The sequence below is a fragment of the Setaria viridis genome, chromosome 3 (assembly GCF_005286985.2).
Source record: "Setaria viridis chromosome 3, Setaria_viridis_v4.0, whole genome shotgun sequence".
NCBI lineage: Eukaryota > Viridiplantae > Streptophyta > Magnoliopsida > Poales > Poaceae > Setaria > Setaria viridis.
The window spans coordinates 14,493,074-14,560,351 of NC_048265.2; the positions used below are offsets into that span (position 1 = coordinate 14,493,074).

The 67,278-nt window shown below is 47.5% G+C and overlaps 10 protein-coding genes, 1 non-coding gene and 1 pseudogene across 17 annotated transcripts in view; 11 read left to right on the top strand and 1 right to left on the bottom strand.

Moving 5' to 3' along the window:
* Positions 1-5,969: 5,969 nt before the first annotated feature.
* On the top strand, positions 5,970-10,148 carry LOC140222161 (serine/threonine-protein phosphatase 7 long form homolog). The gene is made up of 8 exons (XM_072292364.1): positions 5,970-6,083; positions 7,116-7,216; positions 7,795-8,022; positions 8,546-8,597; positions 8,723-8,860; positions 8,946-8,964; positions 9,009-9,421; positions 9,535-10,148. Exons 1-8 carry the CDS (start codon positions 5,970-5,972, stop codon positions 9,763-9,765), a joined length of 1,296 nt encoding a protein of 431 aa, XP_072148465.1. The 3' UTR covers positions 9,766-10,148.
* Positions 10,149-16,947: 6,799 nt separating this feature from the next.
* LOC117848694 (SNF1-related protein kinase regulatory subunit beta-1) lies at positions 16,948-20,156 on the top strand. Of its 2 annotated transcripts, none has more exons than XM_034730206.2 (4): positions 16,948-17,392; positions 19,014-19,198; positions 19,299-19,461; positions 19,616-20,156. In XM_034730206.2, the coding sequence occupies exons 1-4, from the start codon at positions 17,225-17,227 to the stop codon at positions 19,937-19,939; spliced, it is 840 nt and encodes a 279-aa protein (XP_034586097.1). In that variant the 5' UTR covers positions 16,948-17,224; the 3' UTR covers positions 19,940-20,156. The 2 variants fall into 2 exon arrangements, with proteins under 2 accessions (XP_034586097.1, XP_034586098.1); XM_034730207.2 differs by lacking the exon at positions 16,948-17,392 and adding an exon at positions 17,426-17,669.
* A 3,809-nt stretch (positions 20,157-23,965) lies between these two features.
* Positions 23,966-26,925, top strand: LOC117847560 (cysteine-rich receptor-like protein kinase 15; annotated as a pseudogene).
* A 307-nt stretch (positions 26,926-27,232) lies between these two features.
* On the top strand, positions 27,233-28,387 carry LOC117847561 (uncharacterized). The gene is made up of 2 exons (XM_034728783.2): positions 27,233-27,962; positions 28,054-28,387. Exons 1-2 carry the CDS (start codon positions 27,341-27,343, stop codon positions 28,119-28,121), a joined length of 690 nt encoding a protein of 229 aa, XP_034584674.1. The 5' UTR covers positions 27,233-27,340; the 3' UTR covers positions 28,122-28,387.
* Positions 28,388-29,785: 1,398 nt separating this feature from the next.
* On the top strand, positions 29,786-32,143 carry LOC117848529 (calmodulin-2). The gene is made up of 2 exons (XM_034729966.2): positions 29,786-29,975; positions 31,520-32,143. The coding sequence occupies exons 1-2, from the start codon at positions 29,900-29,902 to the stop codon at positions 31,891-31,893; spliced, it is 450 nt and encodes a 149-aa protein (XP_034585857.1). The 5' UTR covers positions 29,786-29,899; the 3' UTR covers positions 31,894-32,143.
* Positions 32,144-32,886: 743 nt separating this feature from the next.
* LOC117848528 (probable calcium-binding protein CML9) lies at positions 32,887-33,799 on the top strand. The gene is made up of 2 exons (XM_034729965.2): positions 32,887-33,201; positions 33,281-33,799. Exons 1-2 carry the CDS (start codon positions 33,126-33,128, stop codon positions 33,658-33,660), a joined length of 456 nt encoding a protein of 151 aa, XP_034585856.1. The 5' UTR covers positions 32,887-33,125; the 3' UTR covers positions 33,661-33,799.
* Positions 33,800-34,311: 512 nt separating this feature from the next.
* On the top strand, positions 34,312-35,786 carry LOC117848527 (uncharacterized). Its single transcript, XM_034729964.2, has 3 exons — positions 34,312-35,144; positions 35,250-35,366; positions 35,451-35,786. Exons 1-3 carry the CDS (start codon positions 34,815-34,817, stop codon positions 35,526-35,528), a joined length of 525 nt encoding a protein of 174 aa, XP_034585855.1. The 5' UTR covers positions 34,312-34,814; the 3' UTR covers positions 35,529-35,786.
* On the top strand, positions 34,327-34,523 carry LOC117851125 (U2 spliceosomal RNA). The gene has a single exon (XR_004639485.1). It is a non-coding gene; the product is annotated as a U2 spliceosomal RNA (small nuclear RNA).
* A 7,102-nt stretch (positions 35,787-42,888) lies between the features above and the next one.
* LOC117851027 (histone-lysine N-methyltransferase, H3 lysine-9 specific SUVH1) lies at positions 42,889-48,141 on the top strand. The gene is made up of 3 exons (XM_034732925.1): positions 42,889-43,046; positions 44,881-46,993; positions 47,767-48,141. The coding sequence occupies exon 2, from the start codon at positions 44,900-44,902 to the stop codon at positions 46,940-46,942; it is 2,043 nt and encodes a 680-aa protein (XP_034588816.1). The 5' UTR covers positions 42,889-43,046; positions 44,881-44,899; the 3' UTR covers positions 46,943-46,993; positions 47,767-48,141.
* Positions 48,142-48,803: 662 nt separating this feature from the next.
* LOC117851029 (vacuolar protein sorting 38) lies at positions 48,804-55,493 on the top strand. Of its 6 annotated transcripts, none has more exons than XR_011897761.1 (7): positions 48,804-49,359; positions 49,454-49,660; positions 49,775-49,940; positions 50,588-50,787; positions 51,105-51,338; positions 51,458-51,634; positions 53,269-53,410. XR_011897761.1 is itself a non-coding variant. In XM_034732929.2 (6 exons), exons 1-6 carry the CDS (start codon positions 49,177-49,179, stop codon positions 51,569-51,571), a joined length of 1,104 nt encoding a protein of 367 aa, XP_034588820.1. In that variant the 5' UTR covers positions 48,806-49,176; the 3' UTR covers positions 51,572-51,791. The 6 variants fall into 6 exon arrangements, 4 of the variants coding, with proteins under 4 accessions (XP_034588820.1, XP_072148828.1, XP_072148827.1 ...); XR_004639424.2 differs by lacking the exon at positions 53,269-53,410 and adding an exon at positions 51,826-51,977; XM_034732929.2 differs by lacking the exon at positions 53,269-53,410 and having other exon boundaries at positions 48,806-49,359; positions 51,458-51,791.
* Positions 55,494-59,393: 3,900 nt separating this feature from the next.
* On the top strand, positions 59,394-61,362 carry LOC117848595 (F-box protein At4g18380). Its single transcript, XM_034730058.2, has 2 exons — positions 59,394-59,833; positions 59,959-61,362. The coding sequence occupies exon 2, from the start codon at positions 60,111-60,113 to the stop codon at positions 61,173-61,175; it is 1,065 nt and encodes a 354-aa protein (XP_034585949.1). The 5' UTR covers positions 59,394-59,833; positions 59,959-60,110; the 3' UTR covers positions 61,176-61,362.
* A 2,235-nt stretch (positions 61,363-63,597) lies between these two features.
* Positions 63,598-67,278, bottom strand: part of LOC117848594 (uncharacterized) — a 6,122-nt gene continuing 2,441 nt past the window's right edge. The window contains exons 5-13 of the mRNA XM_034730057.2: positions 66,520-66,600; positions 66,308-66,400; positions 65,785-65,961; positions 65,632-65,699; positions 65,455-65,506; positions 65,305-65,358; positions 65,124-65,213; positions 64,499-64,565; positions 63,598-64,099 (exon numbers count right to left, since the gene is read on the bottom strand). Coding sequence (XP_034585948.1) covers positions 64,008-64,099; positions 64,499-64,565; positions 65,124-65,213; positions 65,305-65,358; positions 65,455-65,506; positions 65,632-65,699; positions 65,785-65,961; positions 66,308-66,400; positions 66,520-66,600 — 774 coding nt within the window. The 3' untranslated portion in view covers positions 63,598-64,007. The remainder of the gene's footprint in view (positions 64,100-64,498; positions 64,566-65,123; positions 65,214-65,304; positions 65,359-65,454; positions 65,507-65,631; positions 65,700-65,784; positions 65,962-66,307; positions 66,401-66,519; positions 66,601-67,278) is intronic.

The window sequence follows — 67,278 nt, forward strand, 5'->3', positions numbered from 1 at the left end:
CCTGATCGGGGCAAATAAAATCCCTCTTGGATCCAGAGCTCATGCTTCCAGTAATAATCGAATCTTCTCTGCTTTTCACCCTCAGCAGAATCAATTTGGTAATCACAAAGCTTTGGTTTTTTAAAGATTGGTTTTTCCCTCACCAATCGGTGTTTGAAAGATTGAATTTTCAAACACAAAAATCAGATTGGAATTCTCAGTTTAAAGGTGGTCAGAGGGCCACTTCAGCTATTGGGTCTAGCGGCCCAGCTTTCTCTCGGCCCGATATTATTGCTGTAAGTCAACTATTTTGGGTCATGTTTAGTTACCTCAAAACTTCCAACTTTGACACTATGGCCCTGTTTGGGAGGAAGGGGCTAAAGTTTAGCCCTGGGCTAAAATTTAGCCCTCTCAAATAGAGTGCTAAATTTTAGCACTGTGGGGTGTTTGAATAGGAGGCTAAACTTTAGCACTTTGATTGCCAAAAGACTTTTTTACCCTCATTCATCTCCTCTCCTCTACCCCTCCACAACTCCTTCCTTGTTAGCTCCAATCGAGCAAGCACGGCAGCCACCGCTTCCTCGGCGTGGCCGTTCCGGATCCGGCCGGAGGAGGCGGCGGCCGGCGCGGAGGCCGCGGGGGCGGGGTCGCGGAGGCGACGGGGGCGGGCGCGGAGGCGGCGGGGCCGGGCGGGGCCGGGCGCGGAGGCGGCGGGCGAGCGGAGGTCGCGGGGGCGGGCGGGGCCGGGCGGGGTCGGGCGCGGAGGCGGCGGGGGCGGGCGGGGCTGGCGGCGGCGGCGGCGTTCGGGCGGAGGCGGCGGGGGCGGGCGCGGAGGCGGCGGGGCCGGGCGGGGGCGGGCGCGGCCGGCGGCGGCGGCGGCGTTCGGGCGAAGGAGTGGGGAGAGAGAGAGGGAGTGAGGGGAGGAGAGAGAGGGGAGGGGGGCAGGGGGAAAGTGGTAGAGGGGGACCACTTTTTAGTCCATTTAGTCCATTTTAGCTACCCCCAAGTGACTAAATGATTAGTGGGGGGCTAAAGTTTAGCCCACCAAATTTAGCCCACCTGTTTGGGAAGCTTGGGGGTTAAAATGAGCTAAAGTGGGGGTGCTAAACTTTAGCCCCCCTCTTCCAAACAGGGCCTATGTAAAAAGAAGATTCCCCATCACATCAAACTTGCAGTACATGCATGAAGTACTAAATGTAGACGAAATCAAAAACTAATTGCACAGTTTTGTTGTACTTTGCGAGACGAATCTTTTGAGCCTAATTAGTCAATATTTGGACAATAATTCACAAATACAAACGAAACACTACAGTGTGCTACAGTACTATAATAGTAATTTTGCACCTCCAAACTTTGGGCAACTAAACAAGGCCTTGCTTCAGGTGCTTATATCCCAACCACTCAAGGAATTCATGTCAAAATCAAATCAAATGTTAGCATTGCAAGGAATGGGGACATGTTTTGAATTCATGCTCACTTTATCGGTCTCCAACGTTTTATTGAGTTAAGCAACTCTGCTATGATGAGTAATTTTTCCTCCATCCCAACTACCGGCTGGAAAGATAACTCTTGGCTCACATGGTTCAAAAATAATGTGCCACTAACGGATGGGGCCAGCTCTAGTAGTCCTCCTTTATTTCCCACACTAAGTGACTTTGGCCACAGTGTTCTAGGGATACGAACAGACCCTGCCCTTTCAGCTTCTTCGCCACCTCCCTTAGTTCGACATTTTCCACCCAAAAATCCCACCGTACTGAATATCTCTTCACATAATGATGCACTTCTACTTAAATACCTTCACAAATTCTTCTCTAAGGCAAACATCCCATAGGTTCATTTACTTTATGATAACTATTACTCCAATGGACATCTACCTGGGCAACAGAAAAAAGGCTCTTTTTGTGGAGAGATATTGACATCTACAAGGGAATTGCTTCTGTCTCTGTCTCTGATGGTTCAACGGTCCTATTCTGGAGTGATCTATGGAATGGACGAGTACCCTCACAATCCTTCCTAGAATTGTTCTCCTTTGCAAAGAACAGGATCATAACTTTCCAATCGGTTGTGATCTCAACAAACTTTTCCCAAAATTTTCATTTGCCTCTTTCCATCCAAGCATATGAGCAGCTTCAAGAGCTACAAGGAATTATTCAGCAAATACCAGCTTCATCAGACAAAGACCAGTGGTCCTATGTCTGAGGAAACAACTCTTTCTCTACAGCTAAAACCTACAAGACAATAATTGGTTAGAGAAGTGTCCATCCAGCCTTTAGGTGGATTTGGAAATGCAAATGCCAAATGAAACATAAAGTGTTCTTCTGGCTGCTAACCAAAGATAGAATAAGCACTAGAGATCTCCTCGGAAGAAGAAACATGCAGCTAGAATCCTACACTTGTGACCTCTGCATCCTCCAAAAGTGAGAGATGGTGCCACATTTGTTCCTCAGATGCAACTTTGCCAAGGCATGTTGGGACTCAACTGGAGTTTCTGTTGTGACTACAAGACTAGTTTTGCATATTTTTAGGCTTATTAAGGATAAGCTTCAAGTACCTTTCTACATGGAAATCATAAGCTTCAAGTACCTTTCTACATGGAAATCATCATCCTGATGTCTTGGAGTATTTGGTGCACCGAAAATGATTGGGTATTCAACAACATAGATCCTATAGTTGAAGATTGTAGGCAAAAATTCATGAAAGAATTTTCTCTACTTCTCTTTAGATCCAAACCTTGTATGGCTCCCCAAATGCATGCCTAGCTGCAAGCCTTGTAATTTTCTTATTTTTTCTCTAATTTTGTTTCTGTTTTGCTTTTGCTTTGTATGGACCCTTTTTATTTGCTTTTTTATATAATCAACAGGGGCTTGCCCGTCCTGTTTCATAAAAAAAGAAGCATCTTGATGAAAACCGAACCCATCGACAATTGGAACACGGCGGCGGTGGAGTAGACAGTCATCCTTGCCGGACATGGTGTGCCGTGCAACCTAGGAGTGGCAAGCCGTTTTCTACCGAGCAGAAGGATAGCTATCTATGTCGAGCTTGCCTGCTCCCGCAAGAGGACCACGGAAGGATAGGCTCCACCTTGATTGAGAGGCCGAGGTCACTGGATGTTGCACAGACCAAATAAACGAGGAATAGCACCAATGATCGCAGCCCGGCCTCTCACCATCCAGCTTGCTCAGAATTCATGCTGCCCCCCTAGATAGCAGCATCATGCATGAGTGGCAGTGTCCATGCCGGCGCATGTGCTACGGTGGTGTCCGGCAATGTCATCAAGCCATGCATACGTGTTTATTATTTTGCGCCTTGGCATCGATGCAGCATGCGATGACCGCATACAACAACGATTGTGATGGTAATGGGTTGGGTCTAGCCTAAACACTGATTAGGTATCTCTATGGTCGAAACTCGAAAGTGAAAAATTGTTGTGTTGGAACCATGGGTCAAAGCTATGGTTAATTAGATGAGAGATTGGGTGATCCTGTTGATGGTCAATTTTAATCCATCCAACGTCTGATGCAATGCTTAGCCTATGTCTAGCCTAGGTGTACAAAGTCAACAACTGAAAATTCTTCAGTAAATATAACATCCCAAGTAACATCGGTGAACACAAAGAAAAGAATTACACAAGGCATCCATGTATCAACAAGGTACTACATTGAAGCCTTGCAAAGTTCATGATAGATGGTTGCAGCTGCTGGGTGAGGTCATGGTTTGAGTATATATTTGTTGGCACGAAAATGCGTCATGCCAAATACTTGAGCACTGAACATGCAGCCCGCAAATATGCTCATTGTTGCATCGATGCAGAGGCCGATCAGACCTCTATGGCAAGCCGGTCAGACCGGTCTCGCTGGAGAGCTCAGCGAAGATCCGACAAAATACAACTCCTAACTCAGTTTACACAGACCAAACCGAACTGGCAAACCGGTCTGACCGGTTTTCCTTGGTGCATATCTTCCCGAAGTCATAACTTCCTCATCCGAACTCCAAATCAGATCTTCCACAAATGAATTTTGATCGTCTCAATGGGTGTTACGCAATGGTGAAGTCTGACCGGTTTAGAGACCGGTTCGCCATATCTGCCAATTTTAACCGTAAAGAATGTTAAATTGAATTTGATTACAACACTATATATCAGCATGTAGGTATGATTGATTATGATGAAGGGATTACGATGTTAAAAAAGTACGGGACTAGCCGTGCTATTTGTGCGGGCATCTAGCTAGTTTAAATGAACAAGATGTATTGACCACATTGTTGTATAATTTATTATCAGGGGCGGATTTGGGCCCCAGGCTGCCCGGGCTGCAGCCCGGGGCGAGGCCCATGAGCAGTGGGGAATTGCTTCATAAAAATGGCATAAAACGACCTATCAGCCCATTAACCCACCCCGAGGAGGAGAAAGCCCAGCAGGCCGTTGCCCTAGCGGCTCCCGTCCGGGATGATTTTTTATTTTTATATTTTTTTTCGATTTTGCAGATTTGGGCTATCGCCGCCGGCCCAGACGGCGGAAGGACGTTACCGCCACCTCAGCCGGCGGTAAAGGCCCCCGCCAACGTTCAGCAGCCGACGTAACTGCGGGCATGCGAGTCGAGGCGTTACCGCCACCTGGGGTGGCGGTAACACCCTTACCGCCGCCTCAGCCGGCAGTAACGCGCTTCCGCCGCCTGGGCCGGCGACAGTCAGCCCTTTATAACCCGCCCACGCCCCTCCCCTTCCCCCGCACCAGGGCGCGCCCGCAGAAGCCAGAGAAGGGAGAGGGAAGAGACAGAGGAAAGGAGGGAAGGAAAAGAGAGAGAGAGAAGAGGAGGAGAAGGGAAGAAAAGAAAGAAAGAAAGGAGGAGAAGGTGGAAGAGGAAAGAAATTTCTTCCGTCTGTCGCAGGTAAAAAATTTTTAATCTCGTAGTTTTGTTTAGTTTAGATCTAGTTTTAGAAATATTAGTGGATCTGAGATTTAGAAATATTAGTACATCTAGACTTAGAAGTAATAGTGGACGTATATTTAGACTTGGAAACTTTTAGCTATTTTTAGATAGGAAAAAGTAGATTAGTTAGTATATCTGATTTAGCATATACAATAAAGTAGAGTCAGTATTATTAGATTTAGTTGTTATGGTAAATGGCTAGAATAAATGAGTTATTAAATTATGTTTTTTTGGTAGGTATTCGAATAGAGTTTTTCGACAACAATATTAAATTTATTTGTTCTGGTAAATCACTACGCTAAATGTAGTGAGTAAATTATAACTTTTTAGTTATGTATTACAATATAGTTTTTCGGTAACATTATTAGATTAATTTGTTATGGTGCATGTCTATGATAAAGTTAGTTAGTAAGCTCGGTTTAGTGTTACATAGTTGTTTGTTTATTCAATTGAGGTCGTTATTGTAGTTAATTTATGTATAGTGCTCAGAATAATTTGGACTGCCCGTTTCATGTATGTTGCCAGGCATGTCAGATAGTGTCAATATTCAAGTGTACTATGGGCCGGGGGAGATTAGATATGGTCCAGAAGGGGTAGATTTGAGTGGATTCTCCTGTTTTACCAAGTGTGTTCCAAGAGCAAGAGAGAGAACTTGGGGGGCATATGCAAGTGGCTCTGTAGGGACTTAGGTGTTGACAGAGATCAAGCGGATGTGTCAGTGAGGTTTGTAGTGCAAAGACGGCCGGACATAAACTTTTGGGAGTTGGTTCCACTTGAAGGAACTCCAAGGTATCGAGCTTACATAGATGGTTTCACGAGAAGAGGTTTACCAATCATATGGTATGTCTAATTTTCATGAAGGATGGACCTAACACTCTTATTGAAGATCAAGTTGGAGGAGATGAAGTTGAAGCGGAAGAAGATGTGTAGAGTACTGCGGGTGGAAACAAAGAAATTGATGATGAAAAACAAGAAGGTGGAGATGCAGAACATGATGTAGCACCTTGGGAACCAAATGCAGAGGCTGATGAGGGGGAAGAATTTCCTAAGTTAGTAGAGCAGATGGAGATGGAAGGAGGTAAGGCCAATGGTGCCATGGAGGAGGACTCGTCGGATGAGGAAAATGATTATCCTGTACTACGAAATTGGTCAAATTACAACCATTCCGCCCTACAGGTAAATGTGGGGGAAAATATTGCTTGGGAGTACAGAGAGAATGAGGTATGCGTGGGGGCTGTGTATCAAAGTGGGGATGAAGTGAAGGTGGCTATTAAGAGGTGTTCCACTTTGTATTTGCAGCGTTAGTTCAAGGTGGAAAAGAGTAGCCCAAAGGTGTATGATGTCCGTTGTGTGCGAAATGATTGCCCATTCAGGGTGCATGCATACAAGGGCAAATGGAAGGATTACTGGGAGGTGACTGAAGTGGTTGAGCACCAATGCTTGCTGGATAAATTGGAAGGGACACACCGCAACCTCACTGCTGAATTTGTTGCTCAATACATGTACCCTCAGATAGTGGAGAATCCAAGCTTCGAGCCCAAGTCCATTATATGTGCCATAGAGGAGAAGTTCAAGTACAAGATTAGATACAACAAAGCTTATCGTGCTAAGCAGAAGGCGCTTGAGATGAAGTGGGGTACGTTCGAAGCATCCTACGACAACCTCACTGCCTTGTTGCACACCATTTGCCAGAGAAATCTTGGAAGTTTCTACGACTTGAAATCATATCCAGTTTTTCACTTTACAGGCAAACAGGTCCTTCAGCGGTCATTCCTTGCGTTGGGTCCTTGCATTTAGGCTTTCCGGGATTGTCGACCAGTCATTTGCATTGATGGCACATTTCTGGCTGGAAGGTACAAAGGCACAATATTAACAGCTATCGGAACGGATGGCAACAATCAGGTGTTGCCTCTTGCGATCGCTTTTGTGGAGAAGGAGTCTGGAGATAGCTGGTACTAGTTTCTCGAGAGGGTGAAGAACATGATTGTGTTGGACGTCGAGGGGGTATGTCTCATTCATGATTGGCACAAAGCCATTATACAAGCAATCGAGGACCTACAGAAGGGAATTCAAGAGCGTTTTAGGACGCCGATATGGCCGGACTTGAAGAGTCGGTGGTGCATGAGGCATATGGGTGCGAACTTTCACAGCGAATTCAAGAACAAGACCCTTAAGAAATTATTCAAGCGCTTGTGCAACCAAAATCAGGAGAGGAAGTTCAACCTGCTGTGGAAGAAACTTGAGGTCAATAGTGAGGCCGACCAACCTATGTCTGTGGAGGACGTCGGGCTCGACAGTCCAAACGTCAGGCAAAGACGGGGAAGATCCATCACGACCTTCTCACAGTGGATTGAGAATGAACCGAAGGAAAAGTGGGCATTACTCTTTAATGAAGGAGGTGCACGGTGGGGTATAATGACGACAAACCTAGCTGAGGTTTACAACTGGGTCCTGCACGGTGTTCGGGGCTTGCCCCTTGTTGGTATTGTCGAATTTTACCTTTACCGCACCATGAAGTATTTCAGGGAAAGGTACTAATTGGCTGATAACTCCATGCGCGACAACCACGTAATATTTGGGTACAAGATGATAGATTGCATGGAGGAAGCAATTAGGAAAGCTCATTTGCATCGTGTGAAAGAAGTGGGAGCCGTGGAACGCCGATTCGAAGTTGTTTGCAGGGACAAAGTTCGAATGGGCGGGAGGCGTGAGAGACACACACATGAGTGCATCATCAGGAATGAAGGTTGTGTTTGCTCTTGCCACAAGCCAAGGTTGCTGCATAGGCCTTGCACCCATATCATTGTTGCATGCTTCGAGGCGGGGGCCTCCAACCCCGTCGTTTCGTGCCGCACTATTTCCTCAAAGAAACTATATGGCAAACTAGGAGGAACGAGGTTTATGGATATCGTTTGCTAGGAGACTTTGTCAATGATCCAGATAATGCGGCCCGCTACATTCCTAATTCTGATCCAGAAATGTTCCAAGGAGTGGGGCGACATGGGAACAGGCGTATCCGTAATGACATAGATGAATCTGAAGCTGGTCCTGATGTCCATCTATGCTCCAAGTGCCACGAAGCCGGTCACACCTACAAGAACTGCCCAGCAACGACGTATGCAAGTGCTAGCACCCAATCTGTATCTAATAACTAGTAATGTAATGTACTATCTACCTTCAGTTATCGTCCTTAGGTAGTGTAATATAATGTTTATTTGATGCTGTGGACAAGGACATCAAGTATTGTAATATTTATCGTGGACCCTTCTATTTGTATTGACTCATATGTGCCGTAGAGTTATGATGTTTATTTGCAATGTAACGTAATGCAATACTATATATTCTTTAGATGTCCAGTGCTTATTTCTTTCCATACTTGTGTTGCAGGTATGGTGTCGCACCCAGGTCCATAGGGGGTCGAGACCCCTGAGTTGCTCGACCCTACTGTGGACGGCCAGCACAGGTCATTCCACTCGGCCGTACTTGGTACCAACCTAGGCACATTTCGGGCTCGTATTCTGTTGGCGACCATGCCGATCGACTGACATTGCATCCCAAGGTACAAATAATTAGTAATACTTCTATGTTAAGTTGAACGAATAATTTGTGTAAACTAATTCATTTGTTCCGTGGTACAGGTTGCGTGCGGCGGGCCTTCTTCTTGCGGCTAGGCTTGTGGAGGGCGACATGGTCAACCGTTCAGCGCAACGTGGCCGCGAGAGACCCACGTGGTTGCAGCTCGACATGTCATTGCTAGCAGCTTTGCTGGACCGGTGGCGGCCGGAGACGCACACCTTCCACCTCCCAGTCGGTGAGTTGACCCCCCACTAGAGGACGTCTCGATGCTACTGGGCCTTCCTTGTGCAGGGGCCGCTGTAGCCGCGATGGACGTCCCCCCCTCCTGGCGTGAGGAGCAGCTGGGTCGCTTCGCGGACGTTGCCCGCGTAGATGATGCCCCCTAGTACACCACTTTTAGCAGCTCCAATAGCCCGATGAAGGCTTGGCTCCAGCAGTTCAGTGTGAGTTTCTAATTACCAGCAACTACAAATATTTCTTGGCAATTTTTTTAATTGTTGACACAAGTACAAAATTGTTTTGCAGGCCGAGTACATGAGAGAGGACGCAGACGTTTCACCACAGTAGCGCATCACTTGGAGGCGTACCTGCTATGGCTCTTCAGCTGCACCCTCTTCTGCACGTCGCAGGGGAACTCGGTGCCAAAGCACCTTCTTCCTTACGCGAGGGCCATTGCAGAGGCCCCGCTCGATGAGGTTCCACAATACAGCTGGGGTTCAGCTGTGCTGGCGGCCACATACAGGGGTCTTTGCATGGGCTGCGTGAAGGTAACTTCGACGGAGCCTATCTTCCTTGGCTGCCCGCTGCTGCTTCAGCTTTGGGCCTATGAGCGGTTCCCGATAGGGCAACCTCGTGTGGACATGTCCCCCTACCCTGGGGGTTTTGACGAGGCCGATGTCGACAGACCCACGATGGGGTCGTTGTGGTGCCTGAGGAGGGTACGGTTCTTCCACTACTATTTTTTGATTCTTATCACAATTTGGAATTTTTCGAGGTACTAACTGAGAAATTGTGATTACATTTCTTGCAGGCGGTTTGGACGGGGCTTTAGACAAAAAAGTCCTACCCGGACTTCGTCGGTATGTTCGACGCTCTGGTCGACACTGACGTGAGGTGGAGACCGTACAGCTTCGAGGAGGTGGAGGCTCGTGCCCCGCATGGCCTGTCTTCACTATGCCATCGAGACATGGCGTACTGGATGACGAAGAGGCCACTAGTCTTCGACATCCATGTCGAGGACTACGCGGTTCACCATGTCATGAGGCAGTTCGGCCTGTACTAGGACTTCCCGCTTCCGGCAACGTCAGCGGTTCCGGCTTCCGTTCACAAGTACAGTTCAGCATTTTCATTCTCCTTGCATTAACAATATTTCATTTATGTAACTCGTGTAACGATGGTTCCATTAGGGCTACCCGTCAGCGTGGTGGTAGTGGGCCTGGAGTCCTATGGGCTCCGAGGATGGTTCACTGGGTCGCCCTGTGGGCGACCGCACTAGACGAGGTGGTCCAGGAGGCCCGGCCACACGACACGGACGCTTTCGCAGTGTACCTTAGCTAGTTCTTACCGAGGACCAGGATGAGGGTCCAGCACGTTCCGGCGGAGCCACCGACGGAGACCGCTCCAGTCACCCAGACGTACCGTCGCGCGAGAGACGTCAACTATGAACGCGCGGTAGGCTTCTTGAATTTTTTTACTTAACTTGCATAATTTGGTGTGACTAACTTGAAATTTTTTCGCTCCCCAACAGATCGATCTTATAGCGGATTTGGACAGGCAGCTGACGTACGGCATCGATAACTTCCCCGTGATGAATTTGGTTCAGCAACGATCGCTGCTTACGAGGGTCAGAGACGGCTGCAGGAGGTTCCTCAGTGGCGTTACCTGTCGTGGTAGGCACGGGGACGTCGTCCGTCCACCATGACCTTCGTACCCCCGTGCGTCCACTCCAGCTCCTACTCAGCAGGCTGGTACGTCCTCTCAGCAGCCCATTTGTCTGGCAGCAGCCGGCACCTCCTATGTCGTACCACCACCACCGCCGCCACCGTCTTGGCATGCCACAGCAGGTACATCCACCGTTCCTCAAATGCAATACACATGGTCGTCTTATCCTTCTTCAGCTGCACCGGAGCTACGACCAACAGGTACGTGATGTGTACTTATTGTAACTCCATTTTAAGAACGCAACGAAACTAACAAAACCGTTTCCTTTGTGATTGTAACAGGCTACGTAGACCAGGGATGGCATTCGGAGGACTCGCACGACGAGGCAGCGAGGGCCAGCAACAGTGCTTGGATCGATGACCTTTTCAGAGTGGACACCGACCTGCTTGGTCCCTCCCAGCTGCCAGACGCCCCGGGTCCTACAAAGGGTGCGACCCAGTTCCTCGAGACACCACAGGGTCCCACATAGAGCGCGTCGTCGCAATACCTTACGACACCTCCTGTGGAGGCAGTGGGAGGACGTCCGACTTGCAACATTCACCCGCCGGAGCCCTGGACGTACGACCGGCAGTAGACCAGAGCAGCGCAGCGGGCAGCAGGGCATGGTCGTGGTGCCGGCGAGCCTCGTTTCAAGCGAGGACGCATTTAGTGCGTAGGGCGACTTCATTGTACGATTACGATGTGTACGATTATCTTTATGTGCGATGGCTGCTCTATCAACATAATAAGCTAAATGCCTTTCATTGTTCGCATGCGTTTACTATACAAGTCTAAACATTTCCCAATTAAGAATTAAAAGCACACAATTAAAATAATTGATAACTACGAATGAAAATCGTGCGGCAAATAACAGACTACATTACCTAAGCACAACACAATCAAAGGTCCAACAGTACACAACATTATTCATGAATAAAACATGGACACAACTGCACACAACGGAGTAGTAGCAAATAACAAAGCCTACTGAGTACAACGAGGCCACTTTCCCTTCCTCAGGGCATTGGGGTTCTCCTCCAATGTTGCTTTGGCTCGGCGTGCACGCTCAAGCTTCCTCTCCCTCTCCGCAGCAAGCCGCCTCCTTTCCTCCTCTTCTTTGTGCTCTTTCTCTGCAGCCTCCTCTTTGAGCCTCTTCTCCATCCTCTCCTTGCTCTCTGCCACCCACTGCAACATGTACTGCATGTGCTCCTTGTCCTCAGGCTTGATCTCAGTGTCAATCCACTGCTCAAAATCATAGAGCAGTGGAGGGGTCTGCACAAAAAACATATTTATTACATAACAAAAAAAGCATGCAAGATGTCATATGGCACAAAATAGTTATTACACAACATCAATTCCTCACCATCTTGTTAATGCGGCGCTAACGAAGTGTAGGCTCAAATGCAAAGTTGGAACACATCCAATACCTCTGCCTATACGTGTCCTCTTCATCGGACTTGGCTACCTTGCAAGGATCGCCGCAAAAGCACATGGGCACTGGAACACCACTAGGCAGAGGCAAACGGTCGAAGGCATTTCCGGTCAACGGAACACCACTCCACCTTTACCATTTCCGTTGTAAGAACCAGAAGCAACTAAGATTAAATCATACGACTACCGGTTAACGTACGGTTGAATAACGTGCACTGAGATTACCTTGCTTTACCAGCTTTTCCACGCCTTGATATCCTACGGTTGTATAATAAAAATATTAAAAATTCATGAAACTATACTAGTAAATACTTCTAGATCTAAAAACTAAACTATGAACTAAAAACCAAATGTAATACTATACTAACGAAGCTACATTTTTAACATCTAACAGCACACAACATATCTGTAGATCTAAATACTAAACTACAAAATAAATACCGAATCTACTATACATACTAAGCTAGATTTTTAGCATCTAAAAGCACAATGTATTTTTATATTTACTATACTACGACATTGAAAAACTTACCTGAATCCTAGGAGATTTCTTCCCCTTCTTTCCTCCTTCCCTTCTTCCTCTCCCTCTCTGTTTCTCCCCTCAAAAACGTCTGAACGAGGAGAGGTGGGTGGCCTGGAGGCCTGGCTGCAGGGGGTTAAATAGGGGGAAGCCTCGCTGGCCTAGGCGGCGGTAACGACCCTGACCGCGCCATACCGTGGCGGAGCAGGGAGCCGGGTCCTTACCGCCAGCCCAGGCGGTGGAAGAGCGTTAGCCGGCGGTAATGTCCTGGGCTGGTGGGGTTGGGTCTTTACCGTCGGCTGAGGCGGTGGTAACACCCTTCCGCCGCCTGGGCCGGCGGCGATAGCCCAAATCTGCAATTTTTCCATCCGACTATATATTTCTGCAAAATTGAAAAAAAATATAAAATAAAAAAATTCCTCGTCCGGCTGTGAGCCTTCCGCATTCACTCTCGCGGGCTCGCGGCCTCGCCTGGCAGCCTCAGAGCCTCCCGTTTCCACCTCCCCACGATGGCCGACGGCGCTAGCGCGACCTCCGTCCCAGCTCCCGGCTGCGCCTCCACCGGCCGTGCGCCGCGCCCCCACCGGCCGCCTGGCAGCCTCCCCCTCCCGTGTCCGCCTCCCTGCGCCGCGGCACCGCCGGCCGCGTGCCGTGCCCCAACCAGCCGCGCGCCGCCACCCGCGGCTGGCGGCCACACCGGCCTCACGTGCCAAGGCGACCAGTGGCCCGTCGCCCCTCACCTCCCGCCAGTCCTGCCCCTCGCCGCGGCGCCGCCCCCGCCGGCCAGCCGGCCCCCTGGCCCCTGCTGAGCCTAAGCGCCTAGATCCATGAAATAGGTTGATTTCTACTTTCTAGTTTCATTTCTTTTTGAAAATTGCTCCATGATTGCTACATTTTACATTGCAAATTCATGAATATTTCATTTCATTGAGCAGGACTGTCATTGAATATTTGAGTCTTACTTTGCAATTGTAACATTTCATTCCTTAGAATGGAGAAATACTATGCCAAAAAAGATGCGTCAAAGAGTAGTGCCGAAACCATAGAGAGTCGGGTTGAGCAAAAAAGACCACGGATTGAACTTGATATGAGAGATATAGTTGCTGATCCAGGAGAAAGGAAGCCAATTAATGATTTTCATCATGATATTAGGGATGAGGCAAGGAGAGCATATCATCAAGACTGAGCAAAGGAATAAAATGAATGATGATTGGCTGAATAGTAGGATGATGTGCTATATTGAGCGGGATTTGTTTGCATCGATTGAAGATGAAAAAATTTTAAAGCGCTTTCAAGGCTTAAGAAACCGTAAGATGAATTTGCCAAACGAGGGCTCAAGATGCGTGTTGTTTACTTGTATTAGTCTATTTCAATACATAATGTTATCTTGCTTTTATAAAGCGCTGAGATGTTGAAATTTTTTATGTAGAATTGAGAATGTCGGTACAAGTGGAAGTGGTGTTAATTCATGAAGACACGTATGGTTCTTTTTTTTTGTCATGGAAGATTCTTAATTTGGTACTTTTCTACCTTCAATGTTTTACGTATTATTTGAGTATATGGTTGAACACTTGGAATCTAGGGAATTATATAATTATTTGTATTCTTTGAAAAATACGTTATACCTAATAGTGTCGTTGTCAAGATCAGCGGATCAAGACTTAGACTAGTAAATTTCTTTTATGCGCGTAAGCCTCAGATGGTTGCGCGGGAGACACGGGTTTAGACTGGTTCGGGCAAAGGAGGCCCTACGTCCAGTATCGGGGATGCTCGTGTTGCCCATGCGGGGGTTCTGTAGTAGGGGGTTACAGATTGACGAGAGAGGGACTGGTCCCAAGTCTCTTTTTGCTTGCCCTCTCAGGGAGAGTTGTTGTGTGCTATTGCTTGTGGGAGGAGAAGCCGATCCATCGATCGATCCCTCCCCTCCGGCCCCGGGTTCCTCCTTTTATATCGCAAGGGGATGGCCGGAGTTACATTTGGGATCGGGTAAAAAGAACTGTAAAGAGCAAAGCGTAGAATGGTAAAGGGCACGGCAGGAAGAAGGGGCAAGATCCTAGGCGTCCGATGCCTCTGCCGGCCCTTGTCGAGTGCCGGCGCGCATGCCGGAGGAGGAGGTCGCGGTGTGCCAAGTGTTGTTGCCCCCTGCAGATAGCTACTTCGATGCTTCGTAGGTGTCAGATCATGATGAGGGCGTTCCGTCGTTTCCCCGGCGTCCGTTAGGGAGGATGGTGGATGCCGCTGCTCAGGCGATGGCTGCTGAGAGGGAGAGCGTCACATCCGTGCTGCCGGGTGCGCGGGACCCGAGGGTGTGTGGGGCCCGAGGTCAGACCGCTCTCTCCTTTGCTCCGGTCGGCGCAGGCCATGAGTACCCTGCGGCGAATGGGAACCGGCCGCCGGCACTGTAGCCTGCACAGGGCAGTCGTGCACGGGTACTTGCGCCGGGTTGCGTGAGGGGCGCGGTCGCCCTGCCCTCTGTCAAATCTGCGGCGCATTTATGGCGAGGCCGACGGGGGGACCCACAGGATTTTGTCTGTCTTGCCCATGTGGATCGCATCCGAGGGGGATCCCGCCCCCAGAGGCCCCAGCGCGCCCGATCCCTTCGCTTGGGGTCGGTCGAGGCGGAACTCCGTGGCGAGGGGTCGGACGTCCCCGACCCTGGGGTCGTGGTCGGGCGAGGCGGAGAACCTTGCGGAGGGGGGTCGGGCGTTCCCGACCCTGGTGTCTTGATCGGGCAAGGCGGAGCTTTGATCACGTCTTGGTGGGCCTGGGCCTTCGTGCTTGTTTCTTTAAGTGGTGTCTTAGGGGATCGTTAATATTTCCCCCCAACAAATAGTGTATGGCTAGTAAGATTTTAAACCTTATATTAGTTAGCTCGGGGCGGAACCCGTTTCTAGATCCGCCACTGTTTATTATTATATATATTTATGGCTACTTAGTGTATGCTTGTGTGCACAATGAAAAATTAGGGTAATTCGTCAAATTCTTGAATCGGCAAATGTTTATTAGCCCTCATTAATTTTTTCTCTCCAGTTCCACACATACAGAAGCACGTACGCTGCAGCTAATGGAACGTTTCTTGCATCGCAAGTGAAACAACGACTAGCTAGTTGCCCGGCCGGCCCCCACACAGTCCACCCATCCCCGCGCACGTTGCAAGCATCGATCTCCGGCACGTTGCGGCGCTCGCGAGAGCATCTTTCTTGTTTCCTCTTCAAACAACAAGGCCTCGTCTCGCTACGCTTGCTCCCTGGTCCCTGCACGCAGCACACTTCAGCAAGATGAGGCTGGCGTTGGTAGTTATTCCACCAGAATCCTACGTACGAGATCGAATTCCGAAACGTTGTAAACTCGCCGCAGCGGCGAACAATCTCGCGCGGTTTCGGTGCAAAAGCTGCAGTCCCCCTCCCAGACCCAGAGCGAGCATGGCCTGCCAGCAAATGCAAAGAGGGACAGGTGGTACCACACGGCCACGCCTCGCAGAGGATCGCGTCGCAGCGCCGGGGGTCACCAGCGGAACAGCAGCCGCAGAGGATAGTTGTAGTGGATAAGCACGGGCCTACCAGCCTATCCATCCCCTCGTCATCATGGTCCGTCCGTCCTTCCTTAATTTATCGTCACCGCAGTACGCAGCTCGATCTGGGGGGGGCTCAAAGGCACGAAGGGGGCTCCATCCCCCCCCCCCCCCCCCCCCCCCCCCCCCCCCCCCGTAAATCTGATTTCGGTTGGATTGGGCCCTCTTTTATAGGTGTGTGGTTACCATTTTACCCTTGCTTTCTTCGTGGCCCCAATGTCCCGTGCTCTTGAAGTTACCATCTAGCCTTCTTCTGATCTTCTCTCCTCCTCAAATAATCGCTTTAATTAGCTTGTGCTCCCAAATGTACTCTATAATCATCTCCGAGTAGAGTTGATTTAATATTGGTTCAGATTAGGCTTGCAAAATATACCTGATTCTTTTTGGCAAAAACCTAAGCCCGACTTGCTCGATGCTCGCACCGGTGTTGTGAGCTGTCTGGAGCATAATCGGGCTTTGTTGCGGTTTTGAGTGCTGAGTAAAAATAATGAACCTGTGTAATGAGTTGGTCGAGTCGAGTTAGCTAAGTCAAACTGGTAAAACATTAAGAAATTCGAAATTCATAGTATCCCATATATGCAATGAACGTAGCTTCCATAAACATGCTTCCTTTTAGGTGTCGTGCGAGCCCATGACACCTCTGCATCACCCACGATATACTCCTACGAAGCATTCCGATCCGGATCAAACAGTTTTTCTCGGTCCCTATCCAAGAACATATCCTTCTAGAAAAACCCGTCCAAATTGTTGACTTCTCAGGCCTCTGCTTGAAAACCCACCCAGCGACGACAGACCAGAATAATAAATCATCCGGCCTAATCCAACAAGATCAGACCACCAGGGGCACCGCGGTAACTTCGCCCCCCGCGACGCATGCATGCACGGACGCATCTCAACGGCCGAGACGGCCCGACCCCTCCGATCCGACGGCGGAGGAAACTCGCCGGGGGATAGGTCCCGAAAAACACGCGTGAGGCGGCGTGCCGGTCACGTGACCCGCCACGTTATATCCCGGCCCCAACTCCGCCTCCGGCGAGCCGGCCCGCCATCTCTGCCAGCACCGGGGGCCGGGTGGCTCGCCGGCGTAAATCAACCAAAACCCCGTGGCATTCTCGAGCGGTGCCGTAGTCCCGCGCTCCTCCTCCTAGTTTCTTTGCTTCGCCATAACACTGGCTTAATTAGAGCGGCGGTTTTCGAGAGGTGGGTGTAGTGCTCTGCTACTTCGCCTCGAGGGTTTGGTTGGTGGAGGTGGGGAGTGGGAGAGTTGGAGTACCTGCGGCAGCGAAGATTCGGGCGGGCATGGGGAACGCGGCCGCCAAGGATGGGGAGAACGGCCTCATGGCGGCTCGCAACGGCGGCGGGAGCAGCTCGGCGGGGGGCGCCGCCGCGAGGCCGCCGCCGTTGTCGCCGCCGGACGCGGTGATGCTGGAGCAGCCACCGCCCGTGCCCTACCTCTTCGCGCCGCAGGTGATGATGATTTATTGTTACCCGAAAAAAAAAGAGGAAACGATGATTTGAGAGGAAGAAAGAATCCCCCCTCTTGTGATGTTCTTGATATTTTCGCGTGATAGAATTGCTCGGCTGCCTCATTCTTCCGGTGCTTCGTGCAAATTGTGGTGGTCCTAGGGTCCGCAGGCAGAAATTTCGAAGAGAAATTGGTGCTCGGTTGTTTCTTGCTCCTGCTTGGCCAACAAATTCAGTTTTGCTCGCTGCGTGCTTTCTCTTCTTGTATAATCCAACAATGGTAATTAAATTTGTTTCAGCTGTAGAAGTGGTGCGTATCACTGGATGTAACTTTCAGATCTGTCGCTAAACTGCAACTTGTAGATGTTTGTGTTTTTCTCAAAGAGTAGATTCTCTCGTTGGGATAACAGTGCACCATGCAAAAACAAAAAAGCATCGAAGAAAAGAAAGATAAAGAACTAGGCAGTGCAACAAAAAGATTATAAGGGATTTGGCTGTGCCTGGATTCTACAAAGGGTTTTGGTAGTCCTGAATCTTGGACTGGGTTGGGTGGACAAGTTGGCCCTCCTTTCTCCAATCGCACGCGCATACTTTTTTAACCCTTCTATTAGATATTTAGCTGTGGGGGCACAAATGACTAGATGATGCAAGTGTTATTGATTGTTTCATTTTTCTTCCTCGGTGACTGCACGCCACATTGTGACAAAATTGTTACAGCCTGGTCTTGGTTTGAGGACATGTGGTCTCTTTAAATGCATACTTTGTGCTTAGAGTTCGCCAGTGTTCGATGTACACCGCAGACCAGATTGCTTGCTCTTGGTTCTTGGATGGTCCCCATGATGGAAAAAAATGTTAGGCGCCATGCTCTAGAAATGTGATTCACAATCGGATTTATTGGAAAGAATCATGTGATTGAACACAAGTACAGTACTTTATTCAAGGCTGCTTAAATGTAACCACTAGTTAGACCTGCAAGGGCACATTTTGTATTTGACTGCATCATTTGATTATCCCTTCACCTACAATTTACATGAGAGACAAATGGCTGCCTCTTGGAGCATTAGGCTGGTACATCTAGTTGGATAAAGTTTTCGATCAGGTATTTGCTTATATGGATGTTGTAGATGGGTCATAAAGCAGGTGCTCGGGCAATGTGATCCAAAAAAAAAATTTGATCTGGTAACAGTTCATAGTCCTAACTCCTAACAACTGCCCCTTGTGTTTATAGTAACTTTGAAGCCATCTTATTATTAGTGTATATAAGCCTCCCATTGAGCTACGGATTCTTCACCAGAGTCATCTTGTTATGATGCTTAGTTTTCCCTTACCACTTGACTTCTTGTGGACTCCATTTAAACTTATGAAAATGTATAAAAAGTGACGTACGTCGTTAACCCTTTCCTTTTCTAAAGGGAATTACTGATCCTTTCAGACCCTTTAATACTTTAATACTGGGAGATATATAAATGGGCTCGTGCTTCGGATTGCTCTAAAGTTTTTGTAGGAGTATTGCCTTAACTAAGCATATGTCAATATTGCTCAACGCATTTTTAGTTGGGACAAATCACATTTATTGGCATTGCTGCTGGTCCTACTTCAACTTACAGGTAACTGCACCTTGCAGGTTCCAGTTGCTCCACTGCAGAGACCTACTGAATTTTCTCCTGTTTTCAACCATTCACCGATAAATGGAACAGATGAATCCACCACCAACCACGCCCTGGAGAAGGGGATTCCAACTCTGATTACATGGAGTCAAGGAGGAAATGAGGTGTTTCTGGAAGGATCTTGGGATAACTGGACATCGAGGTATATGCTAAAATCAGAATTTGTGTCTTCAGAAACCTTATTTACATCCCAGATTCTTAGGGTAAATTACTAAATCATAAACTCGGTATGTTAATCTCAGGAGAGCATTAGAGAGGTCTGGCAAAGATCATGCCATCTTATTGGTTCTTCCATCCGGAGTATATCATTACAGGATCATTGTGGATGGGGATTTGAGATACATCCCTGAGCAACCTTATGTAACTGATGAGTTAGGACAAGTGGCCAACCTCCTCGATGTCCATGTCAGTAAGGATATTATATTTCTGTTTCATCATTCAAACTTGTGAGAACCTAAACAGCAGATTGAGAAAATTACTGGGGGTATTTGCTCTAAGCCATCTAAAGGTGTTAATGTCAGTTCCCGTTACATCTGAAAAACATATTTGTGTTGAACAGGATTATGTTCCTGAAAGTCTTGACAGCGTAGCTGAATTTGAGGCTCCTCCATCACCCGAGCACAGCTACGACCTGCAATACCCAGGAGATGAGGAATTCGCCAAGGAGCCGCCCACCCTGCCACCCCAGCTTCTCATGTCTGTCCTCGGCGATGGTGATCCTGATAACGCTGATGATCAACCTCCAAAGCCACAGCACGTCGTCCTCAACCATCTGTTCATCGAGAAAGGGTGGGGATCTCAGTCGCTGCTTGCCCTCGGAGTCACTCATCGGTTCGAATCCAAGTGTGTGAGCTTTGTGCTCTACAAACCGCTAAGGAGGTGACAGTGTGACACTGCTGAAGAAGAAAGGAGTGTTGGCTAGGGACTGATGGAAGTGAATAATGGGAGAGTAGCTGACTTGGTAGTGTTGTACAGAAGGGAAACGCAGGAACCCTGGCTGATCTTTTTTTCACTTTTTTTGAAAGTAATAAACCGGTTTCCGTCGCCTGAGCTGATCGAGAAAATGAAAAATATTTGAGCTTGAAAAGGACTTTCCTCAATGCTCTTCTTGCAATTGTGAAAATTTATGTGGCCTGAAAATTGTAGGGGTCATGCATTGAATTGTGCAGATATCTGGTCTTTGTTATGTGCTGTAGAGATAACGAAAGAATGGTGAGACCAGCAAATCAGTTAGCAACTCGGCTGTATCGCCTGGATAAAGTTGATGTGTCGATTTGCTGGAGACGTAGATAACAAGGACAGGGAAAGGAAATGATAGATAACGTTGTGCGATCACAAGCTGCCTGGATTCGTCAGAAAGACTCGATAGCGACAGTGGCGATAAGAGCCGCTCCTTGTCAGTAGCTGGATAGCAATTATTCAGAAAAAAAGATCCCTTTTTTTTTGCAAAAGTATCAGTATTTTCCGTTTAACGTTGTCGTGCTGGGCTCGTAACTTTTGCAATACAAAATTTCCAAGCCCGTGCCTTCCCGGCCCAACCCACGAGAACATCAACTGAGAGACCGTGTCACTGAATAAAATCCGGGCGTTCGTTTCCTTGGCAATCCTTTTAAGCCGTAGAGAGACCATGTCTGATACACACAACATGATAGTACGTAGGTACATGTTCTTTTACTGGACAAGAGTAGTGTTAAACCCAATCTTTGTACAAGGCAGAACAAAGTGTCCAGGACGATTCCAATACAAAGAGCCCTATCTCGTTACATCAAGCTTCAGATTTTGATATATCGACGTCGACGCCAACAGCGTATCAGATTGAGCACTGGGCTCTGAATTCGAGAAACACCGGGCTCCTGCAAACTGCAGTGTCTGAACTTGAAGTGGCTAGCACCTAGTACTTGCGCAGAAGTTTATTTGCGACCCAGGGCTCTACGGTCCGGCATTTTCAGCAGGCGGATCCACAACGAGGCTACCGAAGCTGTGCTTACGATTCACACCTCCTGAGCCTTCTTTTCTCTAATTAAAATCATAATTTTTTAGCTAAACACCACATATATTAAAGGGGCTACATAGGCTCGCCTCGGGCTGCAGGTCCTAGATCCGCCCCTAATTTTCACCCTAGTTGCGAACTTGCGATTAACACAAAGTACTTATTTGGATTATTCATAGGGCATGTTTGTTTCCTTCTAGATTATATAAATTGGATTATAGGCGAAGGGTAGGAGGGTAAAAGATCATCCTGGACCACTAGGGGACCACAAATAATCTGAAATAAGTAGTATTAGGTAGCTTATTTCAGATTATATGTGGTCCTAAAGTTATATTTTACCATAGTAGCCATGACCCATAATCCAACTTATATAATCTAGGTGGATTATATAATCCCAAACAATCCGGCTCTATGGTTATATCACCTCCGGCTATCTGGAACAAAAAAAAGTTTACATATTTTATGCGCTTCGGATGAACAGCACTGACAACTGCAAGCAGGCTTCACCGTCGTACGGACAAAAGAAACTAGAGGACGGAGCCTCAGACCCTTTACGCATTGCGCTCGTTAATCCTTTGAAAGATAATCAATCAGAAGCATCGGTAGAGGATTAGAGTTGCAAGAATGTTTGAATGCTTTGTCTCGACGCCGTCAGCAGTATAAGTTGAAGAACAATCAGGCAAAGGGCCATAGCATCCTCCGCAAGACCTTGCTCCAACTTCTGCGGCCTCCAATTCCATCTCAAGAGCTAGATTTGGACAGGTAGGGCTTAGGAAAAACAAACACAACACTCATATGAGATTTTCATGCATTGTTTAAATTTTAATATATTTAAAAATTACTCGTACACTAATACATAAATAATTTTGCTTGAAATTTGTTTTTTAAAAAAATCCAAATGCCCAAAACTTTAACGGGATTTTTAATGTGGCTAAAATCAAAAGTGTTATGCAAAATTTTAGCGGATTTTGTAATGTGGCTAAAATCAAAGGTGTTACGCCTTGCATGTCAAGGTTTGCATCCATCTTATCTTACTATTACTAATTGAAGGTTCTTTTTGAAGCCTCCAGATGAAACCACCTAGGATCCTAGGTGAACACTCTAGAAAAAAAAAGAGAAATATAAGAAATTCTCACAAAAAAGTAAAACATCTGGCCATCAATCAGTAGACTCGAAGCATCATAGTCATTGGATATATTATGTTTTCTAAAAAATTATCCACTTATGCCATTATGAAAATAGACTAAAGTAACCCCCTAAATCTATATCTAAATTACCCACCTTTGTCATTATATAAAATAAACTAAAGTAACCCCTAATCTTTATCTAAATTACCCACTTATGCTATTATAAAAATAATTTAAAATACCCCCTAAATTTGCAACTAAATTACCCACCACTACTACTTAAAAATATTTTAAAGTAACTCCTTAAATCTATATTACCCACATATGCCATAACTTAAAAATAACATGAGGTGACCCTAAATTTGAATTCAAATCACCTTCATTAAAAATATAGCCAAATATACACAAATATATAATTCTAAATTATCTATAAATTACATTATTGATATATTGTATAATAATTAAGGTATATATGCATGATATGTGTCACCATTTATAAAGATATAGATGAAGAGGAAGTAATGAGAATGCAGATTTGTATGTTAAAATTATAGCTCAAACTTAGAGTCTATTAAAAAAATTCAAGCGCATACCTACAATGAAAAGTTAAAAATTATAAATGTTGATGAAAACATTATAGAGTAATTACTAACTAAAATCTATTACAATCGGATGAAGATAATAAGTATATGTTTATATAAGTATTGTGTTCGAATATTTAACAAATGAGAAGTAGCTCAAGGTAATAGTTTTGTAGCAATGTGGACTTATTTTTTTTCATTGGAGACTCCCATTAGTTCTCACAAGACACACTAGCAAAAAAAATCCTTAAAAATCTCACAAAAATCAGAAACATCAAACGTCAATCCTGTAAACTCTAATAATCTTAGTCATTGACCTTTTATATTTTCTAAAAAACTACCACCACTACCATTATGAAAATATTCTAAAGTAAACTTGAGAGCCTATATCTAAATTACCAAAATCTGCTATTATAAAAACTAATCTAAAGGAATCTCATAATCTTCATCCAATTTGACGATGCATGTCATTATAAAGCATATTAAAATGATATTCTAAATTTGTATCTAAGTTACCCACATATATCATTATTGAAAATAACCTAAAGTAAACACCTAAATCTTAATATAATTATCTTCGTGTTCATCGTACATAGATGTCAAAAAAAACTAATATATAATTCTAAATTACCTATTTATATCATTGTTAATATACAAGTACTACGTTAAGGTATATAAGCATGATGATGGGTGTCACCATAGACCATTTATACATGTACATGTGAAAGAAATATTGATTTTTATGCTAGACATAATGTATGGACGTGCGATACGAAATGAAGAAAGTGTGAATGTGGATGGAAAGGTGTACAGAGTAATTACTAATTAAAAATTAATCACTACTAGATAAAGATAAGTACACATCTATACAAGTATTAAGTTAAAGTATTAAAAAATGAGAGAGTAGTAGATAAACAATTTTGATTTTTAGCCAGAAGTCTAATTTGTAAATAATGTTGAAATATAATAATTTTTAAAACTATTAGTCCGTGCGGGAGCCCGAGTTGATTGGCAAGTAATTAACTAACTGAGCAATGCTAAGTTCTCATTAAACTCATGCCCTTTTGTATAGGAGGACGCAGCGACCACACATGCGCGATCACATCCTTCCCTTCAAAAAGTGTAATATGACTTTTCTTATTTGCAACCAGGTCAATTTGCTACAAGGTCTTATTTGATCAAACTTTGTACAACAAGAGTAATACCAGTCGCCTTCTCAAAAAAGGCCCAGAAGGCTCAGAAGTCAGAAGCAGAGCATATCAACTCGCAGCGTAGCAGCCGCTCTGCCTTCCCCTGGAGCCATGCACCACCGCCTTCTCCCCATCCTTCTCCTCTGCTCGTCTCTCCTCGTCGCAACGACCAACGCCGACAATGAGCCGCAATACAAGGGCTGCCCGAGCGACGCGAACTACACGCGCGGCAGTGCGTTCCAGGCCAACCTCGACGCGCTCCTCTCCTCCCTCCCCGCCGCCGCGGCCTCGACCTCCGGGTTCGCCGAGAACGCCACCGGCGCCGCGCCCGGCCAGCAGGCGTACGGCCTCGCGCAGTGCCGCGCCGACGTCAACGCGTCGGACTGCCGCGTGTGCCTCGATGGCCTGGTGCAGGACATGGCCAGCGACATCAACTGCTCCGTCCAGAAGAACGCCATGTTCATCTACGACAAGTGCAAGCTGCGGCACTCCAACACAAGCTTCTTCGGCGACTTGGACACGTCGGTGGTGTTCTCCGCGTGGAACTGGCGGAACGCGACGGGGCCGGAGCAGTTCACGTCGCAGCTCGGCTCGCTGATGAGCAGCCTCAGGACCAAGGCGGCCTACGAGTCCCCGCGGAGGTTCGCGGTTGGCTCGGTGACGGTGACACCCTTGGTGAACATCTACGGCATGGCGCAGTGCACGCGGAACGTCGCCGCCGACGACTGCAACCGCTGCCTCGTCGGCGCCGTCAACTACATCCCGACGTGCTGCGACGGCAAGCAGGGCGGGAGGGTCATCTCCTGGAGCTGCTCCATTCGCTTCGAGGTGGAACCGTTCTACAACGCCCAGGCCGCCGAGGAGGCGATGTCGCCGGCGCCGGCCCCAGGTGGCGGGTCAGTGAACGGTGAGTTTTGGTCTCCGGTCCGTCTCCTGTCCCGTCACTTTCCTAACGCGTCTGCTAGTTGACACTTTTGTCACTGCGTTAACGTGTCCAACACCGTTTTGTGGACCTTTTCAATTCAACCTCGCGTCTTGGCTGGACCTTTTCCGTTGTAGAGTAGCATGCGTGTCAACTTCAGATTCAGGGCGGTGACCGTCTAACTGATATGCTATCAAAGGCTGAAATGGCTTCTGTTCTGAATTTTCAACGAAGGCGGCGCAGGAAGCAACCACACTGTCAGGACGGCTCTCCTCGTGTCAATTCCTGTTGCTGTCGCGCTGCTGGTACTGCTGCTGGTTGCTGTCTATCTCTGCAGGAGGAACAGAAAGCCACACAAGCATGTGCAGATCGCGACCGCCAGTAAGTACCGAAAATATCTGACGAATAGTTCATGCAACGTTCAGAGAATCAGGGTAACCTCAATCTGTCATGTTCTTCAACAGGACATGAAGATATTGACGAAGGAATGAGAAGCTCAGAGTCTCTGTTGTATGATTTGAGCATGCTCCGAGCTGCCACCGACAACTTTTCAGAAGAAAACAAGCTGGGCGAAGGCGGGTTTGGGCCTGTCTACAAAGTAACAAACTTTTATACCTGGAACCTGAAAATTAATCCCAGAAACCTGACCTCGCATGAACGAATAATTGATGATACCATGGTCTCAATGTTCTTCATCAGGGTACACTGCAAAACGGGCAGGACATTGCAGTGAAGAGATTGTCAGCAACTTCGCAGCAAGGACAAGTGGAGATGAAGAACGAGGTTTTCCTGTTGGCAAAGCTCCAGCACAGGAACTTGGTGCGATTGCTCGGCTGCTGCATCGAGGAACACGAGAGGCTCCTCGTCTACGAGTTCCTAACCAACAACAGCCTAGACAAGATCCTCTTCGGTGCTGCATTCAGACAACCGTAATCCTAATAATACTGTCATTTTGGTCCAGATGACTAGGACATTCCGTTCGCTAACGATTTCAGTAAATTGAATTGGCAGATCCTGCTCGGCAGCAGGAGCTGGGCTGGGGACTGAGGCACAAGATCATCGAGGGGATCGGCCGAGGGCTCCTGTACCTCCACGAGGACTCGAGGCTGACCATCATCCACCGCGATCTCAAGGCGAGCAACATCTTGCTTGATGGGGACATGAACCCCAAGATCTCCGACTTCGGCTTGGCCAAGCTGTTCAACATCGAGTCAAGCGTCGGAAACACCAGCCACATTGCTGGAACCTAGTAAGTTTTATTTGCCGGCGGCATCAGGAGCATGGGTGTAGTAGCACCATGCCACCATTCATCTGTGTTAACCTGACACGTCCGTGTCTTTGAAACGCAGCGGATACATGTCGCCGGAGTACGCCCTGCACGGCATCTTCTCGGCGAAATCAGACGTTTCAGCTACGGCGTCCTCGTCCTCGAGATCGTCACCGGCCGGCGCAACACTTACACGCATGCGTCTGGACCCTCTGAAGATCTGCTCACCTATGTAATTACCATTCGAAGGATCCCTCTGACTGTCATCACGGATCAGTTAGAACCTTGTTTCAGGCGCTTAATCCATGTCGTGCATGGGCAGGTTTGGAGGCACTGGAGCCGCGGGAACGTTCAGGCGCTGCTTGAGGGGTGCTCCGCCGAGGGGCGGCGGCCGCAGGAGATGCTGAGGTGTATCCACGTCGGCTTGCTGTGCGTCCAGGAGGACCCGCAGCTCCGGCCCGGCATGGCGTCCGTCGTCGTCATGCTCAACAGCCGCTCCATCACGCTGCCGGCGCCCGACGCGCCGGCGTACGCGGTGCCGGGACGGCGTGCGTTCACGGACACCGCGGACGCACGGGGCGCCGATCGCGAGGATCGATGGGTGGGGTCACGGGAGCACTCCATCAATGACGTTTCCGTTTCTGACTCGGAGCCGCTTTAATAGTTCATCAGCACTCAGCAGCATGGACGAAGTGGATCGATCAACGAACTTGCGCAGCATGAACTTGAAGTGCCTAGCGCCTACTTGCGCAGAAATTGATTTTGCGGTTCAGGGCTCAAGAGTCCGGTAAATTTCACCGTAGTTGAGATTTAACACAAACAGCAGTACTTCATCTGGATTATACCGTGCGTATCGCGTCCAGCTTTGCCCGAAAAAAATTACAAATTTTACGTGCTTCAGATCAACAGGACTGCCGACTGCTAGAAGGCTTCATCGTCGTACAGACAAAAGAAACTAGAGACAGAGCCTCACACTCCTTGCGCTCGTTTTTATCCTTTCAAAGATAATCAATCAATCAGAAGCATCGGTAGAGGATAAGAGTCCAATCTTATTGCAGGAAATGTTTGAATTCTTTATCTCGAACCCCGTCAGCAGTATAAATTGAAGGCGAAACCCACGTCGCCATCCACAACAATCAGGCAAAGCGCAATAGCATAGCATCCTCCTAGCTCCAACTTCCAAGGCATCCAATCCCACCACCAAGAGATGGCGTCGCCCAAGCTCGTCGCCCTGTTCCTCACCTTCGCTGTGGCGGCGGCGGCGCTGCAGCCCTCGGAAGCGGCGAGGGTCCAAGCCCAGCAAGGATTCAAGCCGGCGGCCGCAAACCAGGAAGCAGAGAAGGTGGCCGCCCAAGCTGACGGCGGCGTGCCGAGTGCACCGACCCCGCCCGGCCTCCCAGCCGGCCAGCTCCCCCCGGGGCTACTGCCCGCCATCCTCGGCCTGCTCTTCCCGCCGCTGGGCGGCATCATCGGCATGATCCAGCCGCTGCTCCCGCCGCTGGGGTCTCCGCCCCAGCAAGGCGGCGTCCTAGATGGCATCTTGCCGGGGACCTCGCCTTCGCCGCCGGCGCCGGCGGAGTGCATGACGCCGCTATCGGCCATGATGCCGTGCACGGACTACCTCACAAACATGACCGTGCTGACGCCCCCCGGCGAGTGCTGCGACGGGCTCAAGACCATCATCAGGGACGCGCCCATCTGCCTCTGCCACGGCATGAACGGCGGCCTGAACCAGTTCCTCCCAAAGCCCGTCGACCCCCTCCGCATGAACGTCCTCCCGCTCGCCTGCGGCACCGTGCTGCCGATCCAAACCCTCTTCATGTGCAACTGTGAGTATCTTGCATTGTTATTTTCAGCAGATTTTATATGTCTTGCAAGGAGGTCGATCAATTGATGAGATGATGCATGTGTATTTGACAGCGAACCAGGTGCCGCCGATAATGCCGCCCACCCCTGCAGAGCTGCCAATGACGCCTGCTGCACCGTAGATAGTTTTGTCGAGATGGTTTATCCTAGTTTATCCTCTTAGTTCTGTTGATACTGCACCTAGTTTATCCTCTTAGTTTTAAGATGGTTTTAGGATAGTTTAGATTAGAAATTGAAGTCATCGTAAAGACTAGAGAGTAGTAGATGGTATGAGGTCATATTAGTGCAGAGTTGCAGTCATGTACAATGATGACGCATCAGTGGATTGGATGGTAAAGGAATTTCTGCCTTAACGTTACATCGATGTCATGATTTGCTTTTCGAGTCTCATCGTGTATAGTAACTGCATATGGTAATTATTTCCGCCCAGAGAACCAATACAATGATACCAAGCTGCGTATTCTGAATTTTTTTTTTGGAATTCATCGTAGGACAGCGTTTCAAAATCTTCTGGAAGAAAATATGAAATTAGTTCTCCTTTGATCTTATTCCTTACTTTCCAAATAAGATTTCTTACAAAGTTAGTTTTGACAAGCTAAATATTAACTTACAATTTGGAAACCAAATATGAAAATATTTTCTTACAATGATACCAAACTGCATGCAGATACAATGAAACGTTATCCTTTGATCTTATTCCTTACTTTCCTTACTTTCCAAATTGTAAGACATTTTATTAGTTTTGACATAAATCAAACTTCTCTGATTTAAACCAAGTTAAATGAAAAATGCACTAACATCTACGGAGTATCTGCAAAACTAAATTAGTTGCATATTACATCCATTATATGGGATATGTGTTGGTATTTGTTATTGAAGATGTTAACGTATTTCTCCATAAATTTGGTAGAGTTGAAAAGTTTGACTTATATAGGATCATTATGGAATCACAAATAGAGTAGCTTATTTGAGATTATTTGAGTTTTTTCAAAGTGGTCCTAGGGTGATCTTTTACCCAACTATCCATTGACCATAATCCAGCTTATATAATTTAGGAGGGAAACAAACATGACCTAAGTATAAAATTGAACTAATAATTAACCTAGCTTGCAGACGTCATGCACTCTAAAACAAAAGCAAGTAGCACTTCGTAATTTGTACTAGATTACGACAAGAAGAAATAAAATACTTGAAAGTCAAGGAATTATACTAGGTCACAAAGAAATCAAACATCATTTGCATACATGTTTGGGGTTCCCCCTCTTTTTGGGAAGAGTGTGACTGCTTACTTAGTTTTCAGATGCACATATATGCCTTTCTTATTTTTCCAATTTTATTGCATGTATATACCGAGTACCATATACGAGCAGTCAAGTCTTCTTTCTATCTTTTTCTTTCCTATAGATCTATGTTAGTCCAATTATTACTTAACCTATTCCCTAACCACCATGGGCATCTCTTTTCTCACCTCCCTACGTGCCCCTCATCATCACTTTTATTAATTCATATAACATCGTAAAAAAAATCAACACATATTCAACTAGTCCTTGAAGAAAAATCACATCTGTTGGTCTTATAAATCTGGTCATAATGCCAAGCTCAAGATGGAATATGGAATCGTGGGTTGCCTAACGCCAAGGGAGGCCAAATAAAGGAAAAAGAAAAGCAAAAAAGTAATACAGACAAGGAAAAAAGGGCGGAGAACCGGATACAAAAACCACGGTTGGAACTTGGAATCCTCTTCCCCCTCGCCTCACCGCTCCCTATAAAGCCGGCCCGCGGACCGGCCACCCCGTTCCCCATCCGCGCAGGCCCAATCAACGGAGTGACGCGAGCGCGAGCACCCTCTCTCTCTCTCTCCCCCCTTCCGCGTCGCGTGCCCTCGCCGCAGCCCTCTCCCATGGCGGACCAGCTCACCGACGAGCAGATCGCGGAGTTCAAGGAGGCGTTCAGCCTCTTCGACAAGGACGGCGACGGTACCCGCCTCCCCCCCTCACCCGCCTCTATCCGCCCCCGTTAGGTTCCCCGATCTCTCGCGGCCGGATCGGGATCGCGCTTCCGGCCCCGCCCGATCCGGCCCGAATTATAGGGATTCTGTCGGAGCCGTCGGGGGCACGGCTCCAGATCCAGACCGCCGCGTGATGTGGTGCCTAGGGTTAGGTGATCTGTGAGGTAATTCGCCGGTAACCGGTATGCTGGCGTTTTGGGCGTGCGGGTGCGCGCAGCGATTTGAGCCGTCTAGTGATGTGCTCATTTGCAACTATCAGCTGTTTGTTATGTAGGATTTTGCTCACGGGGCGGGAGAACAGCGAAAATTATGGGTTTCGATGCGTGATCTGTTATGATTTTGCGGTGCTATCCAAGGTAGAACTATTTGGAAATCGTTAATTGCTTACTTTTGTAGATAGAGTTGGAATTCTAGTGTCTAGTGGAACATTCATGAAGAATGGACAGTCAGCTTAGCATGGTCCGAGCATCAAACTTTGGGAGCCAGGTTATTACCTTGGTGTGAACATATGGTTGCATGATCTACACATCAAGTATCGGAGATATCTTAGGGAATGGGTTTTAGTTGGATTTAGATCACTGAGATTGTTTGTGAAGAAAGGGTGTTGGTTTTGAGCTAGGCAAATGAAGGTGTGAATCTGTTATAATGTGGTAGTCTGATGTTAAGCAGTAGTCATTTTAGCTTAGAGAAAAAGTGTCAGGCAGGTTTTTTTACTTTGATTTAATACAGTGTCTAGCAGTGTGTTTGTCCTACCTGTTTACGAGCCTACAGATAGCAGGGCACTCTTTATCAGTCACTAAGGTGTGTTAACACATTTTTTAAATGTCCTCTGTTGAATAGATATTTGACTTTCATGCTGGATTTGCTTTAAATTACACAAGTTGAGAGCTGTCAAGCATGGTTCTTTATTAAAGTGGCAGGAAACTGATCAATTGACTGCTAGGCACTAAAATTTGCATATGTGTTCACATTACCTTTTCCAACTATAACGTGGATCATGGTCTGCAATATTCTTTCCTCAAGTATTTACAATATTATGCGAGATAAATCCATAAATTGGCTGTTCGTATTTGAGATATGATGACCAACATCATTCACTGAAAGCAACTGGCATTTTACTATTTCCTATCATGTTACTTGTTTGACATTACTTTTATCCTTCTAAGGTGATGCAATACTTTGCTTGTTTAGGTGGCTTTTCTTTCAAGCAATGTTTTTTTTTACCAATTTTTCCTGCTACAATAAGTTTATTGTAATTCGATTGGTGTATGGAAGTCATTGGCATGCTGACACACCTCAGGCTGCTGAAAGTGATCATGGCATTATGATGTGCTTTGTATTATTGTCACAATAATGTGAACTAAAAATAGCCTTAACAGTTATGTAGTATTTGGTCTTTAAATCTAACCGGCTATGTTTATGGACTTTTACAACTTTATAAATCCTTATTAATGAGAACATTGCATGTTTTTGAGTACTAATCATAAGTTTGGTTTCTTTTTCCCCTGGCAGGTTGCATCACTACCAAGGAGCTGGGAACTGTGATGCGCTCCCTTGGCCAGAACCCTACTGAAGCAGAGCTGCAGGACATGATCAACGAGGTTGATGCTGATGGCAACGGGACCATCGACTTCCCGGAGTTCCTAAACCTGATGGCAAGGAAGATGAAGGACACTGATTCCGAGGAGGAGCTCAAGGAGGCCTTCCGCGTCTTCGACAAGGACCAGAACGGTTTCATCTCGGCTGCTGAGCTCCGCCACGTCATGACCAACCTTGGTGAGAAGCTGACCGATGAGGAAGTCGATGAGATGATCCGCGAGGCTGACGTGGATGGCGACGGCCAGATCAACTACGAGGAGTTCGTCAAGGTCATGATGGCCAAGTGAGGAGCGGTCCCCATGAAATAAGTCTGTCCAAATTGAACTGTTATCAGGATCACAAGCTGTAGTTTGTCATGTCCCTTTGAGTACGTATCAGTATCATGCAGGTGGTAATGTCGAGTAGTTGTCGGGTTAGGTGGTGTAGTCATGGTAACGCGACATCAGATACCCTGGTTTCTTTTGATTGTGATGTTACCTTGCATTATTGCGCCTGTTGGAGCTCTAGGATCTGTTGAAGTTCATATTTTCTTTGGCATTGGGTGTTTTTTTACGCAAGTGTTATGTTCATTTTGAATCGATCTGCATTTCTGTATGTTGGTTGGACTCTCGCGTCTCCTTAATGTGGCCATGGCCATGTCTATTGTGGAAGTGTTTGTTTTGGCCGGTCGGTGCCCGAGTTCCTGTCCAGAGTTCATGCAGATGCCAAAAATTATGGAAATGTCAGCTGCGATATGAATATGATTTGCAAATTATGGAAATGGAGGATGTCCGATGATTACTTTGATAATGCATCGTCCGAGAATGCGCTCGTGACAGCAAATCGCTCGCGCTGCAGGGATCTTTTTGAGTTCCTCATCCTCACACGTGCACGCTAATTATTCACGAACGAATCATGAACAGGAGAAACCAATTAGGTGTGATTCCAGGCTGTAGAGCCAACTTGGCCTAGTAGAGCTCAGAGACGACAGTTGCTATCGCCACTCGTATAGCATGCTCCCAGCAGTACCATTTGGTATGTGGGAAGCAGTAACAAACAAGGCCTGGAAAAATTGGAAGTGTTAACATTTGATTCAGCTGCTCCTAATGCTGTTATCATTGTTGCTCTTCCCCTTTGCCGGTTTGCCCCCTTTCTTTTGGCTTGTCTAATTCTGGCAGATAGACCCCTTTTAATACTGCTCGTGTCAGCTGTTGGATCTCGATCGGTCGCTGCTAATCGTGATGGTTAGGTGAGGATCATGGCGGCATGGCCTATCTTTACATGCACCCAGATGGCCAGACTGGATCACGCCAGGGGGGTGGATGAAACGTCGCTTTTGTTATGATTACTACTAAGTGCCGCCACCGAATCCATCCTTGGCTATTCTCTGACCAAGAAAAAGTTGGCGTGCCAGATCGAAAATTGGGGAGAGTTTGGCTTTCCCTCCTGACCTGTCGAAATCGAATCATAGAAAGCTTCGCACTTCTCTCGCGAGCGAACAGTTAGCATCCACCGCAAGAGGAAAGCAGCTCCGGCGAGCATGGCGGGGAAGCTGACGCCGGAGCAGGCCGACGAGTGCAAGGAAATCTTTGCCCTGTTCGACGCCGACGAGGACGGCAAGACACCGCACGCGCCTAGCTCTCCGGCCGCCGCCACGCACACAGCTACACTAATCTTCCCTTGTGATGATGGCAGGTCGCATCGCCACGGGCGAGCTCGTGACGGCGCTGCGGTCGCTGGGCCAGAACGTGGACGAGGCCGAGGCGCGGCGGTTCCTGGAGGACGCGGGCGTCCCCGCGGGCGCCGGCGCCATCGACCTCGCGGCGTTCCTGGCCGTGGCGGAGCGCAAGGCGGGCGCCAGGGTGACCGCGGGGCGGCTCGAGGAGTGCTTCGACGTGTTCGACGACGCCCGGAGCGGGTCCATCCCCGCGGAGCAGCTGCGGCAGGTGATGGTCAGCCACGGCGACCGGCTCACGGAGGAGGAGGCCGACGCCATGCTCCGCGAGGCCGACCCCCGCGGCGAGGGCCGCGTCGAGTACAAGGAGTACGTCAAGGTGCTGCTCAGGGACAAGTGACTCGGTGGCCACGAGCGATCGGACAGGACGGGGGGCCCCTGCTGGATCAAGATTCAGTATCTGTATATCCACTTTGTGTCAGCGTTGATGAATTCTGAGCGTACCACTGAACCAGTTTGCACTGGCGGTTACCATTGCACGGAGTATTTTGTGTCGATCGAGCAATTAGCGCACGAGTGCGCGGGCGGCACGACCATGATCAGAGCTCGCAGGATCCATTAGCCTCAGATCATGGTGTTCAAAGAGTCCATCGTCCTCCAGGAATCGCTCACCGGGCTCTGTTACCCCGCGTGCCACCGCGGAGGCAGCCGATTCTCCACGACGACGGCGACATGGATGGAACCCAGCGCGGCCATGAAGCGTCCTCCTCGGTGAGCTCGAGAGGCCTCGAGCTCGCGTGTGTATTTGGCGGCAGTTGTGGCTCCCCGTCGAGCGAGCGAGAGAGGAGGAACGCGGCGTTGTTTACGTGGGCCTCAGAAAGGAGATAAGGCGGTAAAACCCGTTGGGCCGCCGCCCATTACATAATGGCGACCGCTCGACCGATAGAGAGACGCGCAGAGCATGCAGCGGCAGCGCGTTTCAGCCGTTTAGTCCCACCTCGCCCAAGCAAGCGGAGCCGTGGCGTCGACTCGCTACATGAGGAGACCCTGGGTGCCGTTCCAAAGCATACCTTTCTCGGCCTTTTGGCTAAGATCAAGTGTAGTATCTGTTCTTATCAGTTTAATATCTGATATGTGGGCCATGTGCCCACTTCGATATTAAATTTATTTTTTGTGGGGGAGGGTCCACCACAGTGGCTTGCCTCTGGGGCCCTCGAGCGTCGTCCAGCCGTTGCACTGCTGGCAGGGCCTGGCGCGCCCCAACCAAATCTAAATCAAAATTTAATCAGTTCTTCGTTTCGAAATTGAAATCTTATTTAAGATTGCAGGAAATTTAATTGTCCGCTCTACAGCTTAGAGCTTCGCTGGGCCAAACGGACTCAGTCGTAGGCCCAACAACTCCGCGCGAAGCCCACGCCATGGCAGCATCGTTCTATCTCACGACGCCTCGTCACCGACCACGTCCTATCCACATCCCACCCTACTCCGCCATCCAGCACCACCGCTCGCCTCGACACACCCGGCCAAGCGCAAGAGCTCGCCGAGTTCGTCTCCATGGCGGCCGCGGCGGTGGCCGTATCCACCTCCCCGTGCAGCGGCTCAGGGCACCTCGGTCTGTTGCAGGCGTCTCAGGCCCACCATCTCCGCCGCACGCTCCTTGGGGGGCGAATAGTCGGACGATGTGGGCGCAGCAGGCTGGCGGTCTTGGCCGCCGCAGGCAAGCCGCCGGGAGAGGCAGAGGAGCAGGTCCCTGCGTGGGCCAAGCCCGGCGCTGACGAGCCGCCGCCCTGGGAGCGCGAAGGCGGGGCCGTGCAGGGGCAGGAAGCCGGGCAGGTGCCGTTCTACGCGTACCTGCTCGCGTCCGCGGTCACCGCCATCGCCGCCGTGCGTTTGCTCGGAAACTCCTCCTTTTCTTTCGCTGCACGTGACGCACTTCGTCACTCACCGACGCGTGGCTTAACATCTTTTTCTCACAAAATCGCTCCACAGATAGGCTCCATCTTCGAGTACACGAACCAGCGGCCGGTGTTCGGGATCGTCGGCTCCGACAGCGCCCTGTACGCGCCGCTCCTGGGCTTCTTCGTCTTCACCGGCATCCCGACCTCCGTACGTATCCACATATGCGCCGTGCCTCCTATAGCAGCGCCTGGTTGTTGCTGACTGACTGAAGAGTTGCTGTGCAAATTTCAGGCGTTTCTGTGGTTCAAGGCCGTGCAGACGGCGAACAGGGATGCCGAGGAGCAAGACCGCAGAGATGGATTTCTGTGACTTTAATTCATTTGCCGGTGCAGAAGAACAAGCACCGCATCAACGTAGCATTGGGTGATGTAATGTATCTGTGTTCTACAAATGAAGAGAGTTGACGAATTTGCGGCATGAAAAAAAGAAAAATGTGCAGATTAATGAGGGGGGTTTTATATGCATGAAGTTCCTGAGTGGTATCTGTCAGCATATGAATAGAAAACATTTGTTCTTTGGTTAAAAATATCATGTGTTTTGCACTTGAATAGAATGCTTCTTCCTCCATCACTAGCACTGCTCTTTACTTTGATGGCAATGATGCTATGTCCCTGTATACTCTGAAGGAGCATCTAGGTCCCTAATTCGATTTTGGAGATGAGATTAATGACAACATGATCATTACGACTAACATGTATTTTGTAGCGGCATTCGATAAGTTAGTGCAATGATGGGCTTTCATGGTATTCTTAGCCCTCATCATGTGATTGAAATTGTATCGGTTCAAAGGACTAGCGAGAAGGCTAAGGACAAGCTAGTTCCAAGTGTCGTTTGGAGTTGAAAGGCACTTGGATTAGTATAGGTCTTTTATTTTCCTTTGGCCGTACTATAAAGGGGGGCGAAGAGTAGTAGCTTGACCTAGATGAGTCCTTGAACTAAGTGGATGCACACTTATGAAACTAGGCACTAGGTAGCCCATTTAAAGCTTTGAGATGTGAAGAAGTGGTGAAACTCAAAGAAGTTGAATTGGATGAGTTTCAAACACTTAAAAATGTCACCGATTCATTTGGTGACAACTGGGATGTGTCACCGAATGTGTCGGTGACCACAGGATCCGCAGTATGCTAAACCGAACCACGGGATGGTACGGTGGGCACAATTACGTGCCAGCGGATTAGTCGATGCGTCTAGAACTGACAGTGCCCAGGTGCCCCACTAAATGAGTCAGTGCAATCGGCTCGGCTCGTGATCGGCTCAAAATCAGCTTAGGTAGATTTTGATGAGAAATAAGGCCGCATAGACTATTACGGTGGTAACAGTGATTGAGCACCGAATGAGTCGGTGGCTGTGTCACTGACCGTTGCTAATTGTACTTGCCGCTTGCACCGATTCATACGGTGACACCTTTGGGCTGTCACCGAATTAGTCGGTGCTGCTGTTTTCTGTGCACGCGAACAACAACAGCTAGTTCATTGGCTTGGCCTATAAATACCTCTTGGGCTGGTTTATTTCAGCCGTCTTGGCACTCAGTGAAGATGATAGGATAAATTTGAGGTCAAGGGCAAGTTGAGCACTAGAAGTGATTTGAGAAGTTCTTAATTGAAGATTAAGGACATCATTAGTGCTTGGAGAGTAGCAAGTGTGCATCCATCCATCTTTTTAGCTTGTGTAGGTCAATTGAGAGTCTTTGCTTGTTACTCTTGGTGATCGGCATCACCTAGACGGCTTGGTGGTGGTGTTCTTGGTGAGCTCTCAAGGAGGTGACTTGTGAGAAGCCCCAAGAAGTATTGTGCTCGGTTTGGAATCCACCGATCCGGAGGGGAGAATGGATTACCACTAGTGAGCACTTGATCCTTGTGCGGATCAAGGGGGAACTATACCCTTGCGGGGGTGCTCCAACGAGGACTAGGGAGAGTGCCGACTCTTCGATACCTCGAGGAAAAATTAGCGTTCTAACCCTCTCTTTACTTTCCGCACTTAAATTCCACATTTACTTTTCGCATTTCAATTTCTAGAATTGCCATGCTAGAGTAGGGTTGGAACTAGGTTGCAAACCTTTTGTGCGAGTAGAATAGATACACTATTTAAGGTTTTAGGCGCATGGGGTGAATTAGCTTGATGATAGGTTTTAATTTCCGCAAAAAAAATTGTAGAAGCCTAATTCAAACACCGCCAACCCCGCCCCCCCCCCCCCCCCTGGCATCTTGACCCTTTCATGCTCAATTTGTTGTGTTGAGCAATTGTGATTGATCTCCCAGCAACATTTTGACTGAAGTATAAAATCTCAAAATTTTGCATCGCTGGCGAGGTTGGGGTCTCCTAGTGGTGGTTGTGGCAGCCGCCAGCAATGGTGTCAAGTGAGGAAGGTATATAAGCAGTTTGACAATGAGTAGCATAGCGATTGGTTACAATATTTCTGTCACCACATTCTCTCCTGATGGTTGTATCTTCCAGTTTGAATGCGCTATTGACAACAGCGGGTTTGGCTCCCTAGTCCCCACAAAGCTTCCTTTTCTCTTTGTATGATTCTGCTTGTAGGACTGTTGTTGGGATCAAATGCAAAGATGCGATCGTTCTGGTGATTGATCTGGTCATTGCTGGATTTTAATCCTTGGTGGTCAGAGTTTTTTCATTGGGTGCTTGTATCGTGTGACAACCTGTTATAGTTTTGTTCACCTATAGGGTGTAGAGAAGACATCAAAGATGATTCTGGAGGGGTCTAATCGGTGAATTTACTCCCTGCACCAAAACTCTGATGATTCTGGTAATTATGTTCTTCATTTCTTTTTTTTTTCTTTTCTCAGAGGAGTAAGCAATCCAATAGAATCGTTGAGTTTTGACGACATCTTTTACTTAAGAACATACATGCGGCAAAATTGCACTTCTATAGCGGCTCTTTTCTTTGGAATTGAGAAGAATGTGCTTGCATTGTATATAGTGATGTCTTCTGCGATACTTTCGATGACCGCTATTCTTTCTGATACATTTGTGTAGTTACAGAGTTCCTGTCTTCAACTTTAGGATGTTGCTGGTTTAGCACTGATGGTAGGCAAACAGTATTGAGAGCAAAGTCTGAGGCCATCTAGTTAATCTTGATTATATACTACCGCTTTCTCAGAATTGTTTTTTGACGGGATTCTCAGAATTGATTAAAGCTGTAATGCAACAGGGTGTTTGGAGCACCCATGCCTGTAAAGGAGTTAGCTGATTACCAGATCGTGTAGCCAGCTATGTGCAACTATGTACACTCTATTGGTGCCTTTGTTAAGGAATTTAATTTTTTCAATTATTTTCGAGCTAGGTGTGTGCTTTAATAGATACGTCTACTAATGTTTGTTGCAATTTGAATCAGGCCTTTTGGCTGTGGAGTTATTCATGTAGGTTATGATAGGGGTGGGCCACAGCGATATATGATCGAGCCTTCAGGTCTGTCCTAAGTGAGTTCTTACCATAATACTTGAGATTGTCTTCATTTTGTCTTTATTTACTTGGATTAGAAAAAGGAGTCAAAAGACATACTTTCTAGATTATAAGAATATATGCCTTATGTTAGTGGCTGGGCTTACCAGCTTATGTAATGATCTGATTTGCATTTTCACTTGCATCCGCAACTTTGTTTAGTTGTATTAAAAGTATATATTGTATGTAATGTCTAATAGACATGCACAATGCTTGTTTCAGCTGCCGTCAATGCACATGTAGTTCTAGTTATTTGACAGAAATATTCTGGGGCTGTACTGGTGAAAGGGAAACATGCTGCTAAAACTTAAGCCAATCGTCTCAATATAGATTATTTAGTTATTTGTTGTATGATTTCTGCCCAGCTTCTCTCTTTCTTCTTTTTTCCTCACTAGGACACATCTAGTAGTGGCACATTCATATCATATTGCACTAATTAGATTATCACATAAGTACCATCTTAACAGCTTATAGTATAGGACCTTAGGGTGTTTTGTTACTTTGTTGTTGGTCTCTATGCTACTTTGTACAATTATACGTCAGTAACCCCTATACAACTATATCATTAGTGCATATGCTTGTTTTGATGAGTAGCAGACTAAGAGTCCATGTCAAACAGGGAAAGGTGCTCAAATTCCTTGTATTGGGATTTGAGATTGCACATATCAGATAGGATTAGTTTTTCATTTCAATTTATTTAAGCCTACGCTTCTATTTAACAGTTTTTTTCCTTTTGGATGTTATTAGCTAAGCAACAACCTCTTTTCTGTGGCCATGACAGAAATAATTTGCCTTTTCTTTTTGTAGTTCATAGGACGATGAATAGATTTCACGTAATGTGGTTGCATCTTTACAAACATTTTCTTGGGTTGATTTGTTAGTTTGTTAGGGGCTTTGAGGTTTTGGAAAGACCTTCAGTTGGCAGCAGAAAATGTGCATGATCAGTTGATCACTGAATTGCTCACAGCTTGCCTCTGCGATTCAAGTTCCGATGTATTTTTTTTAAGGAAGTTCTGATCTATTTGAATGTTGCCTTTCAGGGAGCTGGAAAAATTGAAGCTTTCTGATCTAAACCTGCAGGGAAGGCATTGTTGAGGTTGCAAAGACTTATTTCCTGAACCTTTTACCATTGTATGTGCTTGCCAGTTCATTAGTGACTTGCTGCAAAGGAAGGACTTGAAAGCTTGTCAATTTTTGTAATAACTTGCTGCAAGGGTGCCACTTGCTGCAAGGGGGAACGAAGGTTGTTGGTTTATGAAATTTTTGCTGGTAAGTTTCTGTTGGAATCCACTAGTCTATTGCATGTTGGGAATACAGTAGGCTATCGGCCTAGCACCCGAGCTTAGGGCTTGTTTAGTTGGCAAATTTGGGAGGTGCAAAATTACTGTGCCAGCACTGTAGCACACTGTAGCGTTTCGTTTGTATTTGTGAATTATTATTCAAATATTGACTAATTAGGCTCAAAAGATTCGTCTCGCAAAGTACAACAAAACTGTGCAATTAGTTTTTAATTTCGTCTACATTTAGTACTCCATGCATGTACCGTAAGTTTGATGTGATGGGGAATCTTCTTTTTGCATAGTGTCAAAGTTGGGAGTTGGGGGTAATTAAACATGGCCTTAGAGTAACTAGAGCTTTTTCTTTGCTCAGATTCTTTTGATGCAGATTTGTCGTATCGAGGTGCTGGTGCTAGTGGCAGTCCTGTTCAGAGATTCCATCCCAGGGAGTATTCTTCAGTTGAAACTGACCCTAACTTTGTGCCGTTCATTTGTGGCGCCAGTTCGCCAGTTTCATTTTCTGAACTCAATACTGACTCAGAACATGGCTTCTGTGGCGCCATTTTGTGGTGTGTAACCGAGTACCGTGTCGCTGTCAGCTGGATGCATGCTGGCTGAGGGAGCACCAGGGACCACGGGCTGCCTCGTGCTGTTTGGGCTTCTGGTGACCTGCTGTTTGTTTGGTTTGACGCGCCCTGGTGTCTCTGGTCTGGTCTGGCGGCCGGGCGAACCTCAAGTGCCCGCTGTCACTTTCGACACCTGTGACCCGTGCGCCAAACCCACCGAGCCTATTTCGCCAGACCCGATACGCGCGCGAAGCACCAAGCGGTGGCTGGCTACAAGGAAAAGACTTGAAGTCACGCGACTATCCAGCAACGAAGGTTGGGCTAGTTTTATCCCGTGGATCGTCGTTGTTGTTGAGAGAGAGGGCTACATCGGGATTATCGTCATAGCTGCGTGGTACATGCAGAGTGTGGCTTGCTTTGACTGTGCTACGGTGGTTTGGGCTTGGCCGCTTGAGCATGCTGGAGTGGAGTCCATCTCCTTTTCTTGTACATTGTCATTGCAAATTTACTGTTAGCTTGCACTCTCGATTGACAATGGAGCACGGAAAGACTCTGGGCTTGTGCACATTTTGATACTAGGCCTGTCTCCTTGGAAAGTGATTGAGATTTTTTTTTCTATTTATGATGTATGTTTGTTTGCACTGGGCTTTTGTATTTTAGAAGCTGGCTTATGTGAAAACATCCTATAGACCAGAAGCCAAAAGGAAAAGCTGAAATAAACAGGATCAGCTTCTAGGTCAAAATTCATGGCCGTGAGATATCAATTCAACGGTTTAGATTCATCCCCCGTAACCTTCCTGGTTAAGCAATCTTTTATCACCACATGATTTCAATTCTACAGCTTGGATTGATCCTAACTCCATATATAACTTTCTAACCCTAATCCCCATCCTTGCTTATTTAGCCGCACTACCCCTCGGATGTTTTCATTATACGCGCCGCCACACCACTACCTTGCGCTCACCATCTCTTGCACCGACGTGTTGCATTTCAGAGTTCCGCCGCTATAGTCCCACAATTTTCTTCCTTGCGCTGATGGATCCTCGTTCACCCACCTCAAGTGTCACCCTACCGGGATCCACGGATGGCACTACCATGGGAGACACTGCTGGAGCTTACGACCCCGCGACACCTCTCCCGCTAGCTCTAATGGTGTGCGATGACCCTATTCCCCTCCAGCAACTTCCTCCACCCGACGACGCCGTCCACAATCATGGTGAACAGTCCTTGCGCTACCCCGCCATCCAACCCGCCGTCAATCCGATAGCCTCCCGGTGGTAAATCCCTAAATCCGAGATCCCTTTGCCTTAACCTAAACTGTTAGCTACTAAAGTTTGGTATCCAGTGGTAAGACAAGTAATTCTATTTTCCATAAGATAAATCTGGATAAAATCGGTAGTCTTTTTTCTAAAAATTTGCAAAATTGCCATTAGCTTTTTATTTACCCTTTCAATCCAAACTTTAGATTTCAGTTGTCGGGGCCTTCTTTTATTTTGTCAAGTCACGAATGCAAACTGACATAATTGCCCATGTGATTAGATTCAACAGAATGTCATATGTTGAGCCAAACCATTCCAAACCATTGTGGGTTGGATCTCTCCCTAGCGCGATTTCTACATTCCTCTCAGATCGTGCATCCGTATTTAGTTAAAAATGGAAGCTTTTCATTTTGTGGCAACTAATTGGCTGAATCAACAAAGGTTTATAGTTGCGATATTTAATAGATCCGAACAACCTCATTTAGGGAACTGTTGAAGTTGTAGAGGCAAGGGACCTAAGGTTTTTATGTTCCCTCCCATGAGGTCTCTTTCTCGCTCATCTCACTAACCCCTCACTCCTCCTTTTCCCATCCTCTATGGGGGTGGAGCAGAGACCAATCCGCTGCTTGATCCATCTCAACTATCTCTGATCCTATCGCGCCGGGCGGATTGCTCTAAGTGTTTGCTACGTTTATTAGGGAGCATTTCATTGCGATGACTGTTGAGCAATTAAATCTAAATCTACCCACGTCCTTTTGTTATCTTAGTTTCTGATTTGATCGTTGCATGTTGTCATGTGAGTTAATCGATGCACCATCCATTGTCCTTCTCGCGCGCAAGATCAATACGCCGAGATGCAAAAGTTATTAGTTTTGTGAAAAAATTAAGGTTCATTTGATCATTTCACCATGTTTTTTTGATCTTGAGGAGGTCGATCTTAAATAATACCACAAATTTCCAGTAATTTCATAATTGCATACCATTTTTCCGCGATCGGGGCCAATTTAGAGGGCTGGTTGTAAAAGTCTGTCTCCCGAAGTTCGTTGAATGGGAAAATACAGTTCGTAAGCGGTCCGTCTCCCCTCCAATATACGAGGGGCAAATCCAACCGTCCAGTCAACCCCTCCCTACTGGACTCCTTCCTTCCCACGGCCACAGGCCCACAGCAAGCGCCCTTCTTCTCCGTCCGAGCCCAGCCACTCTCTCTTCCTCTCCGATTCGTGCTCGTCAACCTCTGGTGGGTAGTGGTGGACTGCCGGCGACGAGGTGGGTCCTCCTCCTCCTCCCTCTCTCGGATTGAGGCATGGTGGTGGCTGGGTTAGGGTTAGGGTTTCGGGTTCGGGGTCGTCGGGGGAGAGAGGGCTCCATGGCCGGCGGGCTTAGAGGAGCATCTGGCGGCGGCGGCGGCGGATCGAGGGTGGACAGGCGAGGCGGCGGACGCCAACCTGCGGGAAGGCCGACGGCGTGGGCGAGCGGCCTCCTTATTTAACGAAATGGTGGGGTGGAGGGCGTCTTGTGGGTAGCGCGGCCGGCGGCCGGAGGCGGTGGTGGCAGGGGCTGTCGGGGTTCATTGAACCTGGACTGTGCATTCCGCAGCCCCAAATCTTGCATGCACAGTTTAGTAAAGTCCTTGTCGAATAGATCCTTTGAGGGCTTGTTTGGATACAGCCATTTTCGGTGTGGATTGGAGGGGACTGTGGGGGGATCGAGGGAGAAATTGGTCCATTCCCCTCCATCCCCTCCAATCCACAACGGGAATGGTCTATCCAAACTAGTCTTGATGTTTTGGGGGCAGGCACGCTGTTTCAGACTTTCAGTTTAGGTTCTTCTGGGGTTGTGATTCCTTCGGTCGGGGTATTTCTCCCACATTTTGATCTGGGGTTGTGCTCGGTGACACCAGGGGCTAGTTCAAAAGGTCACTTATATAAACACTATTGCTATAAAGTCCCTTGAGATTTTGCTGGCGATTGGCACCTTGGATGCATGTTAGACCCAATGTGTTCATGAAGATACCTGTGCGGCGAACCTTCTCAGCCTTGCTGTATGAAATGTAATGTAACAAGCATACCGAGATGGATGCTGCTCGCCCCAGTTGATGGCTGCAAGTTAGAATCCCTTGTAGAGCACTAGAGCATGCCAACGAGAATCTGACAACTGTTTGAGTTGATATCTACCTTCTTGAATCACAAACCCATGATTTATGCCTTAAACCAACCTCCTACCCCTCATTTCATGGTCTCATGGGTGGAGCTTCTGCAAAAATCACTTGGCATTTGGACAGTAATGGAAACCTTGCAGTGAACCATCCAAATGATTGTTTTGTTTAGTGCAAGCTATTTTGCCATTGCACTGCTGCTGCCATTCTATCCCGCACTTCATACGCCTTTTTCCAATTTCGTAGCTGATCACCAGCCAACTTCCTCGACATCATTGACACCCTGGTGCCGGTGGGAGACCAGACCACAATCCATAAACGTGTCCAATTCACCACAAGTTCTCTGTTCTGAACTTTTCCTTGCCCTTCCCCTTATTTGTTGCAATTGTTGGCAAATGCATGGTGATCAACCGTTTGGTTTGGATGGTGGGATTCAGGATGGTTCATATCGAATTGCACAAGGCGACAAGGGCCTGAGGCTTGCTTGTATGTATCTGGTTTTGGCATGGCCGTCGATTATGTGCTCATAATGGCTAATAAATTTCTGTTACATGGAGTTTGTGACAGTCAATGGGTAGTACAGAGTGACTTATGATATAAGAAAACTACTTTAGTAATGGTTCCTTGAAAAACAAAAAACTACCATTATAATGGAATTGTGAAGTTTTTTATTTGGCGAATGTTTCTTTTAACAGTACTTTGCCGCCACAACTTGCACAGAAAATATGCAAAGTGACTTGTAGGGTGACAAAAGTATGCCGGATTGTCAAATAGTGCTTGAAGTTCACGTGCTGATTACAACAGTTTTTTTTTGGGATGGAGCTCAAGGATTGATTTTGCTTACTTCAATGCTCTTAAGGGTTCACTCAACATTCATTCTTTGCTTACTCCACTAAGGATTTTCATTTTTCTAATACTCCACTAATATTTTTTTTTCTTTGGCAGGAATTTTCATACATCTGAGATGTACAGGGCCTCAAATTTCATACCTGATCCTAATCAGGAGCTCCTAGATGTCAAGCCATTAAGGTCTTTAGCTCCCATGTTCCCTGCACCCATGGGAGTCAATGTTAATCAGTCAAGCACACCACCATTGGTCTGTGTCACTCCGGTTGGCCAATTTCCAACAGGGTTTGGTGCGGGGAATCTTCCTTCCTTTGGATCTTTTGCTACTTTCAGTGCCTCTGCGAATGGTGTTTCTTATACCGGCACCAGTGCCAACGGGCCCATTGATGCCACCCCTATCTCTGCATACAAGACAAGATCAAGCATGTTAGTTGATGGTGATGATGAACCTTACTCTGGTAACCAAACTGTGGCATCTGAACGGAAGGCTAGGAGAGGCCGTCCTCCTGGTTCTGGTGCATCTGGTGCCGATGGCTCAAATGGTAAGTTAAAGCGCCCTAAGCCCACATACAAGAATTTTGTTGCTGGCAAGGAGCTTGCCTTTCTGCCATCTGCATCCGATCCCAGGGAGATTGTGGAAGCAGTTCACATGACCTTTGAGGCACTCCGGAGAAGACATCTGCAGATGGATGAAACACAGGATGCTAGCAGACGTGCAGACCTGAAGGCTGGCGCCATCATGATGGCCAGTAACATCAGGGCCAATTCGGGTAAGAGGGTAGGAACTGTCCCTGGAGTTGAAATAGGGGATATTTTCTATTTCAGGATGGAACTTTGTATCATTGGGTTGCATGCACCTAGTATGGGAGGCATAGATTACATGACTACTAAGTTTGGAAATGATGAGGATTCTGTAGCGATATGTATCGTCTCTGCAGGCGGTTATGAGAATGAGGATGATGACACAGATGTGCTGGTGTACAGTGGCCAAGGGGGAAATAGTAGGAATACTGAGGAGAGGCATGACCAGAAGCTTGAGAGGGGTAACCTAGCTCTTGAGAGGAGTTTGCACAGGAAGAATGAGATAAGGGTTGTACGGGGCTTCAAGGATCCATTTTGCATAACTGGAAAAATTTACGTGTATGATGGCCTCTACAAGATTCATGAGTCCTGGAAGGAGAGAACAAAGTCTGGTATCAATTGCTTCAAGTACAAGCTGCTGCGTGAACCTGGTCAGCGTGATGGAGCTGCAATATGGAAGGTGACTCAGAAATGGATAACTAATCCTACTACCAGAGGCAATGTTCTACTAGCTGATCTGTCATCTAAGGCTGAAATGTTGCCGGTTTGTCTTGTCAATGAGGTAGACCACGAGAAAGGACCTGGACATTTCACCTATACTAACCAGGTCAAATACTTGAGGCCTCTCAGTTCTATGAAGAAGTTGCAGGGTTGCGGATGCCAGAGTGTTTGCCTGCCTGGCGATTCCAGTTGTGCTTGTGGACAACGCAATGGAGGTGATTTACCTTACAGTTCATCAGGATTGTTGGCCTGCCGCAAACCAATAATCTATGAATGTGGTGATTCTTGCAACTGTTCTACAAATTGCCGGAACAGAGTGACCCAAAAGGGAGCCAGGTTACATTTTGAGGTCTTCAGGACCACCAACCGAGGCTGGGGTCTTCGCTGCTGGGACCCTATTCGTGCTGGTGCATTTATATGCGAGTATGCTGGTGAGGTCATTGATGAGCTCAAAGTTAATCTGAATGATAGTGAAGATGATTACATCTTTCAGACCGTATGTCCTGGTGATAAGACTTTAAAATGGAATTGTGGGCCTGAACTGATAGGTGAGGAAAGCACATACGTATCAGCTGATGAATTTGAGCCAATGCCCATCAAGATAAGTGCAAAAAATATGGGAAATGTCTCGCGTTTCATGAACCACAGTTGCTCACCAAATGTTTTCTGGCAACCAGTACAATATGACCATGGAGATGACAGGCATCCACATATAATGTTCTTTGCACTGAAGCATATTCCTCCCATGACAGAGCTGACTTATGACTATGGTGTTGCTGGAGCTGAGTCTAGTGGTTCAGGTTCTCGTAGAACGAGGAACTGCATGTGTGACTCACGAAACTGCCGGGGTTTATTTTGATTAGTTGGGACTTGCTCATTGTGGTTAATCATGCAAATTACTTTCTGCTAGGTAAGTTTTTTGCCCCCCCAAAATTGGTCTATTCGTTTCATCATATGTGCATATTTCATTTGATGAGCAAAATGGGCATCATGTAAAAGGTAGACACAAAGTAGACATGAAAGTTCTGGAAGAATAAAAAATGATTATGTAGTCTATGGAGTGCAATATTGCTTCAGTCTGGACACAAAGTGACATGAAAGTTCTGGAAGAATAAAAAATGATTATGTAGTCTATGGAGTGCTGTAGGCTTGTAGCACCTTTTAAGACATACAAGTTTTCCATGAACTGTTGCATTTGTCAATATCTTTATCTTTTGATTTATTGTCTATCAGAATCTTTCTTTAGTTCTCACGCTGAGGAGTACAAGGTAGAGTAAACTAAGAACAATTTTGGAAATTTTCATGTCCATTCAGTGCACAAAACAAAGCTGCCTTGGCACCTTGCACTATACTCAACAAGTCAGATTGTATGTGACATGTTGCCCTAAATGCCTAGTTTCCTGACTCATTATATGTATCATAGAATGATGCATTTATCTTCCCTCAGGACCTGATTTTTCTATTTTATTTGTATATTGTATAAGTTAATTTTGGAGCTGCGCATGTAGGGGGGATGATATAATTTAAGCTATCGTCTTAACTTTGTTTAGTGTAAAATGCTGCACAAATTACCTTTTTCTTCGCCCAGAATTATACTACTACGTTTGGGTTTTAACCTGTATCCTTTGTTGGTGGGTGAAATCTGTATGACATCTTCCGTTTTACTGTCATTTCTTTTTGTAGATCCTTCCACCGGACCCCAAGTTTGAGCTGCATGGTGTTACGCCTCAAGGATGATCATGCGACTGATGATATCATCGTCCGCGAATGTGAACTGTGAAGGCAGTAAATTATCGTCGAACCGTAGAATTTCCATTTTTTTCCTTTGTCGTATGCTGCACTCGGCTCGCAGTGTGTGGTGGCCGTCGTCCCATCATTTGCTCTGATGTGTTGCTGCTGCTGCTGCTGCTGCTAATCCTGTGTACCAGTTGTTGCACCCGGTTTCGTAGTCCGATTAGCCCTGCTCGCGCTAGACGCCTGGCCGTTGCCCGTGACTCCTTTGATTTGGTGTCATTGTAAAGTTAAATCTGGTTTAGGATCATGTTGCTTTTGACTCGATTTCTCCGTCTCCCTTGCCCTTTTGTTGCGTGTTGTGCGGCGTTGTTTCTTGATTTCTGCCAGGTTCAGGTTTATGCGGAATGTTCAAGGAGGGAGAAAAGGATTCAATCTGGCACGGGCACCCAGTTTCGTCGTAAGCGCCGGCGGATGAAATTTGCTGCGAGAGGAGCCAGTTCCTGATGCAGTGATGCTGTTGCGCTGACCAGTCTCCCACAGGTAGCAGGTGGAGGCTGGAGCGGCGTGTCTGACTCCAACGCCAGCACGCGCGTTTCTTCCGTGTGCCCTGCTATTTTCACTGAAAGCGATGGCCGGAATGTGCGAGAAGAAAATCCGTATCCAGGAGCAGGAGCGTTGCCGTCGGCGTCGGAGTCGTCGACGCAGCAGGGCACGCCGACGGCCCGGCCGTCTCGCATCACTCACCTGGCGTGCGATCTGGCATCGTCACCGCACCGTCCTCGACCACTGGAGCCAGGAGATGCATCCTGAGTTTCTGACCGGAACAGGAGCAGCAGACGTGGCTGGCACACCAATAGCGCCGAGATCCGCAGCCCCCGGTCTCGCGTACACGAGTCCCGGCCCCGGACTCCCTCACCGCCTCACGGGTCCCGCTCCCGCGCCGGCCTGGCCGTCTGGCTGGCTCGTCGTCCGCGCCGTCCCGTCCCCCGCGTCGCGTTGCGTCGCCGAGACAACTCTCCATCTCCAAGCCTCCAACCAGCCGGCACCGGCGAGCCCCACGCATTGCCAATTTGGCGTCGCATTCACATCCAACCGCTCGCTTGCGCCCCCCGCAACGCAGCGTCACGACACCGCGGATTCGATTCCCTCCTGGCCTCCTCCCTCCAAACCTCCGTTGCTTTTCGCTTTTCCGGCTGGGCTGCTGTTACCGCCTTCGGGGGGCAGTCGGGCAGGCGTTGAGCGAGCCCTCGGTCTCGACGCCTCCGTCCGCCACCGGGAGCGCGCCATGGCCGCCGCCGCCGGCGGCGCGGGTTCTCCCCTCCGCCGCGCGTCGTCGTCCGCCGAGACCGTACGGCCGCGATGAGCCCCGCGGTCCGGGTGAGGAGGGCTGCTCCGTCCGCGCCCGGTCGGGGCGCCAAGGTGGAGGAGCGAGGGGAGGAGGCGGTGGTCGCGTGGCGGGAGCTGCAGGGCCGAGCGGTGGCGCTCGCGGCCGCGGCGGAGGAGCGGGCGGCCCTGGCCCGCCGCATCGAGGCCGCGCTCGAGGTGCCTCCCGTCCCCGCCACGTCCGCCCCTTCTTCCACCGCGTGGTTTTGTTTTTTTTTTTAATTTTCGGTGCGGTGTGGCGCTCGTCGTGCAGGTGAGGAGGGAGGCGCTGCGGCAGGCGGAGGCGCTGGGCGAGCTGAGGCGGAGGTTGGACCTCCAGCACGCGCGCGCGGAGGAGGCCGTCGTCGGGAGGAGGCGGGCGGCCCAGGACGTCGAGCGGGGGAAGGAGCGGCTGCAGGAGCAGATCGAGCGGGTGCTGCCGCTGTCCAGGGCCCTCACCGCCGCGCACCAGCGAGTGCAGGTAGCCGAAGTGATCTTTCTGCTGATTTGCGCCAATGCCAAGTTGCTGCTAGATTGGATTCGAACTTGGATTATCTGCATTTGTGTATGGAGAATCAACCTGCGCTGATTGCAGGAGGCGAAGGAGGCTTTAGCTGGAGACAAGGCCAGGCTTGAGGATCTGCAGAGGCTGCTTAGGACGAGGCAGCAGTGCATGGTTGGCCAGGTCGCTGCCTTGTACCCTGTGAAGGTCTTCCATGATCTGTCCCAACACGCAGAAAACCATCGTGCCGACACTAATGGTGAGAATCCATTACTAATATGCCTCTCGTGATATACAGTATCTCTTTGGAAGAAAATACATTCTTAATTTCTTATGGCATATTTCATTTTGTCAAATGATCTTATGACATATTTCACGTGTCTTCTAGCAGTGGATAGGTGAGAATGAGTTTGCCTGGTTTGTTCAGCAGTCCCCCATCTGTTAGCTCTGCGAAGTTAGCAAGATAGTTTTCTTGTCCATTAGTGTTGACTGATATGTTTCATGTTATGATGGAAATGCAGTGTTTACATTTAGTCCATGACCTAATGTTTAATTTACCTCATCTGTGTGATTTATTTTTCCGCTCTGACCTCCTTGGTATCCATGCCTTTGGTGGTACTCTAGTTCAGTGTCCGATATGCTAGTCTAGTTGGAGACTTTGTTCTCTGCAGTCCAGGGACTGGGGGACTGAACGATTGCAGCGGCACTGGCGCACTGCTTAAAAAGAATTCATATTCATTGAAATTTCCATCTCAGTTCTGATACAGCTTGCTTAGGATATTCCTATGTAAGGATCACTGGTAAACATCTGCATTATGTGTTTTTCTTCTATAAGAGAAATTGAGGAAAAAACATTCAAGAATCACCTTTCGAAACCATTTATGTGAGATGACAGAACACTTTCAGGGGAGCATGGAACACTTTCAGAGGAAAATAGAACACCTTCAGGAGCATATGGAACTCATGTACCCAGTGCCATTAAATCTCCTCAAGTGCGTGCTTGGACGTTTTTTGGCTGGCAAATTATGAAGCCTAAAAGAAGGCAAAAGAATTACAGTGACAAGGAGCTTCAGAGGTCTGCAACTGTTCTGGGATATGCAGCCCATGTAAGTCTGCTTACTGTCTTTACTAATTATAATGAGATGTCCTCTGAGCAGCATAGGTATTCCAACCTAGCTGGGATTATTGTCACGCACAAGGGAGAAAATTACCCCAAAAAAATTGCATCATAGCATACTAATTGTATATAAGATCAGTTGAAGAACATTTTAGTTTTCATATATTAGTTTGGAATGATACGAGGCACTATGGTCCTTTCAACTTTTCAGTTTATCGCAAAGTTCAAAAATAATCTACTTGCATGTACCTCTGGTTTGATACCTTGATGACGTCGCGAGTTGCTTATCTTTTTTATTTGTTGTAGGCAGTCTTGCTCATAGCCTCCTATCTCGATGTTCCCCTCCGATATCCCCTACGCTTTGGAGGATCCCGATCTTATGTGAGTGATCGTTTGCCTTCAGCTGAAACATCGGCTGCTTCAGCAGAAAACGCAAGCACGAACAACACCGGGTCAGAACTAACAGAATACCCCCTTTTCATGGAATGCCAAGAAGATGACTCCACTAGGGCCTCCTATGCCATTTATTTGTTACACAAGGTTTGTACTTCCCTCTGAACCTTGTATCATAGCTGCTGATATTCCGTTGCAATGCTTGTTTGATATAGTTTTCACCTGCAAACTGAGACTGCTGCGTTCATTTGCATGCGAATGATCAGGATACGGAGCAGCTTCTGAACTACATTGGAGCAGAGAGCTCTGGGAGGCATGTATTTGGTAACCTGAGAGAGCTTCTTAGGATCGTACTGTCCGATGAGTATGTGTACAGATGATGGATGGATTCGATCCCCACGTGGTTTTGAAGTGCTTATGCTCTAGAGAAGTGTCATACAGATGTAAGTAGCCAAGTAGGTGTTTTTTTCCTGTCTATTATTTTGGTGTGATTTTTGCCCCTCTTTCGCTGCGCCGGGTTTTTGTACGCGCAGGAAATAGGCATGTTAGGTCTTTTTTATAGATGAAATGAAATGGTATCACATCACATATATGACGTTACATGCGCCTGATCCTCTACATGTGCGCTCTCCAGGTTTCTCTGCGTGTTATCCTAGGCAAGCTAGACATTTTGCGCAAGCATCAGGAGCTGATGTCGAGATCGCATTGTCCGGCCGACACGCCACCTCCTAATTTCAACAGGACCAACCAATATCCAGAAATGCTCTGAGTACCCTGGCTTTCCAACCTGGCGTTCTTGAGCGAGAAGCACGCCACTGATCTGGCGCCGCTGTGTCAAAGAGGCGACACGGCAAAATGTGTTTTTTATGGTTCGCGGCAGGGCCTTGTGATGTGCCTTCCTAAAGCCGGTGCACCAACATCTGATCCTGAGGTGTGGTCATCATCAGCGCCACACGGCCGGGACGGTGAGCCCCGTCGGCGAAAGAGGAGAGCCCGGAAAGAAGCTTTTCGGCACCGTCCAGGACCAAACCCATCCTGAATCCCTGTCGAAAAAGGCGCAACAAACCAGCGGCGCATCAGAGAGGATCAGGTCGGCGGATCCCCCAACCCCACCAGGCCAAGGCCACCACCCAACCACCACCACGCCACGCTTCCCTCCCTCCGATTCCAAGACCAGACACGCGGGAAAAATACCCCACCCACACCCCTCCCTCCCCGTCCCGCGCGGCCGGCGTGGACGCACGTGCCACCGCCACCGGGGCCCCGCCAGCCGCTGCCACCTTCCCCCACTACCGTGCTCCGTGCTTCCATCGCTCTGCCGGTGCGCCGCTCTCGATCTTGAGCCCTGTTTGGTGCCGCGCTCCTGGCCTCCTCTGACGCCGTGTCCCTGGCTTCCTGTTACCTTCTTTTAGTTCTTTCGCCCTCGACCACCCGCCACCGCCATTGTCGCCCCGCCACACTGGAGGCGCGCCAGCGGTGCGCGGCGGCCTAAGCCTTCCCCGTTCTGCTGCCCGCCGACGGCGATATCCAACCGGGCGAGGCGACCCTCGGGTTAGTTTCCGTCTTATTCCTGGCCTGCCTCTGGTTTCTCCTGCTGCCGTCGCTGGTGACGCCTCCCCTTGCTGTGTTCCGCGGGGGCGCTGCACGCCTCTCAGATCCCGAGCGCGGATCCGATCGCCGGCTGCCTAAAGGTACGATCTGTATGACAGCACCGTAGGCGATGCCAATTTTTTTTTTGGAAAACGAAATAGCGAATTGACGATGCTGCCGCCTGCCGGACCGACGGCTTTCGGAGATTTATAGCTGTGGGGGTTGCATTTGTTGCTGGGCACACTAGCTGCGCCCACAAATCATCAAAGATTGCAAGATGGTCATGTGGATTGTATTCTTGGTTGTGCTCTGGCATTTATTGTCTAGTTTAATATGTTCTGCCTGCCTGAACATACCTTGCTCTATCCTAGGCCTAGTGTTATCTGGGCATCACGGAGGCTACAGATTGTTTTTTGGTTCACTTCATTTGCGGGTTAGCCTATCGAATCCACGGACCTAATGTTTCTTGTGTGTTTTCTTTTGCTAGATTTGTGCGGACAATTGGGAGAGGCCAGGCATGGCCATGGGCGTCGAGGCGAAGCAGGATGCTTCATGCAGTATCAAGAAAACTCTGAGATGTGCTGTCAGAACAACCTGGAGATGTGCCTTTGAATATCGGGCTCTGTTCAGTCTATTGCTACTGCTCTACCTGCTGTACAAGTATTCACCGGGTTTCTTCGCTTTCCTTCTCTCCAATTCTCCAGTCATTGGATGCACGGCCATTCTCCTTGGTGTACTGATAAGCTATGGGGGTGCACATCTTCCGGAGATCGATGAAGACAGGAAGGCTCCTGAAGGTATTGCAGCTCCAAAGTTTGAGATTTCTTCCAGAAATGTAAATATTGAAGCAGACCAGAGATTTTCAGTGCCTGCAATGAAGGAGAACATAATCAGGGAGGCAAGTTTTGGCAGAAGAGACGGTAACAAGTGTATTGATCTGGATGAGAGCGTTCCTCTTCTGAAGGGACCCGATCTACAAGATGAGAGAGTTGATGCTGCAGGTGGTAGACCTGTGAAAATTCTCACTACTGTTCCTTCCATGGGGGACATGAAAACTTATGCGGAGAAAAGGTCTGAAGGTGCTTTTTTGAGCAGGGACAAGAGCGACGGGTATGCCAACTTGTTCGAAGATGTACATCAGAGAAGAGTTGATGGGAAAGAAGCAACCTTGGGTGTATACTCTTCAAGTGAGAATGTTAGGCAAGATGCTGAAATTGTGGCAACTCCAAATTATGAAGGGAAAGTATGTACAGATTCACAAAGTGGTGAGGTGGTAGATGCTTCAGAACACAAGGCTGTTGATGGCGCAACAAGTAAATGCAGATGGGGACGTGCTTTTTCTGTGCGTCGGAGGAAGAAGCTGGCTGATATAAAGATCGAGGCTGTTAATTCTATTGTGGACAATCAATTAGAGAATCCTCTATGCTCACCACTCACTGGAGTTGGCAGTCATGATAGTTCATCAGGTTTTGACCCTGATAATGCAGAGAGAGACACTCCTGATGTTTCTATGACCGGCACTAGTGCCGTGCTCGATGAGACCGAACCTCTTCTGGGTGCTGATTGCTCTCATCCTCATCACATTACTAATGATGAGTCGGGTAATCATTCCAGCATCGCCTCTCATGATTCTCAAGTTGAAAGTGATAGTAATGTTGTGGCTGACAATAGCAAGGCCAAAGATGATGGCGAGGAGAAGGAGGATGCTGGAACTGAGCCTGCGCTTTTGTGGACAGCTGACAATGAGAAGAATGTCATGGATCTTGGGTACTCCGAGATTGAGCGCAACCGTAGGTTGGAGACTCTGATGGTGAGGAGAAAATCAAGAAAAAACATAAGATTTGAGCTAGACAGCATGGGTGATATAGCAGATGATTTATCACATTCCCGACTTCAGCCTATTTCAATTTCATCACGACAGATGAACCCATTTACCGATGATGCGGAACTTCCTGGGTCGGCTCCTCCTATTCTGCATCCACAAAAGAGCCCCTTCAATTTCCTTACCGAACAATCAGCTGAAACCGGTGACCTTGCACATCACAATCTGGAAGCCCAGGAATCCATGGCGGTTTCGCATCAAGACACCCTCTTCAAAAGGCACGAAAGCTTCAACATTGGCAGACAGCCGCAGAGACATGGTTCCAGGTTCAAACCATGCTTTGTCCTAGAGGAGTTTAGCTTTGAGGAAGCGGGGGCAAGCAGTTTCCAGAGGCAGTTCAGTGACAGGAGCGTGTCGAGATTGAGCATCGTCTCCGAATGCGACACGGTTTCTTCGGTCGGCGATCAGGAGCACAACGAACTCATAAGGAACTACATCCGTGGGGTGCGCGAGTCGCCTAGCCTGCTAAGACAGGATAGCGATCTTGCGTGTGCTGGAAACGAGTGCTCGGATGGGATCAGCTTTGTGGACAACGAAACCTTGAATGCTGTTATCTGCTGAATGGATTACGAGGCATTGGAGTCTTGGAGAACATTACACTGCATATTGTGACTGGAGAGCGGAGGAGCTTTGCTGTAGCCCTTGCTCATGATGCATACTCCTTTCGTGTCCTCGCTCGTCTGACAGGGTTTGCATTCTTCCTGTACATTTGCACAGTTGAAAATACACTGTCTTGCTGTACATTCTTGCGTGTAATAGCGTGAAAAGATGAGGTGCCAGAAGGCTGAATACTTGCATCCAGCTCTATTTGTTGATTGTGTTTATTTGTACTTTCTTCTTCAGTTCTGAATCATCTGGACCTGCCGGGCCGGCCGGCCGGCAGTTTCCCAGTGACCATTTTCAGATCTGCAGCTTATGGTTGTGATTGGTAGGGTGCACTAGTGGGAGCCTGGTTAAGAGTAGCTCATGGATGATCCAAGCCTGGTTTAGAACACGCAATGAGCTCGCGTTTGGTTGCCTGACTTAGGCCCTGTTTGTATTCGTTTTTCGTAGCCACGCTTGGATTATAATCTAAGCGAAGATTTTCTCGCTTCTCGCTTTTCGCTTCTCGTAGTTCAAATCGTTGAAGCGGCTTACCACATAAGCGAGAATCGGTAGAAATAAGCAAAGCGTTTGGCGGGATTCTCGCTTATTTTCACCGATAAGCCGCTTATAAGCGGATACAAACGGGGCCTTAGCTTAGCCTGGCTTGTTCTTGAGTGTGTTTGATTGGCTGACTAAAGGTGATATGGTTACCTTGGACTAGATGAAGGTGGAGCTACCGTCCTGCCATCTCTCCATTCTCTTCTCTCCGCTTCCATTGTTCTATCGCTCACCAACAGTGGTGCACTCTCTCTCATCTAATCCCAATCGATGAAGCCAAGGAGATGGTCAGCACACCAAAGTTGATGGTGTGATGCTGCTGCGCCGCCGAATTGATGTTCATTTGGCACTTGTGCGCCCGTCGCTGAAGCAGCCAAATCGATGTTCCGACGATGTCCAAAGAATGAGCAATGCCAACTTCTTCATGACTGAAGCAGCCATGATTGGCAACTTGCTTGAGCTCGACGTCACCAAATCAATGCTTCCGCCGCACTGCCGCTCGCTGCGGCCTCCACGACCACTCGCTCGTCTAGCCCCGTGCCCGCCGCAGCACCTGCCAGACGCACCCGCCGCCGCGCTGCGGCCGCTCGCACGCCGCGGCCCCTGCCCGGTGAGCCCGCCGCCGCGCGGTGCGGCAGCCCGCGCATCACCGCCCCTGCCCGACGAGCCCACCATCGCGTGGATCTCGATGCACCATGGAGGAAGTGCTCCTGGTTTGGCTGTGCCGGAGTCGATGCACCATGGAGGACGAGAGCCTTGACCTCGATTCAACCGTGCCATGGAGGAAAGGGCCCTTGACCTCGAATCGGTCATGAGCCTTGCAAGCAGGGACTCGAGGCGAAGCCATCGAAGCTCGACGCCTCGGCATCGGTGCGAGCTCCTCACGCAGTGCCGCCGCTTCTTCCTTCCAGCCTCGGAGGTGAGCGGAAGTTGGAACTTGGCCCAGCGGGGCGCTAGCAAGCCTGCACAACCGGAAACGAGAGGGATTTTCGTTTCCCACTATACAGGCCGTACAGAGCCTTTTACACAGCCCAAGCCTGGCTATCCCTCCTATGCGGGCTACCAGCAGGCTGCATTACACAAGCCTCGATAGCCCTATACAACTTACCAATCACAAATCTATATAGAGTATCCCTTCAGTTTATTGAGGAGGTGTTTGGTTTGGATACACCACAATACAGCTTGCCCATCACAAACCTATATAGAGTATCCCTTCAGTTGCTGAGGGGGTGTTTGGATACCCCACGCTAAAGTTTAGCACATGTCACATCGGATGTTTGGATGCTAATTAGGAGTATTAAACATAGTATAATTACAAAACTAATTGCACATATGGAGTCTAAGTCGTGAGATGAATCTATTAAACCTAATTAGTCCATGATTTGATAATGTAGTGCTACAGTAACCATTTGCTAATGATGAATTAATTAGGCTTAATAGATTCGTCTCGCGAATTAGCACAGGGGTTCTGTAATTAGTTTTATAATTAGCTCATGTTTAATCCTTTTAATTAGCATCCGAACATCTGATATGACCTTATCTCACATCTAGATTCTTTTCCTATGCTGGACGCATAGCATGGTGCACAGATGCCAACGAAAAGGCTAGGTATTTCAGTAGCTTCTTTCCCAGAATTCCAGCCGCGGTAGTCTGTAGATGCCAAAAGCTTTCCCCGAACAAGTCACACGGTCGAAGGAGGAACAGTACAGTCTAAAAAATAAATGGAAAATAGAAAAATCAAAATAAATAGTAATTTAGAATTTAGGATGAAGGGAGTACTGCACGAGCCTTCCGGTAAAAAAGAAGCGGTCTCGAGTAACTGCCAGACGGTACGGCTTACCACGGCAGGAATTTATATTATGTAAGACCTTGATCTGCAGGGCTACTGGCAGGATCAGTCAGTCATCACTCACTTGCCATCATGTTCGAAGATGAGAAGAGACGAGTAGACGACACTTGACCCGTCAAACCCTGCACGATCGCAGTCGCTTGAGGGCGTCATGGAATCTTAGGCGAAACCACACATGCCGCTGCTGCCGGCTTGCTCGTTGCTCCGAAGTCCAGAGGAAACCTACCATGGGGCGCGGCAGCACCGCACAGGTACCCTGCCGTCAAACCAAGGACGTGGGACCGGGATGGCATACGGAGTTTTCACAAAATATCTTCAACCCGGGACCCACAGCCCCGGCAGATCCTGCCGTCCTGCAGACCTACGTAAATAAAATAGTACTCGAGTACTGCACACCACAGGCTCGATAGCAGACAGTAGTGCTGCAGTGCCCCCTGCCAGGCTGCCACAATTTTTTTGCAGTAAAATTGAATCCGATCCCACCTCAATTTGGGCAGACAAAGGCACCAACCCGAACCTGAATGTGCAGCAGGGGCATCAACCTCTGGCTTCTACGCCGCCGTATGGCCCACCTGCAGCCTCACCTCATGGTCAATCAGCTCGGCCCTTGCCCCTTGCAGTTGCAGGCACCAAACGGGTACCAGCTGACGGAGCTGAGCTCGTCAGAGTACCAACACGAGACGAGCTGTTCCGTCGAGCTGATTGATCTTCGAGCTAGCAGCAGCGTCGATCAATAGGTTCGAAGCCGATCGAGCTGTTCCGTCGCCGGCCGGCAGAAACGGCCAGCCCAGCTTTCACAAGCCGCGGATCCCCGGTAGAAAATGACGCCACGCCGCCGTGGCGTCGACGTGCTGGCCGCTTGCGCCGTGCCTTTTCCGTTCCCCTGGTTCGCGCAGGGGGCCCGGACACATCTAGGTCCATGTCGGCCTCGCCACCACCAACCGCCGGTCTGAACATGCCATGATGCTCTCTCTCCTCCCGATCCACCACGCCATCCACCCTTGAGGCTTTTTTGACTAGTCATGGTGCTTGGGGTACGTTGAGCACGACGTTTGTGATTAGTACTCCCGTCGTTAGGGTGCTTCATCCCGTCGAGGACTAGTCACATTTACGGCGTGCACGAGTACATAGAGATTAATTAGCCTGTAAGCGTCACGTATTTAAAAATAGGCAGGGTGTACTTAGGCTAGGCCCAGTGCAAGATTTCATTGCACTATTTTTAAAGATGCCACGTCAGCCCATGAGGTGTATTCTTATGAATGAAATAGGGAGTCCTAGTGCACAGTTTCATTTCACGATTTTATAGGATGCCCATGACATTTAATTATGAGGCATGTGATTGGATATGGTTAGATGAAATGAAACTCTATAGCCCCCAATGCAAGTTTCAATAGATTTCATAATCTTGGAAACAGTGTATACACAGTTTCATCCTGATGAAACTCCTTCCCTCTCTCACTTCATAACTACCATGCCATGTCATCACATATGCTGATGTGTCACCGTATTTAATGTGTATGAAACTTCTATGAAACTCCCACTAAAATTAGCCTTACGAGTAAAAGCCCGTTAAGTAGGTCGGATTTCACTAGAGGGCAATCGCATTTTGTGTCGATCGTCCAAGATGGCATCACCACGGTCCCGCCGCTGACGTGGACGGACGGCACGGAGCCGTTACTTAACGGCGCCACCACCTCCGAGACCGAGCCCCCGCCCCCAATATTAAAGCCGCGTCGGACGGTGTGAGCGAGAGAAAGGAAAGGCATTCGCATCGCAACACTTCCTCCTCTGCAGCTCCCTCTTCTCTCTTCTCTCTGAAAAGAATTGGAAAGAGGAGGGGAAAATCCCCAACTCCACCTCCCATAAACCCTAATCTCGTTTGGATTCGCCCCGGAAGCCTCCCGAATCGAAGCCCTCCGGCGTCCCAGCTGCCCGCGGGAGCTGAGCCGTGCTCGGTTCGGTGAGGAATTGCAGGTTTTCTGCGACCGGAGCCGCCATTTTTTCCAGCTGTTCCTCGGAGGGCAGCGGTCTCCCGGCTCCGGTTTTCCCTGTGCTCGCCGGCGCCGGATCCGGGCGTGTTCCGGCGAGAGGTCGGGTTTCGCGTGGGGTCGGTGCGGCTTCGAGCTCGATTTGCCCGCTTGCTTGAGTTGGGTCGCGGCGGCGGTGGCGGTGATTGAGGTATGCCATTCTCGGATTTGCTTGCTGCGATTCTTGATTCGGGGCCCTTGTTTGAGTTCTTATGGTACTCCTGGTGCATGTGGGTTTAATTAACCACTTGCCATTTTTGTTCTCGTTCTGTTCAGGTAGTCGCGTCGATTTGACAGGCGGTTCTTGCCATTTGGGCGAGGCATTCGGACGCGCGAAGGTTTCGCTGCGGGGCAGCAGCGTTTCTTGGCAACCCTGGGCCATCTGGTCCTTCTGCGTGGCTGAAAGGCGTGGCCTTTTGTGCCGTGCGATGCATCCCAAGGCTCGAATCCACGCCGACCCGGTGCTGGAGGTGGACCAGTTCGACTGCCTGCCGGATTCGCTCGTCCTGCTCATCCTCAACAAGGTGGAGGACGTGCGGTCGCTGGGCAGGTGCTCCGCCGTCTCCAAGCGCTTCTGCGGGCTTGTCTCCCTCGTCCACGACGTGTATGTCAAGATTGACCGCGTCGTGGGGGTCGACGGCGACGCCGAGGACGCGCTCAACCTGTCCTCGCCCAAGCCTCGGAACATCTTCTCGCACTTCCTGAAGCTGATGCTCTTCACAATCATCAAGCCGTTCCACAACATGCGCAACCCGAATGGTAATGGGAGGCCACTGTTCGCGCAGCTCTCACAGCACTCGCCAGCCCAGGTGCTCCGGAACTTCACGCACATCCGGAATCTTCGGGTTGAGCTCCCCTCTGGGGATGTGGGTACTGAGGAGGGAGTTCTACTGAAATGGCGGGCAGAGTATGGGAGTACACTCCAGAATTGTGTGATTCTGGGTGGTACCCGGGTTGATCGCAGGCCTGTTGGTGGAGAGCATGAACCGTCTTTGGAGGATAATGGAAGCATGCCAGAGTCTTTCTATACCAATGGCGGACTGAAGCTCCGCGTTGTCTGGACAATCAGCTCTCTGATTGCGGCATCGACGAGGCACTATCTTCTCCGGTCAATTATCAAGGACCATCCCACACTTACAAGCCTGGTACTAACAGATGCCGATGGCCAAGGCACATTGTGCATGGGGGCGGAACAGCTGAAGGAGTTCAGAGAGAACCAGCTATCAGCATCAGCATGCTCCAACAGGACTCAGGTCCCAGCCTGCAACATGAAGCTCAAGTACGCCCCATATCTCGAGCTGCCTGGTGGTATGGCGTTGCAAGGTGCTACGTTGGTGGCTATCAAGCCATCAACCGAGGGAAGCAATGGAGGCCATACCAGCCGCAAGGAAACTGATGCGTTCATCTCTGGAGCATTCGATGGACCATTCAAGGTTGCTGTGAAGGCGCTGATGAAGAGACGCACTTACCTTCTGGAGATGAATGGCTTCTAGGTAACCCCAGTTCTCTGGGGTATCTAGCTTGGTGGTGGTAGCCATGGCACCTTTAGCTGAACTTTCCATTCTGTGTAATATCTGAGATGGTGCCATCTCTAGATCTCCAGATGGTGCTTATCTGCTGTTTTAGCTCTTTGTACAGTGGTGACATTTGGCTATATGAAAATCATATGTAGTTAGTGTATCCCTTTTTGCTCACCATTCTGCTCCCTGATGCCATGTGTGATACTGTGATGCATCCTTCTGTCAATTCGTTCCAATGAGCATTGTGTTTCTCTTGTGCTTAGTACAAGAGTTGAGATATTCAGATGCCCCATTGCACACAAGTTATTGCATTTGCCATGTGTACAACTGCATGCATAAATTAGTACTGTATATTTTGCTGCTCTTCCAGTTTTTGTATAGCCTGTAGGTGGTCAGGTGGAAGTTGAAAGTAGCCTTGAAAAAAGGGAGAGCCAGATTATGCCTGCAGGTACATGACATTCATTTTGGGATTGTGAAATGAAAAAGACTGATCTGATGCTGACTGATTCATGCAGTAGGACAAGTGGACAACCTCCGCTCGGTTTTGATTCCCACGCTTCTTCGAATGTTTTTAATGCATAGTCATTGCACGTTACAGTCGTGAGATGCTTTCCTGAAGTTGACTTCACCTATGAGTTATCTGGTCTATCCTACTACTTGGTAAAAGAACCTGCTATTCCAAATTAGTTATCATTGGTCAATGATCTCTATCCTCGATGTTAATGACAAGTTAAAGACTTCATTATAAAAACGGTATGTTAATATCATTCCCATGCGATTTGGATCATGATCTAGATCATTAAGGTGGGTTGATAATTTGGTAATGGAGTTTGTTACAAAAGTTCTTTCGATGGTGTCCACTTCTCATATCCACTCTTATAAGATAGCACTTCTTTCAGATCTCTGAAAGGGTCACACATAAGCTTGCCCCCAAAAGAAATCCCTCTGCATTATTAGTAATTAGTATTTAGCTGGCATGAGTACTTTTTCCCAAGCTATAATTATTGAAGAGTTTGGAAAATATTTGGATAGTGCCTAAGTTTGAAGTTTGGATTCCTTGAAAACAGAATGGATGGCACATACACTTGTAACTTCATATCAAGTTGCGGATATTTTGCTTGATGGGAATATTCTCTCACTAATACTGGTTGGCATGTATGGATTAAGAGATGTTATATTTTAAATATAAAATGAACAACTAGCGCTTGGTGTTATGATTACAATCTTGCTTAGTTTTTATAGTTCAACGATGAAGTTACCTTTGGCATAAAAGAGTTGTGTTGCTAGTTTTCTGCCACCAGTCTACCATCTGTCCATCTCGTCTCTTCTTTAAAATGTTCTTCCTGCAAATCCGTGAGTTTCCAGAAAAACTGCTTACCAGCTGGGAGTGGTTTTGTTATCCTGATTGCATCACCTTGCAGATATTCATTTGTAGGGTAACCCACCTCAAGAAAGGGCCTCCAAAGGTTTCTCTTCTCAGTACTGCTGCAGTGCTGTGGTGACTTCAAGAAACACTAACCTAAAAGACACACCCTTAATTGCTCATTTGTTTCTATCCTATTGCCTTGTTATCCTACATGAATCTGGGATGTCACTTGGTAAGGCAGTGAGGAATTTTAGGGGCACAATTTTTGGCAGATTAAGTTGGTTTTACTCTCTAGAGGAACCTTCTCTGGCGTTAGAGTATTGATGCTAAAAAATCGCCACTTGCAGTGACATCTGTACTGGATGATATCGGCTGACCCGCATAATGAAGATGCATGTGCAGATCAGTCAAGGAGAAAATAAGTCTGACAAATAATCAACACCATCCATCTCTGAAGCTGCTTTTATTTGTTCTTATCCACTCAGCTCTTCAGATCGAAATATGATCGGATCAAAGTGCAACTGTGCAAATCAAATCAAATCGGAAACAGCATCATTATTTTATTCATCTTATCCTGAGGTGGTCTTAAAAACGATGGAGAATGCTTCCGGAAAAAAAAACAATGGAGAATATATTAAGAGCTTAGTCAACCCCTTAGTTGACTATAGAGAAGCAATCCCTCCTTAATCTATGCTGAGTTTTTGCAAGCAACATCAGTTCAAAAATGATTGGGCAGTGCTCCTGCCATTTTATTCAAAAAAAAAAATCAGTTCAGGTCATTTAGCTCAGTTCATTGCGAAGATCACAACTTGGAAAATACCATCAATATGTCCCAATGACGTTGTGGTCTCCTGGCACCACATGTCGTGCTAACAATAGATGGTATATAGTAGATACCATTATGCACATTGTTTGCACTGCTTAACTAATTGAAACTAGGACTGATAATCACTACTAGAGTATATCATATATGTTTATTGGGATGGTCTCAGATGGAAAACAAAACAAAAAAGGTAACCGTGAAAGGCCTTTAGGTGAAAAGCAATATAATCAAATGGAATCGTTCTAGTTCGTCCTGAAAAGCAGCAGCAACAAAGTTAGATGCACGACACCATGAGTGAAGCTGTTTCCTTCAACAGACTTTCACGAGAAACATTCCGTGTGATCTATGATCTATCCACCGCCCGAGTCCAAATTACCCCACCTCACCAGTTCGGCCCATTAAGGACAGCCAACAATGAGATAGACATCAAAGCACTCCCCCAACCCCTAGACCAGGCTATTCCTTGTCTTTTTACAGGTAATATCTGATCAGCAAACGTGCAATAACATCAGTTTGTTGGCCTTGAAACCTCAGCAACGTAAGTGGCTTCTCGTCATCCCTCCTTACATGCCACAGAACTTGGAAATGGTGAGGGCCCGCATAAGGTCGATGTTGATCATCTGTACTTGCCTAGCTCCATTTTCTTCTTGAGTGCCTTCTGTCCATGGTATATGAATGAGTCGATGATGCCAGAGACAGTGAACACGCCTGAGGATCATGCAAACCAAAAATTAGTTAGTTGCATTCATAAGTACCACATCAAAATCCTAGTTAAAGCTATTTTTATCAAGAATTTATACAGAACTGCAATTGATTATGAATGCGGAAATCTGGCTCCACAAAGCTTTAGTGTGCTACAATCAAAAGCTCAGGTTAAACTATTTTATCAAGGACTAATGCAGAACCGCAGCAGATTGATAACTGTGGGCAGTTAATTCCACAAAAGGTATGCCAAAAAGTACTGTCTAAGAATTACTGTAAAGCTTCATTTATGTCCGAGTGAGACTGTAGTGGTAGCAATCTTTTGACAATTCATACTACAGTTCATAATAAAACAAAACAGAATTAACTAGTTCTTTGTGCATAAACTAGAGTTGATGCGCATACCGCCCACAATAGCACAAAGGTTTGTCAGGTAGTGGAGTAGGGATCTATTTTCTTCTGTGAATATCACCTGCAAAACAAAAGGCAGTTCAGTTTTATAGGGGTCATTGACCTGAAGAACTGAATTGTGGCTTTCAATCTGAGAAAACTACAACAATACTAACTGGACTAATTGAAACATTTAAGAATCAATTCATACAATCACAGGTTTGCTTGTATATTGCCCATATCTCTTAGCATTCCTGATGCACATGCACAGGTATGTCTGGAAATTTATTAGCAAAAAGGGTTCTTAGGACCATGTCCACCACCTCTTCATTTTTTTTCATGCACTAACTTTGCTTCAACTATGGCCTGCGACTTCACATGCATGCGACTATAGAACAGAAAATAGGGTAAAAGAAAGGTATTGCATTTAGCATCGTCCAAAGTGGAACTGAATAATAACAGTTCGTGCATATTGTACATGAATGTGCAGTTGATATACACAGCTGCACATAGGCGAAAAATTTAGAACTGTGAGGCTAAAAGCATGAAAAAAGATAAAGCCAAGGAAGAACAATGCAAGTAAAAATATTTATGCTCTACAGAACACAGTATATGCATCTTTTATCCTCTCCACTGTTACCTTTATAGGTGAGAAGTCATAGAAGAAAAATACACCAGGTTGGGGTTTTGGACGAACATTTCCATCTCTAAAGTGCTCCGTCACTGAGAACTGGGAATGAAAGTAACAAGAAGATATTTAATGTTTGAGGGGATAAAAAAGTTGTACATACATATATAATCATTCAATTAATTCCACAAACCTGGTTTGAATGAATCTTGCGCCCTCTTATATCAGTGTATATTGTCGGGACAACCTGGGTAGGAAACTCATAAGTTTCTTATGCAACGATAAATGCTTAGACCAAGAGCAGTCATAGAACTGTAAATAAAATGGATGGAGAAAGACTCACTTTTATGAAATACTGGTATGTCCCATCTGATGCTGGCTGTGCCCACTGAGCACTGTGTTCATGAATTGTAAAGTGGGTAAGAAAACTTTCCAAGAAAAAAACATACTTAGCATAACAGTAATGCCTGAAAACGGAATAACGCATTTTGTGCTGAAAGAGCTAAATGTAGATACTTACCCATCAAGTGGATTAACAACACCAGGGAATTCTGTCCCAAAGGACAGTTTGTTTATTTTGTGAGTAATCTGGTAAAGTTACAAGGTAATATTAGAAACACTGAATAGAAACACCAAAAAATAAGGGAAAAAACTGTTCACATGATCTACTTACATTGAAACCACCTTCAAGTACTGATAGCTCAGGCACATCTACGTTTGATTCATAAAATCCTTTTCCCGGGGCAAAGTGGAAATTTCCAGCAACTTTACTGACATCTAAAAAGCCATGGACATTGCAGCCTTCGCCTTGCTGAGTTTTAACTCTTTCAACAAAATCCTCTCTTGTGCACTGTAATAGTCATAAACACCATTGAATCTCAGGAATAAAGTGTGCAGGAAAACTTAAAAAACACAAAAATAGTTGCTTGCTAATTATAAACCAACACATGAAATATACAACTCTAAGTTCTAAAGAGCTAGTATGCGGCGAATGACAAAAATGTTCAGGTCATTGTAGATCCCAATTTCTGTTATTCAGGGCAGATCGATCAAGGAACAGAATATATAGGCTAGGAACATCGGGGAGATGGTGATATATCAAGCAATGCACTAAAGTTGATAAAGTAAGATTCTCTCAAAGAAAAGCTGAGTATTAAACTACAGATGAATAAACACAGGTAATACAGCTGATATACCTGGTCAATTAGGTCAGGATTTGTAAGGGCCCATCCTTTCTTCTTATACGCCTCCCTGACTTCTTCACAAGAATTACAGCATTGCTCATCCGACTGAACTCCGAATAGGTGCAAGCCATGCAATGTTAAAAGGTAAAAAAGCATAAGATGGAGAAGGAATGCTGAAATAGAAGTTACAATAAAATAAAATGAAACACAAAGATTGTGCATACCTCCTCAGCACCATAACATGTGCCACAATATTGTTCACCTTTGTCAAGCCTTCCTCCATGTTTTTGCAATGGCCTCTCGATCTATACAAAAGTTCAATCAAAGATATGCATGAAATAGCTAACAGTAAAATGAAGCCACATGAAGTTGGCCTTATATCTTCAGCTGGCCAAGTTTCATTGTGGTTGTGGCACATAGCAGAGGAGACATGAGGGCATTATATTACTAGAATAACTTCAACATAATATACTGGTAATGTTTCCATGCTAGACTCAAATGTACCGGCCTTAACCATGATTAAAAACATGTACGGATGCGAACTTTAAACTTCCAACTTGTTGATGTCATGCCACAATATGGTTTTCTGACTCCATGAGTTCTAGAAGCTCTTTGAGGAGCAACAATTCTGCAGTGAACTAGTTGAAAGCACACATGGGCTAGGAATGGAAGACTTAAGAATTTACTGATATGATCATGATACTGTCTTTATAAAGACCCATCATTTTGCAGAAGCTGATGAAGCAAGGTTGTTATCAGCTTTTCTGCCAAGTCTTCTATTTTTTCCCCTAATAAACCCACAGGCGGCTCTCAAAATTTCAACCTTGTATTTGTAAAATATTAAGCACAATGCGCTATTGGCTCACAAATGTGCACCGTGTATTAGTCGGTTGGCTCAACTTTTGAAAGAAAAGTATAGAAATTATACGCATACTTCATCAACCACAACTGCTACAATTGTCAAAGAAACATGCACATACAGG

Excerpts from the sequence above, each read along its gene's own strand:
- LOC140222161 (XM_072292364.1), top strand. The coding sequence starts at position 5,970 with ATGGAGATGGAAGGAGGTAAGGCCAATGGTGCCATGGAGGAGGACTCG. Across the intron at positions 7,217-7,794 it reads CTCGACAGTCCAAACGTCAG|GAGGAACGAGGTTTATGGAT; the intron begins GCAAAGACGGGG and ends ATGGCAAACTAG. Across the intron at positions 9,422-9,534 it reads CGTTGTGGTGCCTGAGGAGG|ACAAAAAAGTCCTACCCGGA; the intron begins GTACGGTTCTTC and ends ACGGGGCTTTAG.
- LOC117848694 (XM_034730206.2), top strand. The coding sequence starts at position 17,225 with ATGGGGAACGCGGCCGCCAAGGATGGGGAGAACGGCCTCATGGCGGCT. Across the intron at positions 17,393-19,013 it reads CCTACCTCTTCGCGCCGCAG|GTTCCAGTTGCTCCACTGCA; the intron begins GTGATGATGATT and ends TGCACCTTGCAG. Across the intron at positions 19,462-19,615 it reads CCAACCTCCTCGATGTCCAT|GATTATGTTCCTGAAAGTCT; the intron begins GTCAGTAAGGAT and ends TGTGTTGAACAG.
- LOC117847561 (XM_034728783.2), top strand. The coding sequence starts at position 27,341 with ATGGCGTCGCCCAAGCTCGTCGCCCTGTTCCTCACCTTCGCTGTGGCG. Across the intron at positions 27,963-28,053 it reads AACCCTCTTCATGTGCAACT|CGAACCAGGTGCCGCCGATA; the intron begins GTGAGTATCTTG and ends TGTATTTGACAG.
- LOC117848529 (XM_034729966.2), top strand. The coding sequence starts at position 29,900 with ATGGCGGACCAGCTCACCGACGAGCAGATCGCGGAGTTCAAGGAGGCG. Across the intron at positions 29,976-31,519 it reads CTTCGACAAGGACGGCGACG|GTTGCATCACTACCAAGGAG; the intron begins GTACCCGCCTCC and ends TTCCCCTGGCAG.
- LOC117848528 (XM_034729965.2), top strand. The coding sequence starts at position 33,126 with ATGGCGGGGAAGCTGACGCCGGAGCAGGCCGACGAGTGCAAGGAAATC. Across the intron at positions 33,202-33,280 it reads GTTCGACGCCGACGAGGACG|GTCGCATCGCCACGGGCGAG; the intron begins GCAAGACACCGC and ends TGATGATGGCAG.
- LOC117848527 (XM_034729964.2), top strand. The coding sequence starts at position 34,815 with ATGGCGGCCGCGGCGGTGGCCGTATCCACCTCCCCGTGCAGCGGCTCA. Across the intron at positions 35,145-35,249 it reads CGGTCACCGCCATCGCCGCC|ATAGGCTCCATCTTCGAGTA; the intron begins GTGCGTTTGCTC and ends ATCGCTCCACAG. Across the intron at positions 35,367-35,450 it reads TCACCGGCATCCCGACCTCC|GCGTTTCTGTGGTTCAAGGC; the intron begins GTACGTATCCAC and ends TGCAAATTTCAG.
- LOC117851027 (XM_034732925.1), top strand. The coding sequence starts at position 44,900 with ATGTACAGGGCCTCAAATTTCATACCTGATCCTAATCAGGAGCTCCTA.
- LOC117851029 (XM_072292727.1), top strand. The coding sequence starts at position 53,299 with ATGGCCATGGGCGTCGAGGCGAAGCAGGATGCTTCATGCAGTATCAAG.
- LOC117848595 (XM_034730058.2), top strand. The coding sequence starts at position 60,111 with ATGCATCCCAAGGCTCGAATCCACGCCGACCCGGTGCTGGAGGTGGAC.